The 72,089-nt window shown below is 49.6% G+C and overlaps 1 protein-coding gene and 1 pseudogene across 1 annotated transcript; one reads left to right on the forward strand and one right to left on the reverse strand.

Annotated features, from left to right (window-relative positions):
• Nucleotides 1-15,145: 15,145 nt before the first annotated feature.
• LOC140454568 (creatine kinase M-type) lies at nt 15,146-42,550 on the reverse strand. The gene is made up of 8 exons (XM_072549413.1): nt 42,409-42,550; nt 32,956-33,168; nt 31,027-31,181; nt 28,660-28,792; nt 23,313-23,484; nt 17,581-17,704; nt 16,170-16,359; nt 15,146-15,561 (listed from the first exon to the last, which is right to left on the reverse strand). The coding sequence occupies exons 2-8, from the start codon at nt 33,146-33,148 to the stop codon at nt 15,383-15,385; spliced, it is 1,146 nt and encodes a 381-aa protein (XP_072405514.1). The 5' UTR covers nt 33,149-33,168; nt 42,409-42,550; the 3' UTR covers nt 15,146-15,382.
• Nucleotides 42,551-64,948: 22,398 nt separating this feature from the next.
• LOC140454369 (large ribosomal subunit protein eL19-like) lies at nt 64,949-66,147 on the forward strand (annotated as a pseudogene).
• The last annotated feature ends 5,942 nt before the right edge of the window (nt 66,148-72,089 follow it).

Here is a 72,089-nt window from a genome sequence, read left to right on the forward strand (position 1 = left end):
TTCACCCCAACTTTCTCAAGTGGCAACTAGGGACGGGGCAATAAATGCTGGGCCAGGCCAGAGACCTTTTCTTAAAAAAAAGGAGTCGTGACAAAATATCTTCCGTGGTTGCATGGGGCAGTGAGATTTCTTCAGAACATTGAGACCCTTGGGATCTCTACATACTCCATCTTGTGTGTTGTTTTCCCTGTTGCTATGTTACTGATCCAGTCCGTGAGCTTTGCCACTTGGCTGATTAATTTCCACCTTTGCCAGCTCCTCTATCTCAATCTTTCGTGAGAGCTGCTGGAATTTTCTTCCACAGATACTGAGTTGGCCCCCACTCTCTCATCCACCTCAACATGGTACTCACCAGGAGAGTCCAAGACTTGCAAACACATCTTTGTGTTCTGCAGGGATTTGTTTGCCAGGGACCTGCGAAAGGATACAAACCTCTTCCGGCGTGTTTAGGAGGTATCTGTCCTTGCTCCAGTGGAGCTCAGTGGATTTTGTTTCATATTTAGAGTCATAGAGACGTACAGACTCTTCAGCCCAACTCATCCATGCCAATCAGATACCCCAAAAGGGCAGCATGGTGGCTCCGTGGTTAGCACCACTGCCTCACAGCGCCCAGGACCCAGGTTTGATCCCACTCTCAGGTGACTGTGTGGAGTTTGCACGTTCTCCCTGTGTCTGTATGGGATTCCTCCGGGTGCTCCAGTTTCCTCCCACAGTCCATAGATGTGCAGGTTAGGGTGAATTGGCCATGCTAAATTGCACATAGTGTTAGGTGCATTGGGCCTGGATGGGTTACTCTTTGGAGGGTCAGTGTGGACTTGTTGGGCCAAAGGGCCTGTTTCCATACTGTAGGGAATCTAATTGATCTAGTCCCACCTGCCAGTACCTGGGCCCATTAAATCATGAGGGGCATGGATAGGGTGAATAAACAAGGTCTTTTCTCTGGGGTGGGGGAGTCCAGAACTAGAGGGCATAGGTTTAGGGTGAGAGGGGAAAGATTTAAAAAGGACCTAAGGGGCAACATTATCAGGCAGAGGGCGGTATGTGTATGGAATGAGCTGCCAGAGGAAGTGATGGAGGCTGGTACGATTACAGCATTTAAAAGGCATCTGGATGGGTATATGAATAGGAAGAGTTTGGAGGGATATGGGCCGGGTGCTGGCAAATGGGACTAGATTGGGCTGGGATATCTGAGTGGCATGGATGAGTTGAACCAAAGGGTCTGTTTCCGTGCTGTACATCTCTATGACTCTATGCTGTGCTTTACTGAGTGATACATCCCTTGGTAGTTGTTTGCTAAGTACATGTGTGAACAGTGATTTAGCTTCTTTCAGTTAAAGCACAGCTTTCCTGATATGCTACCTTTTTCCTTTGAGTTACGTCCTCCACAATATTCACATCATGTCCTAGGACCTTGATTCTGTCGTTGTCTTTCTGCAAATATTTCTTCCCTTTCCCCAGTCTGTAATTGTCATTGAGCCTGGGGTGTGTCCCAGTATAATAAGAAGTCCCATAAATGTGCTGTGGTTGGTAGAGGGTAATTTCAGAGCCTCTGCATGCATTAGTAACTTTTTTTGAGAGTAACATTCTCCTCTCTGAGCAGATATGCTCTCACAACAGGATCTTTGACGCCCAAGGCAATCCTGTCTTGATGAACTTCATTTTTCACTTGGTTCAAACTCTCAAGATTAAGCTGGATGTGTCAGTATTGTAACTGATTCCTCTATTTCCCATCAGTTCTGATGTTGAACACATTCCATTCCTAAATGATATTAACACGCAAGTCAAAGTGTGCTGTAAAGTCTAAATACTTTGGCTTTTCTGCTCTTCATTGAGATCAATACAACCTGTAGCAGTCTCTCCCCAGCTCTGATTGGGATGCCCTGCCTATTTGTGCAGGATTTTGAATTAATACTGTAGCTATTTCAGAGTTTTCACACTGGGAGCAAAGCCACTTCTGTTTCTGTCTCGCACTCCTTTCCACATCATCAGAGTGTGAACAAAATACACCACCATTTTGACTCACCCCAGCATTCAGAATTGCTGACTTTCTTCTTCATTACTTCCTTGCTGCTGCTTTCAGCGGTAGTCTTAAAGCTCTGCAAACCATTGCCCTCCCCCACCACCATCATCAAATGTTTGCATCTGAATATTCCTGAAAGTATGGTACAAATCTGACTACCACAGACTGCACCCGCACTTCCAACAGAGAGAGGGTTCACATGATCATGGCACACTGTGTCATACAGAGAAGGTACTCCTGCAGTTCTCCAATCAGTATGTGTCTGTTTGTCTCGCTCTGTCTGTCTTTCACCCCGCTCCCCCCACACCCCCATCCATCTATCTTTTTTGTGTCTTTATCACTCTCTATCTGTCTCCCTCAGAAATCTGTCTCTCTCAGTGTCTGTCTATATGACTCTCTTTCCCTGTCTATCTGTCTCTTTCACTGACATCTCTTTTGCTGTCTGTCTCTCTCTCTCTCTCTCTCTCTCTCTCTCTCTCTCTCTCTCTCTCTCTCTCTCTCTCTCTCTCTCTCTCTCTCTCTCTTTCGCTGTCTGTCTCTCGCTCTCTGTCTCGCTGTCTGTCACTCTCTCACTGTCGCTCTCTCTCTCTCACTCTCCCTCTCTCCCTCTCTCTGTCCCTTTCTTGTCTTCCCTTCACGCTGTAAAATAATCTCCGACAATCAGTGGATGATGAGAGTGTGGACCTGAACTGCTCAGCGGTGCCCAGTCACTGTGCCTTGGGGAGGGGGGTGTGGGGTTTGGGTTTGGGTGGGGGCAGCTGGTGGTGTTTATCATCGACGATTCCTCACAGCCAGAGAAGGTCCTGAGTTGGGACGGTGAGCGCTGGGGACGGAGGTCACCCTCTGGAGAGAATCTCCACGAGAAATGGACACAAAACAACATTCCCCTTCCTCACGTTGTTCGGGAAAAGAGTCATCTTCCTACGCTTATCCACCTCCTGTAGGGAATCTCGGTCAAATTTGACGCAGTAACAGACCCACAGTCAAATCTCTGAGTGACAACAATATGCAACGGAGATGGAACCAGATGTCTGACCGCATTCTGAGCTGTCAAAATTCCCAAGATGTGGAAGTCAATTCACCTTTGATTTGGTCAAACCTTTTCCAGTGACTAATGGGTTTGACAGGTGCCTGGTCTCCCGAGGGTTAATGCTGACCAAAGGGAAAACTCTGCTTCCAACTGTATCCTGCTGAACCTCCCCCCGGGAAACGATGATGGCCAGGATCAGATCCAGTCCCTCCCTTGGGGCTACTGAGGTGTTTGTGGGTGATGGGATCTTCCCATGCACTGCCTCTCCCCTTTGTAAAAGGATGGGCAGAGGGGATCGTTGGGTAGGTCGATGCTGCTATCGGGACCCACTGCGGTTTCATCCAGACTGGGGTCAACAGCTGCCCAGGAGTCAACATCACCAGCGTGCAGGGAGCTTTATTGTGTATCTAACCCCGTACTGTCCCTGTCCTGGGAGTGTTTGATGGGGGACAGTGTAGAGGGAGCTTTACTCTGTATCTAACCCCGTGCCGTCCCTGTCCTGGGGGTGTTTGATGGGGACAGTGTAGAGGGAGCTTTACTCTGTATCTAACCCTGTGCTGTCCCTGTCCTGGGAGTGTTTGATGACATTGGTCCCTTGTATTTGATGCTGTACCTTCATTGCCAACACATCCAGCCTTAATGAGCGCGGGGGGAAGAGGTTGACAGTTCTCACAATGGTCTCTCACTTGGTAACATGGGCCAGTCCTGTCATTGGCTGCACCAGCCTCTCTCTGTCAGGAAGCTAAGGCCCTCCGTTATAATGTGGCTCAGTCAGTGTCACTGCCATCTTGGTAAGGTCTTCCCAGAGAGCGGGATTGTGTGATAGTCTGTTCACGAGTCTACCTCAGTATTGAGTCATGTGTTCCGAATTGTATCTCACTGATGGGTGTGTGTTCACGAGTGGATCTCACTGATGGCCGTGTGTTCACGAGTGGATCTCACTGTTGGGCGTGTGTTCACAAGGAGGCCTCACTGATGGGTGTGTGTTCACGAGTGGATCTCGCTGATGGGCGTGTGTGTTCACGAGTGGATCTCGCTGATGGGCGTGTGTGTTCACGAGTGGACCTCACTGATGGGCATGTGTTCACAAGGAGGCCTCACTGTTGGGCGTGTGTGTTCACGTGTAGACCTCACTGATGGGCGTGTGTTCACGAGGAGGCCTCACTGATGGGCGTGTGTTCACAAGGAGGCCTCACTGATGGGCGTGTGTTCACGAGTAGACCTCACTGATGGGCGTGTGTTCACAAGGAGGCCTCACTGATGGGCGTGTGTTCACAAGGAGGCCTCACTGATGGGCGTGTGTTCACAAGGAGGCCTCACTGATGGGCGTGTGTTCACAAGGAGGCCTCACTGTTGGGCGTGTGTGTTCACGAGTAGACCTCACTGATGGGCGTGTGTTCACAAGGAGGCCTCACTGATGGGCGTGTGTTCACAAGGAGGCCTCACTGATGGCATGTTCTGGGTTAGTCAGCTGTGTTGGACAGAAGCTGATGGGAAGTGCTGTCCCTCTGGATGCTCAGTATGAGGCCACCTGAGTGTATCTGAGCTCTGTTTCAGAATCGCTTCGGCCTGAGCTCTGGTTGTGATCTCTGATGCACGGACTCTGCCTCGACCCCTCCACCCCCCAAATGTAGGAAACTGGGTTCTCTCTGTCCTTCCGTGTTCAGTCGCCCTGTTAGCCTGAACCGCAATCCGTACCAATCTGCGATATATCACCTTCTCCCAGATCTCCCAACCATTCCCACCTCGCCTGAGGATTTCTGAGGCAGTTGGGTGTTGGCTCCATTGCTCAGCGTGTCATCAAGGGCCCAGTATCCACGGCGACGGAGCCCGGCTTGCTTCTGTCCAACTCACGTCACTCTCCAACAGAAAGGAATCGCGGATGGTGAGATTAACCTGGGATCTTTCCAGGCGTGGGGTCAAGGAGCAAGGGTTACCTTTTTTACTGTAACTGTGACCTCTGACCTTTGGTAGCCATACTGACTGGTGAGGGGGGTGGGAACGAGATTAAGGAAGGCATTACCCCCATCCTGCCCCCTCTGCCTCTTCCCACAACTGACCCCTCCAGCCAAAAACAGCAACCCGACCCATGCCGAGACTGGACTATTGAACCAGGAAGGGCATCGCAGCAGGCATCTGAGTGAAGGGGCGGTCCAAGAGAAGCAGGCAAGGGTAGTTGGGGTCCAGGTATTCTCTCACTTTATCATACACGCAATCCCCAGCGAAGCCTCAACCAGCCCTCCTGTTCCACTCCCCACCCAACCCCAGTACCTGGGACTTTGCTCCAGTCTGGTCGGGCGTTCTGAATTCCGGGATGGCAAGACCAATGCAAAAAGAGAGAGTGGATTGGCCGCGTCCTTCACTGAGCGTTGGGAGCAGGGTGTTTGAGACGCATCGTGAAAGGGCACCTGAGGAGACCATTCTGAGTCCTGGGATAGCAGGACTGCTGTTTGGAGAGAGCGAGAGAGATTGAGTCGGCTCGGACTCTCCTCACTGGGAGTTAGAAGAATGGGAGGGTGGGGGGGGGGAGCCTCCCAGAAACCTATAAAATCCGATCAGGGATTGGACAGGGTAAAAGGGCGTTCCCGAAGACTGGGGAGTCCAGAACCGGGGGAGGGGTGTGACAGTTTGAGGATACGGGGTAGGACTGAGATGACGAAGAACATCTTCACCCTGAGAGTGGAGGCACCTGTGAGGCCACAACGTTGAACGCTTTCAGGAAGGAGTTGGATACAGTTGTCAGGGCTAAAGGGAATGGGGCAAAACGCAGGAAGAGGGAACTGAGTTGGACGGTCCTATAGAACGGTGGGGCAGGGCCGAATGGCCCACTCCCAGCTCCTGGCTGACCGCGGTGAGGGAAAGGCTCCATCCTCAACCAGCTCACTGTGGCACAACATCCTCTCGGTGACGCCGGGTGCATCTGAGTGACCGAATCTGGTGCAAGGTCATTCCTGGAGGTCTCATCGCCTGATGTCCATCCTTACCCAGACGCCCGACTCCTGGCGTTTTGTCTGGCGAGTGTCTCCGCCTTCCTGCCCTAACCCTCTGCCCCCACCCCCCACCCCTTCCAGTCAGTGTTTCTTATCCACTTCCCACAGCGTCCTGGAAACTTTTAATCTCCCAATTGCCTGAGGCTTCTGGACAATCCTGGTTGGGTTTGGCGAACCCGTTACAGACGCTGACCTGCCTTTTACCTTTCTGCCTCACAGTCACTGTCTTCAATGCATCAGATCGGGAGCCCAGCCTCCCCTTCCTCCCCTACACACACCCCCTCCTCCCCTTCCTCACCCTCGAGAACGAGAATCAGGTATTGCTCGGACATTATCCCCATCCCCCACCTTGTTCCTGGGTCGTGACCCTGACTGGGAATCCGATTTGGATGGTGATGCTGAACTGTATAAATAACTCCTGTACAAAACACACCACACGGTAATAACCCCCCCCTTGCTTGTAACTATTATTCTGTAGAAAACACTGGTTGACTTCCCAGAGTTTTTAAAAAAGTGTTAAGTTATTAGATCTCCAAGGCTCTAGATATGAACATGGGTTGTATGTATATAAATGAGTACTTGAAGTTAACTCCGTGTGTGTGTGTTTTGTTAAATTTTCTGATGTGGAGGAGCTGGGCTGCACAAAGTTAAGAATCACACAACGCAGGTGTGAGACACAGTGAAAGACACAAGGAGCATGAATCTTTATTCAAATTACACTCCTGTTTCTTTTTTTTTTCTTTTTTTTTGTTTCTTTTTTTTAAATTTTTTTCTTTTCTTTATTTATTTTTCTTTACACCCCCACACTACCGCCTAAGTGCGGTAGTGCTTATTTTTTCCCCAGCACCCATGGTGTGTGTGTGCGCAGGTGTAAAACACAGTGAATGCGCTCCTGTTTCTTTTTTTTATTTTTTTTTATTTTTTATTTTTTTTTCTTTCTTTTTTGAGTCACAGTCACAAAAATGGTCCAATTCTCAAAAGGGGAAACACCCGAGTGGCCAGTGACAAGCACTGCCCTTCAAACCACAGGGCAATGCTGTGTGAGCAAAAAGGTGAAGGGGAAAATCTCCTGTTTATTTTTTTCTTCTTTTTTTTCTTTTTTTTATTTAACCCCCACACTACCGCGTAATTGCGGTAGTGCTTATTTTATCCCCAGCACCCATGGTGTGTGTGTGCGCAGGTGTAAAACACAGTGAATGCACTCCTGTTTCTTATCTGTCAGCCAGGGCTCCCTGATTGGACCAGGTTAACAGCCCCGATCAGGGAACTCCTATTCTCTAAGGTTCTGCCTGGCTCTGCTCCGATCCAACAACATTTTTTTGGTTTTATTGGGCTATTTGTTTCCTGGGGATGTGGGCATCATCGCCAATTCCAGCCTTTGTTGCCTCTCTCTCGTTGCCCCCCTCGAACTGAGTGTCTCACTCGGCCGTTTCAGAGGGCATTGAAGAGTCACCCATATCAATGTGGGTCTGGAGTCACGTGTAGGGCCAGAGCGGGTAAGGACGGCCGATTTCTTTTCGATGGTTTTGTCGCTGGATTATTAAATCCAGAAATCGATGTTCTGAGGAGCTGAGTTCAAATCCCACCACGGCAGATGGTGGAATTTGGATTAAATAAAATAATCTGGAATTAAAAGTCTAAACTATTGTCAGGAAAAACCCATTTGATTCACTAATGTCTTTTAGGGAAGGAAACTGCGCTCCTTACCTGGTCTGGGCCTACACCTAACTCGAGACCTACAACACTGGGGTTGACTCTTAACTATCCTCTGGGGCAATTAGGGATGGGCAATAAATGCTGATCCACATTCCATGAATGAATAAAAAAGATTTTCCTCCCGTAAAGGATATTTGCGAAGCAGATGGCTTTTGTAATAATCATTGTTGGAACAATTTTGGGCACCTTAACTAAGGACAGCTGAGATTAGATTCCTTGTGGTGTGGAAACAGGCCCTTCAGCCCACCAAGACCACACTGACCCTCCGAAGAATAACCCGCCCAGACCCATTCGCCTATATTTACCCCTGACTAACGCACCTAACACTATGGGGCAATTTAGCACGCCCAATTCACTTAACCTGCACATCTTTGGACTGTGGGAGGAAACCGGAGCAAACCCACACAGACACGGGGAGAGAACATGCAAACTCCACACAGGCAGTCACCCAAGGTGGGAATTGAATCCACGTCCCTGGCACTGTGATGTAGCAGTGTTAACCACTGTGCCACCCCGAATAGAGAGGCATCAGAGACAGTCCAGAGAAAGTTCACTTGGCTGATCCTGGAGATGCAGGGACTATCTTGGAAGGAGAGGTTGAGTATATTGGGCCTGTACTTGTTGGAGTTTAGAAGTATGAGATGTACTTAATGAAATGTCCAAGATTCTGAGGGGGCTTGACAGGGGGAGATGTGGAGAGGGTGTTTCCCCTCGTGTGGGAGAGTCTAGGCCCAGAGGGGCACCATCTCAGAGTAAGGGGTCACCCATTGAAGACAGAGATGGGGAGGAATTTCTTCTCCCCGAGAGGAGTCAATCTGTGTAAGTCTTTAAGGCTGCTGAGGCTGGGACATTAAGAATGTTCAAGGCTGGGTGAGAGTTTTAATGAGGAAGGGAACCGAGGGTTATGTGGGAAAAGGCAGGAAAATGGAGTTGAGGATTACCATGATCTCATTGAATGGCTGAACAGACTTAATGGGCCGAATGGTCTACTTCTGCTCCTCCGGCCTACTTCAGCAGCTCAGTGGTTAGCAGTGCTGCCTCACAGCAACAGGGACATGGATTCGATTCCAGCCTCGGGCAACTGTCTGTGTGGAGTTTACACATTCCCCCGTGTCTGCGTGGGTTTCCCCCCACAATCCAAAGATGTGCAGGTCAGGGTGGATTAGCCATGGGAAATTGTCCCATAGTGTTCAGGAATGTGCAGGTTGGGTGCAATAAGGTAAAAACAATGACTGCAGATGCTGGAAACCAGATTCTGGATTAGTGGTGTTGGAAGAGCACAGCAGTTCAGGCAGCATCCAAGGAGCTTCGAAATCGACGTTTCGGGCAAAAGCTCTTCATCAGGAATAAAGGCAGTGAGCCTGAAGCGTGGAGAGATAAGCTAGAGGAGGGTGGGGGTGGGGAGAAAGTAGCATAGAGTACAATGGGTGAGTGGGGGAGGGGATGAAGGTGATAGGTCAGGGAGGAGAGGGTGGAGTGGATAGGTGGAAAAGGAGATAAGCAGGTAGGACAAGTCCGGACAAGTCAAGGGGACAGTTACTGAGCTGGAAGTTTAGAACTAGGGTGAGGTGGGGGAAGGGGAAATGAGGAAACTGTTGAAGTCCACATTGATGCCCTGGGGTTGAAGTGTTCCGAGGCGGAAGATGAGGCGTTCTTCCTCCAGGCGTCTGGTGGTGAGGGAGCGGCAGTGAAGGAGGCCCAGGACCTCCATGTCCTGGGCAGAGTGGGAGGGGGCGTTGAAATGTTGGGCCACGGGGCGGTGTGGTTGATTGGTGCGGGTGTCCCGGAGATGTTCCCTAAAGCGCTCTGCTAGGAGGCGCCCAGTCTCCCCAATGTAGAGGAGACCGTATCGGGAGCAACGGATACAATAAATGATATTAGTGGATGAGCAAGTAAAACTTTGATGGATGTGGAAGGCTCCTTTAGGGCCTTGGATAGAGGTGAGGGAGGAGGTATGGGTGCAGGTTTTACAGTTCCTGCGGTGGCAGGGGAAAGTGCCAGGATGGGAGGGTGGGTTGTAGGGGGGGCGTGGACCAGACCAGGTAGTCACGGAGGGAACGGTCTTTGTGGAAGGCGGAAAGGGGTGGGGAGGGAAATATATCCCTGGTGGTGGGGTCTGTTTGGAGGTGACGGAAATGTTGGCGGATGATTTGGTTTATGCGAAGGTTGGTAGGGTGGAAGGTGAGCACCAGGGGCATTCTATCCTTGTTACGGTTGGAGGGGTGGGGTCTGAGGGCGGAGGTGCGGGATGTGGACGAGATGTGTTGGAGGGCATCTTTAACCACGTGGGAAGGGAAATTGCGGTCTCTAAAGAAGGAGGCCATCTGGTGTGTTCTGTGGTGGAACTGGTCCTTCTGGGAGCAGATCCTGCAGAGGTGGAGGAATTGGGAATATGGGATGGCATTTTTGCAAGAGGTGGGGTGGGAAGAGGTGCAATCCAGGTAGCTGTGGGAGTCGGTGGGTTTGTAAAAAATGTCAGTGTCAAGTCGGTCGTCACTAATGGAGATGGAGAGGTCCAGGAAGGGGAGGGAGGTGTCAGAGATTGTCCAGGTAAATTTAAGGTCAGGGTGGAATGTGTTGGTGAAGTTGATGAATTGCTCAGTAAGTGTAGAGTAATAGGGGAGGGGACTGGGTCTGGGTGGGTTCCTCTTCAGAGGGTCAGTGTGGACTTGTTGGGCCAAAGGGCCTATTTCCATGCAGTAGGGACTCTCCCTCTTCAGATCCACGGTTACCAACGGCTGGTGGATTATCTTTTAAGACCCTGAAAATAGCTCAGAAGCTGGCTGCTGCTGTGATAAGCTTCAGGGTTTCGGTTTATTCGTGTGAGACTCACTGGGCTCTGCCCTGGTGGGGAATTGGGAGTTCCTGTTTCTCTGTGTTAAGCCAGGCCTTTGGGTGATTACTCAGTATTCCACAGCGACACCACCTAACCTCACCCTTGGGGGGGGGTGTGCTCACACCCCTGTTTATTACCCGAAGATCGAAGGAGACAGACAGTCAGAAAACACGCTCTCTTTCCAAAAGTTAAAAGTCAGGGGGGAAGGGCGCCACTATGAGTGTTGAGTACTGGTGTCTGCTAAAGAGACAGTTTTCAAATCTAGAAGCTGGGGTCACAAAATGGTGAGAATTTTGGTCTCAAATAACAGCGGTCATAGAGATGTACAGCACAGAAACAGACCCTTCGGTCCAACCCGTCCATACCGACCAGATATCCCAACCCAATCCGGTCCCATTTGCCAGCATTTGGACCATATCCCCTACAAACCCTTCCGATCCATGTACCCATCCTGATGCCTTTTAAATGTTGTAATTGGATAGATGTGTAACTGTACCTGCATCCGTCACTTCCTCTGGAGGTTCATCTCTAACTCATGCCAATTCTCATTTACCCAGCATCCCCCATACTCCCTGACCTTTGCGCTCCCCAGTTGTACTGACCCCGTAAGTTCTCGTACCTATTTTTCGAATTCCCTAATCTCCACCAGACAGGGTTGAGAAAAGATTTACCAGGATGTTGCTGGAAATGGAGGGTGCGACTTAGAAGGAGGGGTCGGATAGGCCGGGGCTGTTTTTCCTGGATCGCGGAGGCTGAGGGGTGACCTGATAGAGGTTTATAAAATCGTGAGGGGTGTGGATGGGGTACCTTTTCCGTAGAGTGAGGGTTTTAAGACGAGGGGACATAGTTTTCAGATGCGAGGAGAAAGACCTAAAAGGGACATAAGGGGCAACGTTTTTACACAGAAAGTGGAGTGAGCATCCAGATGAAACTAGTCCCATCTGCCTGCCCTTAGCCCATATCCCTCCAAACATTTCCTATTCATGGACTTATCCAAATGTCTTTTAAGTGTTGTAACTGTCCCCACATCCACCACTTTGTCTAGAAGTTCATTCCACACACAGACCACTCTCTGTGTAAAAAAAAAATTGCCCCTTATGTCTTTTTTTTTAATCTTTCTGCTCTCACCTTAAAAAATATGGCCCCTAGTCTTCAAGTGCCCAAACCTAGGGAAAAGACACTTGCCATCCACCCTATCTGTGATTTTATAAACCTCTGAAGGTCATCCCTCAATCCCCTATGCACCATTGGAAAAATTAAATTGAATTATTGAAAGTGGAGTTGCAGGTAGATAGGATAGTGAAGGCGGTGTTGGTATGCTTTCCTTTATTGGTCAGAATATTGAGTACAGGAGTTGGGAGGTCATGTTGCGGCTGTACAGGACATTGGTTAGGCCACTATTGGAATATTGTGTGCAATTCTGGTCTCCTTCCTACCGGAAGGATGTTGTGAAACTTGAAAGGGTTCAGAAAAGATTTACAAGGATGTTGCCAGGGTTGGAGGGTATGAGCTACAGGGAGAGGCTGAACAGGCTGGGGCTGTTTTCCCTGGAGCGTCGGAGGCTGAGGGGTGACCTTATAGAGGTTTACAAAATCATGAGGGGCATGGATAGGGTAAATAGGCAAAGTCTTTTCCCTGGGGTCAGGGAGTCCAGAACTAGAAGGGCATAGGTTTAGGGAGAGAGGGGAAAGATATAAAAGAGACCTAAGGGGCAACTTTTTCACCCAGAGGGTGGTACGTGTATGGAATGAGCTGCCAGAGGAAGTGGTGGAGGCTGGTACAATTACAACATTGAAAAGGCATCTGGATGGGTATATGAATAGGAAGGGTTTGGAGGGATATGGTCCGGGTGCTGGCAATTGGGGCTAGATTGGGTTGGGATATCTGATCGGCATGGATAATTTGGACCGAAGGGTCTGTTTCCGTGATATACATCTCGAAGACTCTAGGAATTTGAATCTGGACAAATGCAGCAGGTGAAAAGGAACATGGATGAGTTCAGCAGGTTGGGGAAGCTCATGTGGACAGCAAAGATTGGCAGAGACCATCTGGGCAGAAGGGCCTGTTTCCCTCCAATGCGGAGGTCACTTCAGAACAAGTGCATCAGGCCGGGTATTGATTTTGTCCCTTGGCTTAATTGGAATGAACGGGGCAGGTGCCACACAAGTGCAAGCTTTTGTTGTTGGGTTGGGGACGAGGGAGTTGCTTGGGAAGTATGCCCCCTGGGGTCAAAGGTGGGAGGTCACAGTTTTCTTACACAGACTGAGCTTCAGTCACTAATCTGTTCAGAGGATATGCTAGGCTAGCATTAATCGCCCAGTTAAAAGTCAGCTGTGGGTCAGGACCAGGTACGGGAGATTTCCCTCCCTAAAGGGCATTCGTGATCCAGATGGGTGTCTTTTTAATATATGCAGGGATTTTTAAAATGCACCATTAAGCATTTCCTTTTCGCCACTAAATCGTGGGCGTTTCTGATTCAGTTACCAATTTGCACGTAAAGTCAGTCAGGGGCAGTACAATGACCACCAAAGGTCAGAGACAGAGAGACAAAGAGGGAGCTCTGTCAAAACCGAGCTGGAACGACCAATTGAAGTCATTCCACTCTCCATCTAAGAAGGGTAGGTTTCTAACAACAACGGACTCATCATGTCTGCATTCCATCTGCGATGGAGAGGTGTGAACGCACGACCCCAGAACATCAGCCTGGAGTGTGGTGTTACTTGAGGGACATTACCACTTCCCCACAGTAATGCCACGATCTGGCTTTGTCAAAGAGGAATTCCGTTAGATCCGCACTTCCCCCCGCCCTCCCCGATCGTCCTCTCCTCGAAGTCTCCCCACACAGTGTTTTGTTTCCCCCGGGGGCTGAGCCAATTTTGAAAACCCCGATGGAACCCACCTCCACCATAGTCTCAGGCACTGCATTCCAGATTGTAATCACTCGCCGTTTTGGAACAAAACGATTTGACTCACACCTCCATCGATTCTCCAGCCAGTCAGTTCCAAAGATGCAGACAGCGGTGTTAATCTCCTGTCTCTAATAACCGGACACACTGTTGAGTTGCCTGTTATGTTTAGTGGAGGGTTTGAGTTATAGGGAGAGGCTGGATAGGCTGGGGCTTTTCTTCCTGGAGTGTCAGAGGCTGAGGGGTGACCTTATAGAGGTGCATAGATCAGGTGAATAGCCAAGCATCTGGGATGGGGGAGTCTGAAACCAGATGGCATGCAGATCCTGGGCCTCCTCCATTGCCACTCCCTTACCATCAGATGCCTGGAGGAAGAACGCCTCATCTTCCGCCTCGGAACACTTCAACCCCAGGGAATCAATGTTCGCCAGTTTCCTCATTTCCCCCTCCCCTCACCTTACCCCAGTTCCAAACTTCCAGCTCAGCCCCGTCCTCATGACCTGTCCCACCTGTCAATCTTCCTTACCACCGATCCGCTGCACCCTCCTCTCTGACCTATCACCTTTACCCCCACCTCTATCCACCCATTGTACTCTGAGCTACCTTCTCCCCAGCCCCACCACCCTCCCGTTTATCTCTCCACCCCCAGAGGCTCCCTGCCTCATTCCTGATGAAGGGCTGTGGCCCGAAACGTCGATTTTCCTGCTCCTCGGATGCTGCCTGACCTGCTGTGCTTTTCTAGCACCACTCTAATCTTGACTAGAGGGCATAAGTTTAGGGTGAGAGGGGAAAGATATAAAAGGGACCTGAGGGGCAACTGTTTCACACAGAGGGTGGTGCGTGTATGGAATGAGCTGCCAGAGGAAGTGGTGGAGGCTGATACAATTACAACATTTGAAAGACATTTGGACATTTAAGGTAATGGTGAGCGGATGAGTAAGTGGAGCTGCGTCCATGATAAAGATCAGCCATGATCTTATTGAATGGGGGAACAGGCTCGAGGGGCCAAATGGCCTACTCCCAGTCCTAGTTCTTACGTTCTTAAGAACAGGTACATGGATCAGAAAGATTTAGAGTGGTATGGGCCAAATGCAGGCAAATAGCACGAGTTCAGTTTGGGAAACCTGGTCGGTATGGATGAGTTGGGCCGAAGGGTCTTCTTCTGCACTGGATGAGGCTAGTGCTAAACAAAGATTTGTCTTTAACTCTTGGAATTAAAGGATAGTCTATTGATTAGTATATAGCCATTGGCATGAAAACTCATGTCCTTTAGGGAAGGAAATCTGCCATTCTCAACCGTTCTGGGCCTACACGTGACTCCAGACTCACAGCGATGTAGCTGACTCTTACCTGCCCTCTGGGGCAGCTGGGAATAAACGTAAACATTCCATGAGTGAATAAGAAGAAACTTTTCTGTAGCATTGTAGACAGGAAGACCTCCAGATCGGAGTTCTCACCAATCGTACTGAGATCAGCCTCGCTCACTTTCAAGTCAAAATCGTTCAATTCAGCTCAACGTCAGTCAGTTCAAAAAAAGGAGGGAAAAAAAATTCATGGTTGTTCTGGATTAGGAAGAAGAGGAAATTTTCCCGCCACCCCCATTTCTACAATAACCCGACTCAACAATACAAGAAAAAAGACCAGACATCTGGGGCCATGTTTTATTGGTGTGTGCTGTCAATGTTAAGAGGTGTCTAGGAGCATTTCCACATGACTAAAGCCAACCTTCCATTTCCTCGAGTGATGTCATCTGTATCTGAAAGATAAGCCTGTGGCCTAGGAAGTACAAAGGTGAGAAGCTCCCTCCAAAGTTCAAAGTTCATGACCTGTGATGTTCCAAGGCAGCTCAGAATTCCTCTCTGGTCCGCCACTGCCTCTTCTGGTTTACTTCTGGGCTGGCATCAGGTCATCGATGCTCTTCCCCTTCTCCAGTCGCTTCTCCATCTCGATCATCAGCTTCACGCCATCAACCACCATTTGGACCTGCTCGACCTCAGAGAAGCCCAGGCGGTCAGCATTGGAGATGTCATAGACACTGCCAACTGCTTCAGTGTCGACACCACCTGGCAGGCCAAAGGACAACAATTAGACTACCGTCTGATAACACAAGTGACCAAAAACCACCAGAGAGCCCTGTCGATCTTAGCATATCCCCCAAGTGTCTGAAAGGGTCCATCTGGCCACATTACCTTCATTCATAGCCAACTCTTTCCGAAAGCAGCCTCTGCAGCAGCTGTTTTGTTTCATATTACATTTTGACCATTTATTTTCATGTCAGACAATGTGGCAGCCATTTTGTTCATGTTAGTCACTGTGACAACCATTTTCTTCATGTCGGCCACTGTGGCAGCCATTTTGTTCACGTTACATTTTAACCATTTATTTTCCTGTCGGCCATGGTGACAGCCATTTTCTTCATGTTGACCAAAATGTGGCAGCCATTTTGGATATGTTACATTTTGGCCATTTACTTTCCCATCAGCCACTGGGGCAGCTAGTTTGTTCACGTCGGCCACAGTGGCACCCATTTTGATCATGTTACGTTCTGGCCCTTTATTTTCTTGTCAGCCGCTGTGGCAGCCATTTCTTTCTTGTTGGCCACAGCAGCAGCCATTTGGATGTAGTTGTTGGGGGAAAGAGGGGAATCAGCGCATTCCCAGGGGGCCCTTACCTGTACCACGCTTCTGCAGCCTCGTCCTCTTGAGGACCTCATTGAATTTCTCGTGCTTGCACAGGTGAGGGATTTTAACGTGGACACCACCACGCAGACCAGTGCCCAGGTTAGATGGGCAGGTCAGGACGTAGCCAAGATGCTCATTCCACATAAAACCACGTCCAGCCTCTTTGAAGATGTCCTCAATCTGTATCATGAAACAACGTTAAGAATGGGAGAATGAATCCTCAGCATCCTGCTGAACATCTCAGGCCTTTTGGCCTGACTAGTCTCTTTCTGTTCCCCACTGGAATCTCCTCCCTCCCAATAAACCATGCCTCGGCATAAAACAAAGAACTGCAGATGCAGGAAGTCTGAAACAAAAACAGGAATCGCTGGAGACACTCAGCAGGTCTGACAGCAGAGGAGAGAGAGAAAAACCAGAGGTAATATATCGGCTCCGGTGACCTTTAGAGTCATCCAGCATGGAAACAGACCCTTCGGCCCATCCAGTCCGTGCTGACCATAATCCCAAACTAAACTAGTCCCACCTGCCTGCTCCTGGCCCATATCCCTCCAAACCTTTCCTATCCATGAACTTATCCAAATGTTTTTTAAACATTGTAACTGCACCCACATCCACCACTTCCTCAGGAAGTTCATTCCACACACAAACCACTCTTTGTGTAAAAACGTTGCCCCTCACGTCCTTTTTAAATCTTTCTCCTCTCACCTTAAAAATGTTGTGAAATTCCCCACCTCAGGGAAAAAAAAACACCTGCCGTTCACCTTACCTGCACCTATTGGGATTATTAAAAACCTCTGTAAGGTCACCCCTCAATCTCCTACTGTCCAGTTAAAAAAAAAAGTCCCAGCCTATTCAGCCTCTCCCCATAACCCTTCATAACTCGGCTTTCTCTCTCCACAGGGCAAGTTTCTCCAGTAGGCGGCAAGGTGGCACAGTGGTTAGCACTGCTGCCTCACACCGCTAGAGACCCGGGTTCAATTCCCGCCTCAGGTGACTGTGTGGAGTTTGCACGTTCTCCCTGTGTCTGCGTGGGTTTCCTCCGGGTGCTCCGGTTTCCTCCCACAGTCCAAAGATGTGCAGGTCAGATGAATTGGCCATGCTAAATTGCCTGTAGTATTAGGTAAGGGATAAATGTAGGGGTACAGGTGGGTTGTGCTTTGGCAGGTTGGTGTGGACTTGTTGGGCCGAAGGGCCTGTTTCCACACTGTAATCTAATCTAGTTTCCGTTTTCGGTTTTGAAAGGAAACTTATCAGCTACTCAAGAGATACAAACATGCCGGGCTTCAGGGGAGGGAATGAGAGCCATATTTGATCTCAGCGAGGCAGTTTGGACTCTTGCTGTGTCAGGATAGGCCCACCACCGTCGGCCAGCGTCTGACTGGACTGGCCGAGCCATCTTACCTTCTTCAGGCCCACACAAAAGCGTGTGAACACCTCCTTCATGTTGCCACCTTTCTGCATCGAGATGACTCGGAGATGGTCTTCCTCATTGATCCAGACCAAGAAAGTCTTGTTGTCATTATGCCTGAGTCAAGAACCAACGTTCAAAAGCATCAGTCAAACCATTCTGGCACACCCCCAGCTCCCCGACCTCACCTCCAGCACCAAGGACACAGGGAGATATTTTCTTGGTAACATGGGAGGGGAACTTCCAACACTTTTCTTTTCTTATGGAATCATAGAGTCACACAGTCATAGAGTTATAGAGTCATAGAGTCACACAATCATAGCGTTATAGAGTCATACAGTCATAGAATTATACAGTCATAGCGTTATAGAGTTATAGAGTCATACAGACATAGAGTTATATAGTCATAGAGTTATACAGTCATAGAGTTATAGAGTCATAGAGCAACACAGTCATAGAGTCACACAGTCATAGGGTTATAGAGTCATAGAGTCACACAATCATAGCGTTATAGAGTCATACAGTCATAGAATTATACAGTCATAGCGTTATAGAGTTATAGAGTCATACAGACATAGAGTTATATAGTCATAGAGTTATACAGTCATAGAGTTATAGAGTCATAGAGTAACACAGTCATAGAGTCACACAGTCATAGGGTTATAGAGTCATAGAGTAACACAGTCATAGAGTCATAGAGTCACACAGTCACAGGGTTATACAGTCATAGAGTTATAGAGTCATAGAGTAACACAGTCATAGAGTTATAGAGTCATAGAGTCACACAGTCACAGGGTTATACAGTCATAGAGTTATAGAGTCATAGAGTAACACAGTCATAGGGTTATATAGTCATAGTGTTATAGAGTTATAGAGTCATGTTGCAGACGTTTTGCAGATGATACGAAGATTGGTGTAGTTGTGGATAGTGAGGAGGGCTGTTGTCGGCTGCAAAGGGACTTAGATATGATGCAGAGCTGGGCTGAGGAGTGGCAGATGGAGTTCAACCCTGTCAAGTGTGAGGTTGTCCATTTTGGAAGGACAAATAAGAATGCAGAATACAGGGTTAACGGTAGGGTTCTTAGTAAGGTGGAGGAGCAGAGGGATCTTGGGGTCTATGTTCATAGATCTTTGAAAGTTGCCATTCAGGTGGATAGAGTTTGTAAGAAGGCCTATGGTGTATTAGTGTTCATTAGCAGAGGGATTGAATTCAAGAGTCGTGAGGTGATGTTGCAGCTGTATAGGACCTTGGTTAGGCCACATTTGGAGTACTGTGTGCAGTTCTGGTCGCCTCACTTTAGGAAAGATATGGAAGCTTTGGAGAGGGTGCAGAGGAGATTTACCAGGATGTTGCCTGGAATGGAGAATAGGTCATACGAGGATAGGTTGAGAGTGCTAGGCCTTTTCTCATTGGAACGGCGAAGGATGAGGGGTGACTTGATAGAGGTTTATAAGATGATCAGGGGAATAGATAGAGTACACAGTCAGAGACTTTTTCCCCGGGTACAGAGTGTTACAAGGGGACATAAATTTAAGGTGAAGGGTGGAAGGTATAGGGGAGATGTCAGGGGTGGGTTCTTTACCCAGAGAGTGGTGGGGGCATGGAATGCGCTGCCTGTGGGAGTGGCAGAGTCAGAATCATTGGTGACCTTTAAGTGGCAATTGGATAGGTACATGGATGGGTGCTTAAGCTAGGACAAATGTTCAGCACAACATCGTGGGCCGAAGGGCCTGTTCTGTGCTGTATTGTTCTATGTTCTAGAGTCATAGGGTAACACAGTCATACAGTTATAGAGTCATAGAGTCATACAGTCATAGAGTTATACAGTCATAGCATTATAGAGTTATAGAGTCATACAGTCACAGAGTTATACAGTCATAGTGTTATAGTTATAGAGTCATACAGGTCATAGAGTTATACATTCATAGCGTTATACAGTCATAGAGTAACACAGTCATAGAGTTATAGAGTCATAGAGTCATACAGTCATAGGGTTATAGAGTCATAGGATTATATAGTCATAGAGGCATATAGTCATCGGGTTATACAGTCATAGGGTTATACAGTCATTGAGTCATACAGTCATAGGATTATAGAGTTATACAGTCATAGGGTTATACAGTCATAGGTTTATAGAGTCACAGAGTCATACAGTCATAGAGTTATACAGTCATAGTGTCATACAGTCATAGAGTCATACGGTCATAGGGTTATACAGTCATACAGTCATAGAGTCATATAGTCATAGCGTCATACAGTCATAGGGTTATAGAGTCACACAGTCATAGAGTTATACAGTCATAACGTCATACAGTCATCGGGTTATACAGTCAGAGGATTATACAGTCATAAAGTTATACAGTCATACAGTCATAGAGTTATAGAGTCATAGAGTCATACAGTCATAGAGTTATAGAGTCATAGAGTTATAGAGACATAGAGTTATACAATCATAGAGTTATACAATCATAGAGTTAGAAAGTCATAGAGTTATACAGTCATAGAGTCACACAGTCATAGATTTATAGAGTCATAGGGTTATAGAGTCATAGAGTCATACAGTCACAGGGTTATACAGTCATAGGATTATAGAGTCATAGATTTGTACAGTCATAGGGCTATAGAGTTATAGAGTCATACAGTCATGGTGTTATACAGTCATAGGGTTATAGAGTCATAGAGTCTTACAGTCATAGGGTTATACAGTCAGTCATAGGGTTATACAGTCATCGGGTTATACAGTCATAGGGTTATACAGTCATAGAGTCATAGAGTTATACAGTCATCGGGTTATAGAGTTATACAGTCATAGGGTTATACAGTCATAGAGTCATAGGGTTATACAGTCAAAGAGTCATACAGTCATAGGCTTATACAGTCATAGGGTTATACAATCATAGAGTCACACAGTCAGAGGGTTATAGAGTCATAGAGTTATACAGTCATACAGCACGGAAACAGAACCTTTGGTCCATCCCGTCCATGCTGACCATAATCCCAAACTAATCTAGTCCCACCTGCCCGCTCCTGGCCCATGTCCCTCCAAACGTTTCCTATTCATGTACAGTACTTTTCCAAATGTCTTTTAAACATTGTAACTGTGCCCACATCCATCACTTCCTCAGGAAGTTCATTCCACACACGAACCACCCTCTGGGCAAAAAGGTTACCCCTCATGTCCTTTTTAAATCTCTCTCCTCTCACCTTAAAAATATGTCCCCTTGTCTTGAGATCCCCCCACTCTAAGGAAAGGACACCTGCCATTCCAGTATTTACACCCGTCATGATTTTCTAAACCGCTATAAGGTGACCCCTTAACCTCCTACACTCCAGTGAGAAAAGTCCTGGCCTATCCAGCCTCTCCTTATAACTGAAACCCTTCATATCCTGGTAAATCTTTTCTGGATCCTCTCCGGTTTAATAATCTCCTTCCTATAACAGGGTGACCAGAACTGGACACAGTTCTCCAGAAGAGACCTCACCAACGTCCTGTACAACCACAACATGGCGTCCCAACGCCAATACTCAAAGGTCTGAGCAATGAAGGCTAAATGCCTTCTCACTGTTTCAAGCCCTCACTTCATCCTTCTGTCAGTGTGAACCTTCCTCCCAAACCAGTACAGTGCCCAACTCCCTAAACAATGACCAATTACCACTCCATGCCCAATATGGGTGTCCGCATTAATACATAATCCAATCATTGAGCCAAACCATGGCATCTTTGATGCTGGCCTCTGAATAATCCAATGAGAAGGCAGTGGAGTGCTGCTCCTGTCACCAGTCAGGCAGTGGTTCCCGGGAACAGGTGGCTATCTGAATACAAGTAACTGTGCTGCATTTCGAATTGAGAGCTAGTCTCGGCGATGGTAACTGTTGAAACCATCCTCAATTGTGGTGAAAAAAAGAGCCCATCTGAATGGAAAAGAAATCTACATCCTTACCTGGGTCTGGCCAATGTGCAGAAGGCTATGGAGGCCGTGTCACTGAGTGTCTTTAAGATAGGTTCTCGATGGGCAAGGGGAATCGAAGGAAACAGGGAGATGGCAGGAGGATGGGGTTCTGAAACATCACAGCCACGATCAAATGAAGGAGCAGACTCGATGGGGCAAATGGCCTAATTCTGCTCCTATATCTTATGGACGCCAGACCCACAGGAGTGTACTTAACACCTAATTGCCCCCTGAAATGGCCTGAGCGGGACACGGGACAATCCGTGAAGGGTAATAAGTGCTACTGCCTGCCAGTAATACCCAACGCCTCCCTCCAGAGCCCACTGTGATGTGGTTGACCACTCTCTCTGAAACATAGACAAAGGAGTGGCCCACTTAGCCCTCCGAACCAGTTCTGCCATTCGATATGGCCATCCACCTCAGTCCCCACTTCCTTCCCCATTGGCTGTGGTCCTGAGAATTGTTCCCCAGCAAACCACACTTGGGCTGGCCAATCGATGCTGACCTTAGCCAGTCCAGTCCCTCAGACCCAGCCCCCACACATTTCTCTTAAAATGACACCGATAGATGTTTTTAGAGAAGTGTTTGATGGGTGTGTGCGTGCGCGCGTACCTATATATGTGTGTGCATGCGCGAACCTGTGTGTGTACGTGTGTGTCTGTTTCTATGTCTGTACCTGTGTGGGTGCCTGTGTGGGTGTGTGCCTGTTTGTGTCTGTATGTGTACCTGTGAGTGCGTGTGTATGCATGCATATGTGCATGTGTGTGTGTGCGCACGTGTGTCTGTCTATGTCCATATATGTGTACATAGGTGTGTCTCTGTACCTGTGTGTGTGTGGGTGTCTGTGTGTGTGTGTGTGTGTGAATGTGAATGTGTTTGTGTACTTTGTGTGTGTGTGCATGTGTCTGTCTATGTGTATATGTGTGTGTATAGGTGTGTGTCTGTATCTGTGTCTGCATTTGCATGTCTGTGTGTGTGCATGTGTATGTGTGTGTGTGAATATATCTGTGTGTGTGTCTGTGTATATGTATGTGTCAGTGTGTGTATCTGTGCGTTGTCTGTATGTATGTATATATCTGTGCGTGTGTGTGTGCCTGTGTATAACTGTGGGTATGTATATATCTGTGTCTGTCTGTGTGTGTCTATGTATTTGTGTGTGTGTGTATGAGTCTGTGTATATACGTGTGTATGTATAGACGTGTGTGTATCTATGTGTGTGTGTCTGTGTCTTTGTGTATATGTGTGTGTGTGAATCTATGTATATGTGTGCATATGTATAGACGTGTGTGTGTATCTATGTGTGTGTGTGTCTGTGTATGTGCGTGGGTATGTATATATCTGTGTGTGTATCTGTGTCTGTGTATATGTATATGTGTGTGTGTCTAAGTGGAGTCATGGATGGGGGGGGCGGTGGAAGGGGTGATGGAAGAGAAGCAGAGAGACTGAGGGAAAGAGAGAATCAGAACCAGAGGCAAGAAATACAACAGGGTCAGCAAAACCCCTGGTGAATTCAGGAGAACTGTCCATATCCTGAGACTGGGGGGAAGTGTGTGGACCCTGCTCCCAAAGTGAGTGCTAATGAAGGTGAACAGTGTTTAAGGAGACTAAATTCAAAAGGGACACAGGGAATGAAATGAGAAAGGGGTCAGGGATAGAGATGGGAGGGATGGGCGTTAATACCAACAGGAATGGTTGGGACAAATGGCCTCTCACTGTGTGTTTGACTCTGGGGGCTATTAGCGTTTGCGGGTTGAACATCTTTGCAATTACTCACCAAATTCCTCTTCCATCAGGCCAGTCGCGGGCCATTCCAGAGGCCAGGAGCAGTGGGGAGACGGGCTTGTCAAACAGGAAGTGGTCATCAATCAGCTGCTGCTGCTCGGCGTCAGACATACTGGACAGAGGGTAATATTTGCCCTTGAGCTCACCGGTCAGGCTGTTGAGAGCTGACATTAAAACAAGAAACGTTAGTATGGGGAACACAAAGGCTTACACTCTTCAGGACCAATGCAAGAATGCCAAATTCCAAACAGGCAAATCCCAGAACAGCAAGGGAAAAGCTGCAAGCTCATTGGTCAGTTCTGACTGAACGAGGCATTGCCATGAAGAAAGCAAGGGGATAAGCTGTTAGGGGGGACAGGCCTTGAACATATCCCTTTGGTTTCCAAAGATTGGGCCCCTGTTTTATAGGGACAGGAGGAGGTTATTCATCCCTTTGAGCCTGTTCCTTCATTCATAGAGTCATAGAGATGTACAGCGTGGAAACAGACCCTTCAGTCCAACTTGGCCATGCCGACCAGATATCCCAACCCAATCTAGTCCCACCTGCCAGCACCCAGCCCATATCCCTCCAAACCCTTCCTATTCATATACCCATCCAAATGCCTTTTAAAGGTTGCAATTGTGCCTGTGTGTATCTGTGCGTGTGTGTGTACATCAGTGGGTGTATTTATATCTGTGTATGTGTGTGTGTGTACCTCTGTGGGTATATTTATATCTGTGTGTGTGTGTGTATATGTGTGGCTATATATATATGTGTATATCTGTGTATATGTGTGAATGTATTTATATCTGTGTATGAATGTGTGTGTGTGTATACATCTGTGGGTACATTTTCATCTGTGTATGTGTGTGTCTGTGCCTGTGTGTATATATATTTATGTGATGCTCCAGGGAAAACAGCCCCAGCCTGTTCGGCCTCTCCCTGTAGCTCAAACTCTCCAACCCTGGCAACATCCTTGTAAACCTTTCCTGAACCCTTTCAAGTTTCACAAGATCCTTCCGATAGGTGGGAGACCATTCAATGAGATCGTGGTCGACTTGAGCCATATTTTGGACTCAAATGATTTGAAAGCGGCGTTAGGGTAGTGAGTGGCACACTCTGGGTTGTTCAGTCAGTGCTGTACAAACAGTGAGTTGCAGCTGACAGTATTGGTCTTGGCTTTGGAAGATAAGGCTACTTGGGTACAGTCTTTACCCTGACTACTGCAAACAGCCGGTGGATTTCTAATTCAACTCGCCAATGGACCTGGGAGGCATCGCAGTAGCATAGGGATCCACACGTGGCATTGCTCAATTGTACTGCGGCCGGAATGTCTTATTGGACTCAGAGCAGTGCCCCGTTAAAGGAAATCTCGCACCAACACCCGCACAGTACCAGCAGGAATGAAACCAATCAACACTGCAAATTTCAACTGCGGTGATGAGGGCCCTCTTGTGGTAGTATCCCTACACCTGGACCAGGAGGCCTGGGTTTACAGTGACTCAGTGGCTAGCGCTGCTGCCTCACAGCACCAGTGACCCAGGTTTGGTCCCAGCCTCGGGTGACTGTCTATGTGGAGTTTGCACATTCTCCCCGTGTCTGCGTGGGTTTCCTCCTGTGCTCCGGTTTCCTCCCACAGTCCAAAGATGTACAGGTCAGGTGGATTGGCCGTGCTAAATTACCCCATAGTGCCCAGGGATGTGCAGGTTAGGGTGGATTGGCCGTGCTAAATTACCCCATAGTGCCCAGGGATGTGCAGGTTAGGGTGGATTGGCCGTGCTAAATTAACCCATAGTGCCCAGGGATGTGCAGGTTAGGGTGGATTGGCCGTGCTAAATTGCCCCATAGTGCCCAGGGATGTGCAGATTAGGGTGGATTGGTTGTGCTAAATTGCCCCATAGTGCCCAGGGATGTGCAGGTTAGGGTGGATTGGCCATGCTGAATTGTCCCATAGTGTTCCAGGATATGCAGGTTAGGGTGGATTGACCGTGCTAAATTGCCCCATAGTGCCCAGGGATGTGCAGGTTAGGGTGGATTGGCCGTGCTAAACTGCCCATAGTGTCCAGGGAACGGACAAGCTAGGTGGGTTAGCCATGGGAAATGCAGGATTACAGACATGAGATAAAGGAGCGGGTTTGGGTGGGATGCTCTTTGGAAAGTTAGTGTGGACTCGATGGGCTGAATGGCCTGCTTCCACACTGTAAGCATTGTACGACTCAAGCCCCACCTCCAGAGGTGTGTCATAACATCTCTGAACAAGATATTTAGCAAAGTATTTTATAAACAATTGTGGCGATGGTTTGAAATTTGGTATTCTTGCACATGTCCTGATGGACATGAGAGGAAAGAATTCAACAAGACTCGAATTCCTTACCCAGCAACGTAATAATTATTGCGAAGAGCAAACTCCAGCCCAGAAGGAAAGGTGCAAAGTTTAATTTTAATGCCGGCTGGTATTCCATTAACGTCGCATTATTCAGTATTGCCCGTCCCTAGTTGCCCCTCAAGAAGGTGGTGGTGAGTTGCTTTCTTGACCCGCTGTTGCAGGGACACCCACAGGGTGCCCTGAGGGAGGGCGTTCCAGGATTCTGACCCAGCAATATTGAAGGAACGGCCAATATCATCACACGGTCGAGGGACTCAGAACCTCGGGCTAATTGAGTCATGGAGGCAGAGGTCGACAGCATGGAAACAGACCCTTCAGCCCAATTTGTCCACGGCGCCCAGGTTTCACAATTTAAACTGGTCCCATTTGCCCGCATTTGGCCCATCTCCCTCCATACCTATCCCATCCATCTACCTGTCTAAATGTTTCTTAAATTATGCTCACCTCCACCATTATCTCCCGTTCCAAGCACTCACCACCCTCTGTGTGAAAACATTGTCCCTGTGGATCCTTTTGTAACCCACTCCTCTCACTGTTAACCTATGACCTCTGGTTTTAGACTCCCCTACCTCCCCTGGGAATGCCCCTCATGATCTTATAGACCTCTTTAAGGTCATCCCTCAGTCTGCTACACCTCAGGTGAAAGAAGTCCCAGTCTTTCCATATAACTCAAGCCCTCTAGTCCAGGCAGAATGCCAGTAAAACTTTCTGTACCGTTCCCGAGTTCAATGATGCCCTTTCTTCAGTAGGGTGACCAGAAACGCACACGATACTCCAAATGCTGGGAGTTGGAGCTCAAATCACACCAGGGCAGATGTTGAAATATGAACGCTATTTTCAAAAATTCCAGAATTAAAAGCTAATGGAAGCCATAACCAATTGTCGGAAAAAAACCCGATCTGGTTGAACTTTTTTGAAGAAATAACAAAGAGGATTGATGAGGGCAGAGCAGTAGATATGATCTATATGGACTTCAGTAAGGCGTTTGACAAGGTTCCCCATGGGAGACTGATTAGCAAGGTTAGATCTCATGGAATACAGGGAGAACCAGCCATTTGGATACAGAACTGGCTCAAAGGTAGAGGACAGAGGGTGGTGGTGGAGGGTTGTTTTTCAGACTGGAGGCCTGTGACCAGTGGACTGCCACAAGGATCGGTGCTGGGTCCTCTATGTTTTGTCATTTATATCAATGATTTGGATGTGAGCATGAGAGGTACAGTTGGTAAGTTTGCAGATGGCACCAAAATTGGATGTGTAGTGGACAGCGAAGAGGGTTACCTCAGATTACAACAGGATCTGGACCAGATGGGCCAATGGGCTGAGAAGTGGCAGATGGAGTTTAATTCAAATAAATGTGAGGTGCGGCATTTTGGGAAAGTAAATCTTAGCAGGACTTATACACTTAATGGTAAGGTCCTAGGGAGTGTTGCTGAACAAAGAGACCTTGGAGTGCAGGTTCATAGCTCCTTGAAAGTGGAGTCGCAGGTAGATAGGATAGTGAAGGCAGCGTTTGGTATGCTTTCCTTTATTGATCAGAGTGTTGAGTACAGGAGTTGGAAGGTCATGTTGGGGCTGTACAGGACATTGGTTAGGCCACTGTTGGAATATTGCATGCAATTCTGGTCTCCTTCCTATCAGATGTTGTGAAACTTGAAAGGGTTCAGAAAAGATTTACAAGGATGTTGCCAGGGTTGGAGGGTATGAGCTACAGGGAGAGGCTGAACAGGCTGGGGCTGTTTTCCCTGGAGCATTGGAGGCTGAGGGGTGACCTTATAGAGGGTTATAAAATCATGAGGGGCATGGATAGGATAAATAGACAAGGTCAGAACTGGAGGGATAAGGATTAGGGTGAGAGGGGAAAGATATAAAAGAGACCTCAGGGGCAGCTTTTTTCACACAGAGGGTGGTACGTGTATGGAATGAGCTGCCAGAAGATGTGGTGGAGGCTGGTACAATTACAGCATTTAAAAGGCATCTGGATGGGTATATGAATAGGAAGGGTTTGGGGGGATATGGGCCGGGATATCTGGTCAGCATGGACGGGTTGGACCGAAGGTACATTCCATGCTGTACATCTCTATGACTCTATAGTTCACTAATGTCCTTCAGAGAAGGGTATCTGCCAACCTTACCCAGTCTGGCCTGACATATGACTCCACAGTGGCATGACTGACTCTTACCCTCCCTCTGGGCAACTAGGGATGGGCAATGAATGTAGGGACACCCACATAAATAAACATGCGTTTTTTTTAAAACATCGCAATGATATGGGACTTTGAGGTGAAGATGTTCCCACATCCCTACCTACAGGGAAATGATGGTATTATCACCGCAGTGTTATTTAAGAGACCCAGATAATGTTCTGGGGGGGCTGGGTTTGAATCCTGCTGCAGCACATGGTGGGATTTTGAGATTAGGAGTAAAAGACCCATCTGGTTCACTAATGCCCCTTTAGGGAAGATTTGGAGGGGGTGGACAAAGTTTAAAAATCACCCAGCACCAGATTCTAGTCCAACAGGTTTATTTGGAAGCACTAGCCTTCAGGCCACAACCACCTGATGAAGGAGCAGCGCTCCAAACGCTAATCCTTCCAAATAAACCTGTTGGACGATAACCTGGTGTTGTGCGATTTTTAACCTTCAGGGAAGGGAACTGCCATCTTTACCTGGTCTGGGCCTACACATGACTCCAGACCCACAGCAATTTGGCTGACCCCTTAAGTGGCTCCTGGGCAATAAAGGGTGGTCTACCCAGCGACGCCCCTCATCCCTTGAATAAACAATTGCAACCAAACCTCACTTCCCCGGCCCTTCAAGGGGAAGGGGAACGGTGACTGTGAGATCGAAAGCTGATAAAGTTGAAGCCTGTGGGTATTGACCCTGGTGCCCCCTCCCTCCCATCACCCTCAGCCCTGAATCCATCACCCCGCCTCCCCCGCCCCCAACCCCAGACCAGCGCCCCCTGCTGACCTACCATTTATACTGAGTTTCTCAATGAGACGGCGTTCTCCCCGGCTGCAGTGAGGTGGCAGCGCGATGCCCTTGATACTACGGCCAGTTCGGACCCTGCTGCTCAGCACGTAGTTGGGGTCAAGGTCATCACCGCCCTGTGCGATGTGGAAAGAGACCAGATCAGCCGCGGGGAGGCACTGTTACAGTTATAATGTAGCTCAGGCACTCTTCATCCATGTGTCAAAAACAAACACAAAAACCCCCTAGAAGCCACACTGACCCATAGATGAAACACAGGGACAAACCACTGCAGACGCTGGACTCTGTCCTGAAAGCAACAATTACTGGAGATCACAGCGTTCAGATGGCATCCAGGGCCAGAGAGCAAGCTAACGTTTTGAGTCTAGACTCTGTGGCTGCTGCCTGACCTATTGCATTTGTTGTTCTCAGACCTGAAGATGCACTGAGTTCAAACGACAGCCCAGTCCATCCCCAGCCTCCCGTCCACTGACTCCGCCTACACCTCCCACTGCCTCGGGAAAGCAGCCAACATCATCAGAGACCCCTCCCAACCCGGTTAGACCCTCTTCTAGCGGGCAGAAGGTACAAAGACTCAAACACATGGACAAACTTCTTCCCCGCTGTTATCGGAGTTCTGAACGAACCTCTCAAAATCCAAATCTAATGTTGATCTCACTCTTGGTGTACCTTCTCTGCAGCTGTAACACTGTATTCCTCGCTCTGTTCTATCAGCCTGTGATCTTTCTAGTGTACGATCTGCCTGTACTGTAAGCAAAACAAGACTTTTCACTGGACCTAGGTAAATCAAATCAAATCATATCCAAAAAGATTTGCAGACAAGAAAACACCCATTAAAAAAAAACACAGAAAAACACTACACTCAAAGACACAGAAAAACACCAAACACAGAAACACAGAAAAACACTGAACACACACAAAAACACAAAACCACAGAAAAATACTAAACACACAAACTCAAAAACGCCCACAGTTTGGGTCCTGGAAAACTTCACTTTTGGGTGCTTTTGAGTGAAGCAAAGATTCCCCGCGCCCCTCTCCCCACCCCCCCCCACCCCCCAACTCCCCCCACTGCCAACATACACATGCAAATGAACTAAAAGCTAAGATCTGACTGCGATGGTCAGATAAAGGATTCCTGACCTGTGATTTTATTCAGATGGGGCCATTGATCTCCCTCAGGTCCTGCCTTTAAAGCTCAAGGCAGTTATTGTACAAATACATCACGTGGAGATGCCAGTTGTTGGACTGGGGTGGACAAAGTTAAAAATCCCACAACACCAGGTTATAGTCCAACAGGATTAATTGGAAGCACTAGCTTTCAGAGTGCTGCTCCTTCATCGGGTAGCTAGTGGAGCAGGATCATAGGACACAGAATTTTTAGTAAATCCTGCTCCACAACTACCTGATGAAGAAGCAGCACTCCGAAAGCTAGTGCTTCCAAATAAATCTGTTGGACTCTAACCTGGTGTCATGTGATTTTTAACTTGGTCCAAATGCAGGCATTTACCAAACAGTGCTTTCTGGAAAAATCCAGACATTGCCAGTCCCCAAGACTGAGCACGTACATCATTGGGAAGAAGAGTTGTGGATGAAGTAGATAATTCTCTCAACAAGTGGGCAGAGGTGTGATGGGCCAATTCATTTCACCTTCATTACCTTCATTAAAGATGGGAGACAATTCTGGTTCTTTTTCATGGGGGGGGGCAGGAGTGTGGGTGTCACAGGCTGGGTGCAGCGTTCATCACTCCCCCTCCCTAATTGCCCCCTTGAGAAGGTGGGGGTGAGCAGTCTTGAACCACTGCAGTCCCTGTACTATGGGTTGACACCCAATGCCCTCAGGGAAGGAATTCCAGGATTCTGACCCAGTCACACTGAAGGAACAGCGATCTATTTCCAAATCGGGATGGTGAGTGGAGAGGAACCTGCAGGGGGTGGTGTTCCCATGTATCTGCTGCCCCTTGTCCTTCTACTGAAAGTGGGGCATGGGCAGCAATATGGAGCTGTTGGGTTTGGAGAGGCTCTTTTGGTGCATAGGCAGTGTCCCTACCCTAGGACCAGGAGAACGTGGGTTCAAGTCCCACCTACTCTATAGGGTGTGTGGTAACATCTCTGACCAGGTTGGCTAGAAACCTCCTGGACCACTTGGGCTGAATGGCTTCTTCCTGTGTGGAGGTTTTTTTGTTTATGTGAGTCTGTAGGGTCTGGTGACAAGAGGCCAGTAAATATCAGACCGACTTCACTTCAAATCTCAATGCTGACCTGTCTACTCATCCGTAGCACTACCCCTCCAGCTCCCAGTGTGAGAGGACAGAGGTGGATTTAGCCAGCCGCACGGCCTGGTACAAACCTTCAGGTTCTCCTGGTTGAGGTCAGTCTTGTGTTTGTCTGTTGGTTTGTAGCCACCATGACGATCCTGAATGACGGGGTCGAAGAGAGCCTTGAAGACATCGTAAGATTCCTCATCCCCAGCGACACAGCCCACGGTCATGATGAAAGGGTGACCTGAGGGACAGTGAGAAACCCTGATGTTATCGATCCCACAAGAGCATGGGCTGGTGTTCAGATCGACGCGATGCTCACTAACTGATGATACAAGATTTCACAGCAGGAGTAGGCTGCTCCAACTTCTACCTTAGCTCCCGCACCACCTCTTAGCAGCAAGACTTCTGAATTAAAACTGCTCAGCAACAGAATAATCATCGAGATGTACAGCACGGAACAGACCCTTCGGTCCAACTCGTCCATGCTGACCAAATTAAACTGAATTAAACTAGTCCTATTTGCATACATTTGGCCCATATCCCTTTAAACCTTTCTATCTATGCACTTGTCCAAATGTCTTTGAAATGTTACAATTGTACCTGCATCTGCCACTTCCTCTGGAAATTCAATCCACCCTCTGCATGAAATGGTTGCCCCTCAGGTCCCTTTTAAATCCTTCCCCTATCACTTTAAAATATGCCCCCTAGTTTTGGACTCCCCCCAACCCAGGGAGAACGTCTTTGCTATTCACCCTATTCATGCAGACGATCTCCAGGGACAGTCAGCTGTTCCCTAATCTCCCCCATCTGACAGGAGGCACCTTCCACTCCACTGCCTGTCCTAATTGTCCCTTAAATTTAGATTGTCGACAATTTTCTCAAATCCAGCATCTGACACACGATGCTAACGGATCAGAGGATCTCAAACAAACACAACTTTTAGAGCGAAGACTTTTCTCTTTATTGAGCTGAGTCCCTGATCCATTCTTCTAGATGGTACAACCACAGTGTGGTACATTCTCACTACCTGCCCTGTCCAGACTCATTGACAACCATTGTCCACCAAGGAACAAGGGTGGTCGAGTGGCAACGTCACTGAGTTTAGTCATCTGGAAGCAAAGGCTAATGGTCTGAGGATAGGGTTTGAATCCCACTGTGCAGATGGTGGGACCTGAATTCAGTTAAAGTCGGGAATAAAATGGTAGCCATTACACAGACGGTCGTTTTAAAAACCTGGGTGACTCCAGACAATGTGGTCAACTTCTAAGTGCACCCTAGGTAATTAGAGACAGGCAACCAATGCTGGCCTGACCATCCATAATTACTAAAAGTGTCTACTCTCCCGATAGGTCAGTTAACGAGGGATGTCGTCAAGTAACATTCCAATGTTATGATCTTTAATGACCAGCTCCAACAACAGAAAAGCTAACCATCACCCCTCAATGTTCAGTGGGGTCTTTATCGCTGAATCCCCCACTATTAATGCCTAGGGATTGACTGAGCCATCTCAATGGTGTGGAAGTGCCAGTGTTGGACTGGGGTGGACAAGGTCAGCAGTCACACAACACCAGGTTACAGTCGATTGGTTGACTTGAAATCGCAAGGTTTCAGAGTGCTGCCCCTTCATCAGCTGAAGTGACTCCAAATAAACCTATTGAATTATAACCTGGTGTCTTGTGACCTCTGACTTCAGCCATATCAATACAAGGGCAGGTCAGAGGCTGGGAATCCTGCAGCGAGTAACTCACCTCCTGACTCCCCAAAGCCTGTCCACCATTGACAAGGCAGGAGTCTGGAGGGTGATGGGATACTCTTCACTTTGCCCCTGGATGGGGACAGCTCCAACAACACCTGAGAAGCTCGACACCATCCAGGGACAAAGCAGCCCCCGCTTGATTGGCACCACACCCACAAACACCCACTCCCTCCACCCCCGACGGCCCCTAGCAATGGTGTGTACCGACTACAAGGCGCGCTGTGGAAAGTCACCAAAGCGCCTTTGCCCGCCCTCTCACCTGGATTGTCCACTCCGGTCTGGATCACATCGTCAAGGGTGAAGCCACTCGGAGTCTCCTTGTCGCGAAGTTGTTTGTAGATATCGAGGGTCAAAGCCTTGGCCATGTGATTGTTATGTTTGGTGAGGTCGGGAAACTCTTCCTCTGCTGTATAATTCAGCTTCCATTTGTTGTGAGTGCTACTGAAAGGCATGATTGCAAATTGACCAAGTCCTGAAACACACCAATCAGAATGGGGACAGAGCCATCAATAGGCAAGAAAAATAGACAAGCCCCCAATAAACTCATGCTCTCCAATTCCCGGCACCATCCCTCAGGCAGTAAAAGAGATGTTGAGGTTGCAAAGAGTACAGGGTCAAACGACATAGATGATGGTAACAATTTAGGGGATTAATTTACTTATTTTTTTACAGCATTTTGAAATGAACTGCTAGTGCATTTTGATTCAATCCCAATGTGGCTCATTGGTTCGATTTGATTTATTGTCCAGTGTACCTAAGGACAGTGCAAAGCTTTGTTTGTGAGCTTTACAGGCAGATCATTGTGAGCAAGGCCATATAGATCACAGGGTGAAAAAAAACAACTTGGACAGGGTGAGGAATACAGGGTACGCCTGAACAAGTTGTACGGCTTTAATGTGTGTTTCCCGAAGGTGAATTCACTGTAACATGGTTGACGAAACTTTTAAAACATATGTTGGCTGTATTGCGATTACATCATCAACACTTTAAGCGCAGTTTCTGAAGCGCGCTTTTTCTATAAAGCGGGGTTCCACGAGAATGCAACCAGCGTGTTACAGAAGAACTGACTGTATTCCAACACAAATTAGCCCAATCCTCTGCCTAACTCTTAAGCTAAAACAAAACCCCCGTCAATCTCCACTTGAGGGTGTCTCACATTTGCCACAATTAAAAATGGCACTTTTTCTTGCGGACAATAATTGCACAGGGCAAGACCAACGTTATTTGAGGTAGGGGAGGTCCATTCATCAGTCTAATATGGCCGGGAAGAAGCTGATCTTGAATCTGTTAGCACGTGTGCTCAAGCATCTGCATCTTCTGCCAGATGGAAAAGTTGCTGGAGGCCTCATATTTCCAACAGCCAGGACCTTACCTCTGCAGCCAAAAGGGACACGTGCAGGCATCAAACATTTTTTGAGTGAAGCGAAGAGGGGTGCCTTTTCCATGGCAACACCTCGGCCAATCGGAGTTGACGTGCCAACCAATCGGCACCCTTTCCCAACACAATATAGGCTGCCACTTGTTATGGGTCGTGAGTGTGGTGCTGGAAAAGCGCAGCAGGTCAGGCAGCATTTGAGGAGCAGGAGAATCGATGTTTCAGGCATAAGCCCTTCATCAGGAATGAAGAGACTATGCTCGAAACGGTCGTTCCTGATGAAGGGCTTATGCCTGAAACGTTGATTCTCCTGCTCCTCGGATGCTGCCTGACCTGCTGTGCTTTTCCAGCACCCCACTCTCGACTCTGATCTCCAGCATCTGTAGCCTTTACATCCTCCTGCCACGTGTTATGGACCAGGCCAGACCCCCTCAAAACAATCCAGCCCAGACGCTCACTTTGCGTGTTGTTTTAAGCAAGTGTTAAGTGGATATTCCAGGTGAGATGCAGCTGGCCCAACCATTTAGTTTTAATCCAAACAGAATTTATTTACAGGATTACCAAATGAAACACAAACAAAAGAGAACAGATTACAGAATAACCTCTCCGCAAATCCAACAGATCATCCCAGCTTAATGACGCTGTTCCCAATACTTGCAACGATCCCCATTAACACCCCCTTGGCACAAAAGGTAAAATCTAACACAAGGTCTTCCAGGAGAGAGGGAGGATCAGCATGGACCTGCTTCTGTGGGTCCAGCAGCTTTTACCACGCTGCAGTTACAAACCAAACCAAACCAGACCAAACCAGACCAGACCAGAGAGAAGCAGAACTGGCCGCTCCCCTTTTATTGGACAAGTGTCTTTTTTTACAACTTGAAAGCCTGTTGCCTGAGGCAGTATCTGTTAGTTATAATCAAACTGGCCCTAAAACCCTTCAAATCCAGACTTTTTGGAGTCTGTGTCATTTACAAACTCTTTGCAAAAAAAAAGCCAAGGACAGTGTAACCTTGTTAAAGGAGCAGCTTCATCACACGCTGGCTTTGAAATTTAGCACTCTTGCAATGTGTCCTGATGAGTTGGAGAGAAAGCTTAGTCAAGTGTTGCGGGATTCTAGGGCAAGGGGACACTAACTGGAAGTCAAAAGCAGACCGGAAAATCAAACCAGAAGCTGTGGGTGCTGGAAATCCGAAACAGAAACCGAAATTGCTGGAGAAACTCGCCAGGTCTGTAGAGAGAAACAACCCTTCAGCAGAACTTCAACCAGAAACGTGAACTGTCCCTCTCTCCGTCTCTCTGCAGAAACTCGGCAGGTCTGTGGAGTGACGGAGAGAGAAACAGTTCACGTTTCTGGTTGAAGTTCTGACGATGGGGTCAGTGGAGTCAAAATGTGAACTCTGTTTCCCTCTCTCCACAGTTGCTGCCAGACCTGCTGAGTTCCCCCAGCAATTTCCATTCGAGAGAATGATTAGGTGATATTTATCCAGCCAAGTCCCTTCAGATTCTATTCATAAGGCCTTTCTTGCGATGTTGGCATCGCTAGACAAGGCCAGCATTTGTTACTGACCCCTAATTGCCCCTTGAATGGAGTGGCTTGCTGAGCTATTTTTAGGGCATTTAATAGTCAGCCATACTGCTGTGGGACTGGAGTCACATGTAGGCCAGACCAGGTAAGGATGGCAGATTTTCTTGCGTAAAAGTGACATGACTGAGCCAGATGGATTTTTACAACTATCGGTGACAATTTTATGAGAGAAGTCTCCCAGCATTGCACTTGCTGGACCACAAGGTGTGACAGGATTTCAAAATAGAATTTTCTGGCAATATGAGGCTAGTCCAATTGCAACATTTAAAAGGCATTTGGATGGGTATATGAATAGGAAGGGTTTGGAGGGATATGGACCGGGTGCTGGCAGGTGGGACTAGATTGGGTTGGGATATCTGGTCGGCATGGACAGGTTGGACCGAAGGGTCTGTTTCCATGCTGTACATCTCTATGACTCTATTGTGGCATAATGTCCAGGTAACACCATGCACAGCGATGTCACACAATTATTGCCCGGAAGAAAAAGTGCAATTTTTAATCGGGCAGACACGAGACACCTCAAGAGGAGGTTGATGGAGACGAGTTAGGTGGAAAGTGGGGGAATTTGGATTAGAATACCAAGCTGCCCATTGCGTGCAGTGGTAGTGTCTCAATCTCTGAGCCAGGAGGCCTGGCTCCAGAGATGCGTCATAATGTCTCTGATCAGCAAATAACAGAAGATCTCTCCAAACTGACTGTGGCCATCATCAACAGGCTCAAAGGTCCTTCTCTTGGTTTCTAATGGATGGCCTCTCCCACATGATCCAGAGACTTCCCCAAAACAATCCAGGGAAGCGGACAAAAGCAACAGGGAGAAACCAAAATTTGGGATGTCCTTTCTCAACTGGTCCTGGAGACATTGGTTAGAATCATAGAATCCCGACAGCGTGGAAACACTCAGCCCAACAAGTCCACAGGGGACCTCCTCAGCTAGAGGATTGTGTACAGTTCTGGACACCACATTATTGGAAGTACTCATTGGTGGGAGGACAGAAGCGCTTTACAAGAATGGGTTCCAAAGATGAGGAACTCCAATGATGAGGGTAGATTGAAGAAATTGGGACTGTCCTCTTTGGACAGACATGGGACTTTTCGAAACAATGAGCAGGCTGGATAGAGTAGACTGTGAGAAACTGTTCCTGCTTGTGAAAGGCACAGGAACCCGAGGGCAAAGATTTAAAGTAACGCATAAATGACTAAACGTTTTTGACTCGTTGCACCAAAAGAAAGCTCACGTCTATCCTTACCCACTTTTGCAATGCAGCTAATTTACGCAGAGCAACCGCCCACCAACAGCAACCAACTGATCTGTCACCCTGATATGGAACGATAGAGAAATCTCTGTCAGTGCGTCAGGGAGCACCACTCTGCTCTTCTTCCAAACTAACACAGTGTAAACCCTTCCGTCCAACTTCCTCCACTTCACCTGACAAAGGGGCAGCGCTCCGAAAGCTTGTGACTTCCAATAAGCCTGTTGGACCGTAACCTGGTGTGGTGTGGCTTCCGACCAGGAGGACAAGGGGCAGCAGATACACGGAAACACCACCCCCCCTGCAAGTTCCCCTCCACCTGACTCGGAAATATATCGCCGGGTCGCTGGGTCAAAATCCTGCAACTCCCTCCCTAAAGGGCATTGTGGGTGTCCAACACCAAATTGGGGCAGAAGCAATTCAAGATGTTGGCTCACCTCCACTTTCTCAAGGGGGGCAATTAGGGATGGGGCAATAAACATTGGCTCAGCCAAAGACCCACGACTGGATTTTTGTTAAAAACTCAAATGAGGTTCCCGACTTCAAGGATTCTCTCAAAACGCGGACCTCCAGCACGGCACAGACGCCAAATTAGGATTGGCACCTAAGTCCTAAAATGGGATTGAATGCGTAGTGTTCTGTGAGGAAGCCATGCCAGTCGGTCACACTGGCCTCTTGCCACCACCTGAAAACATTGAAGCCTCACACCTTTAAAAATATCTTTAAATATCTAAGCATCGCATTACAATGACTGCACGCTGTGACGTTAATTTTAGCAATCTTAATAAAAATGATGAATGAATTTTCAAACAGCCCGGGAGTATTTTAGGATTATGGAAAGGGGGCTCACTTTTAGAAACTACAACCACAGCTCATTAGGAAGTGTGTATGAACAGAGTAAATAATGATGCTTCTGCTGTTTAGTTCATTTATGGCTACACTGTGCTCCCAGAGTTTCCGCCCTCCTCATTGACCTTCCTCAAATTTATTGTCTATCTCAAAGGCCTGCCCTTGACAAGGACTCACCGGTCAACGACCAACAACAACTGCTCGCCTTTATATAGCACCTTTGATGAATGTCCCATGCTGCTCCACAAGGAATGCTGCCAGTTGACTCTGAGTCACGTAAGGAGATACGAGAACAGGAGACTAAAGCTTTGGTCGTAGAGGTCAGTTTTAAGGAGAGACTTAGAGACAGAGAGAGAGAGAATGTGAGAGCAAGGGGAGAGAGAGAGAAAGAGCGAGAATGAGAGAGAGAGAGAGAAAGAAAGAGAGAGAGAAAGAGAGAGAGAGAGAGAAAGAGAGAGAGAGAGAAAGAAAGAGAGAGAGAAAGAGAGAGAAGGAGAAAGAGAAAGAGAGAGAGAAAGAGAGGAGAGAGAGAAAGAGAGAGAAAGAGAAAGAGAAAGAGAGAGAGAAAGAGAGAGAGAGAAAGAGAGAGAGAGAAAGAGAGAGAGAGAGGAGAGAGAAAGAGAGAGAGAGAGAAAGAAAGAGAGAGAAAGAGAGAGAGAGAGAGAGAGAAAGAGAGAAAAAGAGAGAGAGCAAGTGATGGAGAGCTGGACAGGTTAAAGGATAGAAATTCCAGAGCTCAAGACCTGGTTACTGAGGGAGCAGCTACCAATGCAGTGATTAACACCAAGGACGCTGAAGAGAGTGAAGTTGAGGGAGGGTAGAGATCTTGGAGGTTTGCAAAGTTAGATGGGGTTAAGTGAGATAGGGAGAGGTTGGGGCCATGGGAGGGGTTTGAAGACAAGGATTTGACTGTCTAAATTTGCAGCACGGTGGCTCGGTGGTTAGCACCGCTGCCTCACAGCGCCAGGGACCCAGGTTCGATTCCGCCCTCGGACGACTGTCTGGAGTTTGCGCATTCTAATATTATGGGATATTGGGTGGGCTAGCCACAGGGATGGGGTGGTGTGGTGTTTAGATCTTAGTGGGATGGTCTTTGGAGACTTGATGGGCTGAATGGCCATCTTCCACACTGCAGGGATTCTGTGAATGGGAGTTCTGACCTCTCCTACTACCATCCTGGAATGAGGTACAGTGTCATGGAGTTGCAATGAAATATTAAACAACTATATATATATAATATATCAGTATGATATACATTGGTGTACATATATAGATAATGATATATCATGTTTAACATATCATTGCAACTCCATAACACTGTAACCCTTTTGCTATAAATTCTGTGCTATATGGTCATGTTCCCCAACCACCTGATGAAGGAGCGTCGCTCCAAAAGCTAGTGCTTCCAAATAAACCTGTCGGACTATAACCTGGCGTTGTGTGATGTTTAATTTGATAGATGGACTCCAAGAAGCAGATGAAGGAATTAGATTAGATTACTTACAGTGTGGAAACAGGCCCTTCAGCCCAACAAATCCACACAGACCCTCCAAAGCACAACCCACCCATACCCCTATGGGCCATTCACCGAGCCTGCACATCTTTGGACTGTGGGAGGAAACCCACACAGACACGGGGAGAATGTGCAAACTCCACACAGACAATCGCCTGAGGTGGGAATTGAACCCAGGTCTCTGGTGGTGGGAGGTAGCAGTGCTAACCACTGTACCACGGTGCCACCCAAGGCTGAAGATAAGCCGGGAGAGAGATAAATGCTGAATGGGTGCTAACGGGAGGTGCAAGTAATTGAAAATGTGCTGGGAGCATTCCTTACAAAGCAGGAGCTGGGCGGGGTGGAGTGTGTGGGACAAACATGGAAGAATCTGTCAGTTGTCCATGTCTCTGGACAGGTTTGGTTGGAAGTGATCAGATCCAATCTGTAATTGCATATGTGTCCACTGGGGGGAGCACATTGCCAAGACAAGGCTGTCTGTTCAAACAGTTGGGACCCTGCATTTGCGTAGCACCAACTGAGCAACTTTTAGTGGTGGGGGGGGAAGGTTACTGGCGTAACGTGAGACACGCAAGTTTGTGGCTCAGCAACAACATCCCACCGGTTACTCTATTGTAACAACGTCCATTCCCAATCTCTGGGTTTCATGGGTTGCCCATACTAGCCCCTTGCCCTTGCAGATGAAAGGGACAGGGTAGGAGTCTCAGCAGAATCAGCGAACAGCCCGCCGTGGAAACCATTCGGTCCATCATGCTGGTGTCAGCACTCTGTAACAGCAACCCCCACTCCTTTCCCCCCTCCCCACACATGCCACCAACCTCCCCCCTTCCAGGGAAAATCCATTTCCCTTCAGATATGAATCCAGTTCCCTTTTTGATTCAACTCCATCACCAATCCTGATCTCTCTCAGCCAGACAAAACAAAATAGCTTGCCCCCCCCCCCCCTCCCTTTGGTGCATCGCCTCACCCCCTAGTTCTCAAACGTTCCTTTCAATGAGAATGGGATTCTCCTGTCCTACTCTGACAAGATTTCCCCTTCAAGCTACTCCCGACCCTGACCTGGAAATATATCGCCGTTCCTTCAGTGTCGCTGGGTCAGAATCCAGGAATTCCCTCCCCAAGGACGTTGTGGGTCAACCCACAGCACACGGACTGCAGCGGCTCAAGAAGGCAGCTCTCTCCCACCTTCTCAAGGGGGCAATTAGGGATGGGGGATAAACTCTGGGCCCAGCCAGGGACCCCCACATTCCATGAGTGAATAAAAACCCCCCTTTGCAGCCTGGATACCCCTTCCCAAAGGAATACCGTCTCTAATACCTTCCTGCCTTCTGCCATCCCTTTGGCAAAACTGGCTCCCCATCCTTCCCTCCCCCTTACTGTAGATCCCACATTTAGGGTGGCACGGTGGCTCAGTGGTTAGCACTGCTGCCTCACAGCACCAGGGACCTGGGTTCGATTCCCACCTCAAGGTGACTGTTGGTGTGGAGTTTGCACATTCTCTCCGTGTCTGCGTGGGTTTCCTCCGGGTGCTCAGGTTTCCTCCCACAGTCCAAAGATGTGCAGGTCAGGTGAATTGGCCATTCTAAATTGCCCATAGTCTTAGGTGAGGAATGTAGGGGAATGGGTCTTGGGAGGGTTGCGCTTCAGCGGGTCGGTGTGGACTTGTTGGCCCGAAGGGCCTGTTTCCACACTGTAAGTAATCTAATACGTGACTCCCGGCTGGATCCAATTGGATTGGATTTGGAATGTGGGGATCTCAAGCGATTGTGATTCCCCTACCCCCTCCACCCCCCCCCCCCCACACACACACACACTTTGGGGATCTGGTGGAACCCCCTTCCAAACCAACTGGTCCAACCTGACATTGAGACAGGGTCAAGCAGAAAGTGATGTTTGGATCAGCGAGTGATCCAGCCCTTCCATTCACTGGGAAATCCAGGCGCAAACTTGCACACTGCTCTTTGCGGAAAACTGCGGAATCGTGCAAGTTTCCGACCATCTTACCGCTCCCCAAGACTCGAAGGGCGAGTTGGCTGTTTCCTGGGAACCGTCTCACTAGAGGGAACATCTCAGAAAGGGGAATTATTCACCGAGTTCTGTGTGTGTGTGTGTTCTCCTGGCTCCCAGCGCCTCAAGCTCTGACTGATGGAGTCTGGGCGCAGGAAGTCGACAGGGAGAGTTTGACCCTGTTCCAGGAGTAGACCATTTCAGGATATATATATATATTTTAAAAAATAAAGAAACATCGGTCAAAAAATTCAAGCGGACAATTATAAATCGAAACGAAATTTGGAGATTGACCCTGATGGTTAGAATTGTATGCAAAAGAAAACTATTGGAAAACTCTGGGGGGAACAAATTGTATTTGGAATCGATTTAAGAGTTATTAAAATTAAGACAGACAAAAGTTTAAATGCTATTAATTTCTTGATGAAACGTTGACATGGCGCAGCGATTCCAAATTCTCAAGTTTGTAGTTTATCCGTTCCCAAAAAATTCCCAAATTTGAAACTCAAACAGTGGTCCCAAATTCTCAAGTTTGTAGTTTATCCGTTCCCAAAAAAATTCCCAAATTTGAAACTTAAACAGTGATCCCGAATTCTCCCGAATTGTAACTTACTGTCCGGAATTTCCCCACTCTAAAAGTTAAAATTTCCAAACGCTTCCAAGTTTTAAAAAGAAAACAACTGTCGATTATTCCCAATTTTAGGACAGTTCAAATTTTCCCGGTTTGTCAGTGTCCAGAATTGCCGCTTTAAAAAAAACTGAAACAGCGCCCGAAATTCCCAAATGTGTACCTGGGGGGGGGTGCAAAAATCCCGAATTTAGACACTGAAGCGTCCAAAATCTCCCGTTTAAAATCGAAAATCCTCAGTCCTAAGACTTGAAACGTCCAAAGTCCCCAGTGCTTGTAACTTAGTCTCAAACCAACATTCCCAATTTTAAGTGAAACGGTGTCGAGAGATTTCCCAAATTTGTTTAAAAAAAACCCTGCGTCCGAGACGGTTGGTTTAACACGGAATAAGATCCTGGCTGCAACTCCCGGGTCAGTGGGTTTTGAGTGTCCCAGGTAGATGCAGTTCCCTGGGTGTTGGGGTGTGCTGGGCACAGGGGAAGGTGCTGTGCACAGAGTTCCTTACCTGCTCCAGGTGTGTCCCCCCTGCTGTGATCCTGACACCTACCGCTACCACAGTGAGCCAGGACGGACACAGCATCGACAGCTCCCTTTATACACCTCAGGGCTTCTTCCCAACATAGTTCGCCTGCCCATGTAAGGAGTGACCCACTCCACGCCCCCCACCCCACCCCTCCTTGGCCAACTCTGGGAGACAGAAGATACTCTGACCTGGAAACCACTAGCCAATTGGCTGTTCCTTCATGTCCGAGAGCTCTCTCATTGAGGGCCAGTTCCCATCCCCCCTGCTCACTCTCAGGCTAGACTCTGCCAGGAACTGTCCCTGACATTTATACAGCCTGGAAAAAAATCACCGCTGTATTCAACAGAGAGGGACCTGGTGGGATAGAACCAAAGAAATTATTTGTAGGATCCATACAGTGTGGAAACAGGCCATTTGGCCCACCTGGACCACCCTACATTTCACATGACTAACCTACACATCCCATAATCAATCCCCACCCGAGCACATCTTTAAACTGTGAGAGAAGACTAGAGCACCCAGAGGAAACCCACACAGACACGGGGAGAACGTGCAAACTCCACACTGTCGCCCGAGGCTGGAATCGAACCCAGATCCACCCTTAATCAAGGAAGGTAATTTTAAATCAGGTTAGGAGTGGTTGGGTGGCACGGTGGCTCAGCAGTTAGCACTGCTGCCTCACAGCGCCATGGTCCCAGGTTCGATTCCAGCCTCGGGCGACTGTCTGTGTGGAGTTTGCACATTCTCCCCGTGTCTGCGTGGGTTTCCTCCAGGTGCTCCGGTTTCCTCCCACAGTCCAAAGATATGCAGGTCAGCCATGGGAAGCACAGGGTTACCGGGATTGGGTAGGAGGTTGGGCCTCCCTATGAAGGGCCTTGGTGGGCTAATGGCCTGCTCCCACACTGAAGGGACTCTCTGAACTCTTTGCAGAGCCCATCCCTAATTGCCCACAGGGCTGTTAAGAGTCAATCTGGAGTTACATACAGTCAGGGAGATCTACAGCACAGAAACAGACCCTTCAGTCCAACTCATCCATGCTGACCAGATATCCCAAACTAATCCAGTCTCATTTGGCCCATATCCCTTCCTATTCATATACCCATCCAGATGCCTTTTAAATGTTGTCATTGTACCAGCCTCCATCACTTCCTCTGGCAGCTCATTCCATACACGTACCACCCTCTGTGTGAAAACATTGCCCCCTTAGGTCCCTTTTAAATCTTTCACCTCTCACCCTGAACCTCTGCCCTCTAGTTCTGGAATCCCCTACTCCAAGGAAGAGATCTTGTCTATTTATCCTATCCATGTCCCTCATGATTTTATAAACCTCTATAAGGTCACCCCTCAGCCTCCGACACTCCAGGGAAAACAGCCCCAGCCTGTTCAGCCTCTCCCTGTAGCTCAAACCCTCCAACCCTGGCAACATCCTTGTAAATCTTTCCTGAACCCTTTGAAGTTTCACAGCATGTAGGCCAGACCAGATAAGAATGGCAGATTTACTTCCCTGAAGGACAATTAGTGAACCAGATGAGGCTTTCCAACAATCGATTATGCATTCCTGGTCATCATTAGACTCTTAATTTCAGAATATTTTATTGAATTCATATTCCATCATCTGTGTGGTGGGATTTGAAGCTGGGTCCCCGGAACATTATCTGGGTCTCTGGATTAACACTGCATTGCTATCAGAGCGACTTCTTGAGCTCCAGTCACAGTTGGCATGTAGAGCAGCTGATGGCCGTACAGCAAGATCCCACAGGATGGGCCTGGTGTTGTGGTTGAAGGGATAGGTATTTATCAACCCGGAGGGTGTAGAGCGTGGTGGAGGTTAGGGGAGTTTGTGGATGGAGATTTCTGGGTCATGAAATCCTTTATATCCAGGCAGGCGGTGGGAGGAGTCTCAATTAAACATCTGAGCTGAAAATCAGCCCCTCTGACAGCGCTGCACTCCCTCAGTAATGCAATTTCTCTTCTTTATTAATGTCTTTTTAAAAATATTTTCATTCATTCTCATTCATCAGCCATGAATGGGATAGCAGACCATTAAGGCCCGAATGGCCTCCTCTTGCTCTAGATTCTTGTGCAAGGACAACAGACACTAGCCCAGCCTGTGCCACCCACATCACATGGAGGAGAAAATAGAGAGCACAGCCAATGGGGTTGGTTTGGGACGTGTGTTCGACCAATCAGGCAGCAAGGCACCCAGTGCCCAGTTGGTGATCAGAAGGTGGGTTATTGGGAGGAAGCCATTTGTTAACGTTGGCTGGTGGTGGCATTGTGATGGTGGGTCCCTATAAGACCAGAGGGAAAAAGAGCAGGAGTCGGCCATTCGGCCCCTTGAGCTAGCTCTGCTATCCAACAGGATTGTGGTGATCCACCATTCCACATGTCTACGTTCCTGCTCTTTCTTCATCATCAAGTGTGTATCTATCTCTCTCTCTATCTATCTTTCTATCTACCTCTCTACTTATCTATCTGTCTGTTGATCTATGTATCTATCTATCTATCCATCTAACTATCTATCAATGTATCTGTCTATATAGCTATCGATTTCTCTATCTCAGTTTCAAATATACACAAGGACTCTGCACCCCCACCCCCATATAGACTGACAAACCCCACTCTGGGACCCCCCTGTAAGTACTGGAACACTCTCACCCCCTACTCAAATGTCTAGGAACTGCTATAAACACTGAAACACACCCCGCTAATCCCCCCCTCCCCCCGGGGACCCCCCTGTAAATGCTGACACACTCCCCCCCTCCCCCAGGGACCCCCCTGTGAATGCTGACACACTCCCCCCCTCCCCCCGAGGACCACCCTGTAAATACTGACACACTCGCCCCTCTCTCCCCCCTGGGGACCCCCCTGTAAATACTGACACATTCACCGCTCACCACACCCCACCCTCCCCAGGGACACCACTGTAAATACTGACACACTACCCCCACCCCCAGGGACCCCCCTGTAAATACTGACACACACCCCCTCCCCCAGAGACCCCCCCCTGTAAATACTGAGACACTCCCCCCATCCCCCTGGGACCCCCCTGTAAATACTGACACACTCCCCCCTCCCCCTGGGGACACCCCTGTAAATACTGACACACGCCCCCCTCCCCCTGGGGAACCCCCTGTAAATACTGACACACTCCCCCCTCCCCCTGGGGACCCCCCTGTAAATACTGATACACTCCCCCCTCCCCCCAGGGACCCCCCTGTGAATACTGAGACACTCGCCCCGGGCACCCCCCTGTAAATACTGACACACTCCCCCCTCCCCCTGGGGACACCCCTGTAAATACTGACTCAATGCCCCCGTCCCCCGGGGGACTCCCCTGTAAATACTTACACACTCACCCCTCCCCCCGGGGACCCCCGAGTAAATACTCACACACTCCCCCCTCCCCCCAGGGACCCCCCCCGTAAATACTGACACACTCCCCCCTCCCCCCAGGGACCCCCCTGTAAATACTGACACACTCCCTCCACCCCCCAGGGACACCCCTGTAAATACTGACTCAATCCCCCCGTCCCCCGGGGGACCCCTCTGTAAATACTCACACACTCCCCCTTCCCTCCAGGGACCCCCCTGTAAATACTGACACACTCCCCCCCTCCACCCCCGGGCACCCCCCTGTAAATACTGACACACTCCCCCCTCCCCCTGGGGACCCCCCTGTAAATACTGACACACTCCCCTCTCCCCCCGGGGACACCCCTGTAAGTACTGACACACTCCCCCCTCCGCCAGGGATCCCCCTGTAAATACTGACACACTCCCCCCATCCCCCTGGGACCCCCCTGTAAATACTGACAAACTCCCCCCTCCCCCCGGGGACCCCCCTGTAAATACTGACACACTCCCCCCATCCCCCTGGGACCCTCCTGTAAATACTGACACACTCCCCCCATCCCCCTGGGACCCTCCTGTAAATACTGACACACTCCATCCTCCCCCCGGGGACCCCCCTGTAAATACAGACACATCAACCCTCCCACCGGGGACAACCCTGTAAATACTGACACGCTCAACACTCCTCGCACACCAACCCCCCCCCTACCCCCTGCTCCCCACCCACCCTGGGGACCCCCCTGTGAATACTGACACACTCCCCCCTACCCCCAGGGACCCCCCCCCCCCCCGCCGTAAATACTGACACATTCACCACTCACCACCCCCCGCCCTCCCCAGGAACACCACTGTAAATACTGACACACTACCCCCACCCCCAGGGACCCCCCTGTAAATACTGACACACTACCCCCACCCCCAGGGACCCCCCTGTAAATACTGACACTCTCCCCCCACCCCCAGAGACCCCCCCCTGTAAATACTGACACACTCCCCCCATCCCCCGGGGACCCTCCTGTAAATACTGACACACTCCCCCCATCCCCCAGGGACCCCCCTGTAAATATTGACACACTACCCCCTCCCCTCAGGGATCCCCCTGTAAATACTGACACACTCCCCCCGGGGACCCCCCTGTAAATACTGACACACTCCCCCCTCCCCCAGGGACCCCCCTGTAAATACTGACACTCCCCCCCCACCCCCAGAGACCCCCCCCTGTAAATACTGACACACTCCCCCCATCCCCCGGGACCCCCCTGTAAATACTGACACACTCCCCCCTCCTCCCCCGGGGACCCTCCTGTAAATACTGACACACTCCCCCCATCCCCCAGGGACCCCCCTGTAAATATTGACACACTACCCCCTCCCCTCAGGGATCCCCCTGTAAACACTGACACACTCCCACCCCCCCACGGGGCACCCCTGTAAATACTGACACACTCCCCCCCTCCCCCCGGGGAGCCTCTGTAAATATTGACACACTTCCCCCTCCCCCCGGGGACCCCCCTGTAAATACTGACACACTCCTCCCTACCCCCCACCCCGGGGACCCCGCTGTAAACACTGACACACACACCCTCCCCTTGGGGATCCCCCTGTAAACACTGACACACTCCCCCCCTCCCCTCAGGGATCCCCCTGTAAATACTGACACACTCCCCTCATCCTCTGGGGACCCCCCTGTAAATACTGTAACACTCCTCCCTCACCCCCCTGGGAAAACCCCTGTAAATACTGACACACTCCCCCCGGGGACATCCCTGTAAATACTGACACTCTCCCCCCCGGGGACCCCCCTGTAAATACTGACACTCCCCCCCCCCAGGGACCCCCCTGTAAATACTGGCACACTCCCCCCTCTCCCTGAGACCCCCCTGTAAATACTGATATACTCCCCCAGGGACCCCCCCTGTAAATACTAACACACACCCCCCTCCCCCTGGGGACACCCCTGTAAATGCTGACACACTCCCCCTGGGGACCCCCCTGTAAATACTGACACACTCCCCCCTCCCCCCAGGGACCCCCCCCCCTGTAAATACTGAAACACTCCTCCCTCCCCCCCGGGGACCCTCCTGTAAAAAATGACACACTCCACCCCTCCCTTGGGGACCCCCCTTTAAATACTGACACACTCCACCTCCTCCCCCCCCCCCACCACGGGGCACTTCTGTAAATACTGACACACTCCCCCCCTCCCCTCAGGGATCCCCCTGTAAATACTGACACACTCCCCCCCTCCCCTCAGGGATCCCCCTGTAAATACTGACACACTCCCCCCCTCCCCTCAGGGATCCCCCTGTAAATACTGACACACTCCACCCCTCCCCTCAGGGAACCCCCGTGTAAATACTGACACACTCCCCCCCTCCCCTCAGGGACCCCCCTGTAAATACTGACACACTCCCCCCCTCCCCTCAGGGATCCCCCTGTAAATACTGACACACTCCCCCCCTCCCCTCAGGGATCCCCCTGTAAATACTGACACACTCCCCCCCTCCCCTCAGGGAACCCCCGTGTAAATACTGACACACTCCCCCCCTCCCCTCAGGGAACCCCCGTGTAAATACTGACACACTCCCCCCCTCCCCTCAGGGATCCCCCTGTAAATACTGACACACTCCCCCCCTCCCCTCAGGGATCCCCCTGTAAATACTGACACACTCCCCCCCTCCCCTCAGGGATCCCCCTGTAAACACTGATACACTCCCCCCATCCTCTGGGGACCCCCCTGTAAATACTGTAACACTCCTCCCTCACCCCCCCGGGAAAACCCCTGTAAATACTGACACACTCCCCCCAGGGACATCCCTGTAAATACTGACACTCTCCCCCCCGGGGACCCCCCTGTAAATACTGACACTCCCCCCCCCCCAGGGACCCCCCTGTAAATACTGGCACACTCCCCCCTCTCCCCGGGGACCCCCCTGTAAATACTGACACTCCCCCCCCCCCCCCCCCAGGGACCCCCCCTGTAAATTCTGACACAGTCCCACCTTCCCCCCCCGGGGACCCTGCTGTAAATACTGACACACTCCATCCTCCCCCCCCCGGGGACCCTGCTGTAAATACTGACACACTCCATCCTCCTCCCCGCGGGGACCCCCCTGTAAATACTGACACACTCTCGCCTCCACCGGGGACCTCCTTGCAAATACAGACACACTCCCCACCTCCCACCCACGGGGGAACCCCCTGTAAATGCTGACACACTCCCCCCTCTCTCCCCCACCCCGGGACCTCCTTGTAAATACAGACACACTCCCCCCTTCTCCCCGCGGCGACCCCCCTGTAAATATTGACACACTCCTCCCATCTCCCAGGGACACCCCTGTAAATACTGACACACTACCTCCACCCCCGGGGACCCCCCTTTAAATACTGACACACTCTCCCCTCCCCCCCCAGGGACACCCCTGTAAATACTGACACACTCCCCCCTGCCCCTGGCGACCCCCCTGTAAATACTGACATACTCCCCCCCTCCATCCCCAGGCACCCCCTTGTAAATGCTGACACACTCCCACCTTCCCAGCCCCCCTCCCGGGGTCCCCCCTCCCGGGGGCCCCCCTGCAAATGCTGACACACTCCCCCCATCCCCACCCCCCCTCCCGGGGACACCCCTGTAAAGAATGACACAATCCACCGCTCCCTTGGGGACCCCCCTGTAAATACTGACACACTCCCACCCCCCATGGGGCATCCCTGTAAATACTGACACACTTCCCCCCCCTCCCCCCGGGGAGCCCCTGTAAATATTGACACACTTCCCCCTCCCCCCGGGGACCCGCCTGTGAATACTGACACACTCCCCCCTGCCCCTGGCGACCCCCCTGTAAATACTGACACACACACCCTCCCCTTGGGGACCCCCCTGTAAATGCTGACACACTACCCCCACCCCCAGGGAGCCCCTGTAATTACTGACACACTCCCCCCTCCCCTCAGGGATCCCCCTGTAAATACTGACACACTCCCCCCCTCCCCTCAGGGATCCCCCTGTAAACACTGACACACTCCCCCCCTCCCCTCAGGGATCCCCCTGTAAACACTGATACACTCCCCCCATCCTCTGGGGACCCCCCTGTAAATACTGTAACACTCCTCCCTCACCCCCCCGGGAAAACCCCTGTAAATACTGACACACTCCCCCCGGGGACATCCCTGTAAATACTGACACTCTCCCCCCCGGGGACCCCCCTGTAAATACTGACACTCCCCCCCCCCCAGGGACCCCCCTGTAAATACTGGCACACTCCCCCCTCTCCCCGAGACCCCCCTGTAAATACTGACACTCCCCCCCCCCCCCCAGGGACCCCCCTGTAAATACTGGCACACTCCCCCCTCTCCCCGAGACCCCCCTGTAAATACTGACACTCCCCCCCCCCCAGGGACCCCCCTGTAAATACTGGCACACTCCCCCCTCTCCCCGAGACCCCCCTGTAAATACTGACACACTCCCCCCCTCCACCCCCGGGGACACCCCTGTAAATGCTGACACACTCCCCCCTCCCCCTGGCAACCCCCCTGTAAATACCGACACACTCCCCCCTCCCTCCAGGGACACCCCTGTAAATACTGACTCCCCCCCTGCACCCCCATGCACCCCCTTGTAAATACTGACACACTCCCACCTTCCCAACCCCCCTCCCGGGGTCCCCCCTGCAAATGCTGACACACTCCCCTCATCCCCACCCCCCCTCCCTGGGACCCCCCAGGGGAACTCTCTGTAAATACTGACACACTCATCCCTCCCTCCCCCTGGGGTTCCCCAGTAAAGGCTGACATACTCCCCCATTCCCCCCCCCCCCACCCCGGAACCACCTGTAAATACTGAGACATACCCCCACCCCCAGGGATTCCCCTGTAAATACTGACACACTCCCCCCACCCCCCGGGGACCCCCCTGCAAATACGGACACAGTCCCCTCCCCCGGGGACACCCCTGTAAATACTGACACAGTACACCCTTAGCCCCAGGGACCCCCCTATAAATACTGGCACACTCCCCCCTCCCTCAGGGGACCACCGTGTAAATACTGACACACTCCCCCCACCCCCCGGGGACCCCCCTCTGTAAATACTGACACACTCCCCCCTCCCCCCCGGGGACCCCCCTCTGTAAATACTGACACACTCCCCCCACCCCCTGGGGACCCCCCTGTAAATACTGACACACTCCCCCCTCCCCCCCGGGGACCCCCCTCTGTAAATACTGACACACTCCCCCCTCCCCTCAGGGACCCCCCTGTAAATACTGACACACTCCCCCCTCCCCCCCGGGGACCCCCCTCTGTAAATACTGACACACTCCCCCCACCCCCTGGGGACCCCCCTGTAAATACTGACACACTCCCCCCTCCCCCCCGGGGACCCCCCTCTGTAAATACTGACACACTCCCCCCTCCCCCCCGGGGACCCCCCTCTGTAAATACTGACACACTCCCCCCTCCCCCCCGGGGACCCCCCTCTGTAAATACTGACACACTCCCCCCACCCCCTGGGGACCCCCCTGTAAATACTGACACACTCCCCCCTCCCCCCCGGGGACCCCCCTCTGTAAATACTGACACACTCCCCCCTCCACCCAGGGACCCCCTGTAAATACTGACACACTCCCCCCACCCCCTGGGGACCCCCCTCTGTAAATACTGACACACTCCCCCCTCCCCCCCGGGGACCCCCCTCTGTAAATACTGACACACTCCCCCCACCCCCTGGGGACCCCCCTGTAAATACTGACACACTCCCCCCTCCCCCCCGGGGACCCCCCTCTGTAAATACTGACACACTCCCCCCTCCCCTCAGGGACCCCCCTGTAAATACTGACACACTACCCCCACCCCCAGGGACCCCCCCAGTAAATACTGACACACTCCCCCCACCCCCAGGGACCCCCCCCCCCAGTAAATACTGACAAACTCGCCACCTCCCACCCACTGGGGACCCCCCTGTAAATACAGACACACTCCCCCCCTCCCCCCAGGGACCCCCCTGTAAATACTGACACATTCCCCCCCTCCCCCCAGGGACCCCCCTGTAAATACTGACACACTCCCCCCTCCCCCCAGGGAGCCCCCGGTAAATACTGACACATTCCCCGATTCGCCCCCCGGGGACCCCCCTGTAAATACTGACACACTCCCCCCTCCCCCCAGGGAGCCCCCGGTAAATACTGACACACTCCCATCTCTCCCCCGGGGACCCACTTGTAAATACTGACACACTCCCCACCTCCCCTCTCGGGAACCCACCTGTAAATGCTGACACACTCCCCCCTCCCCACCCCCCTCCCACCGGGACCCCCCTGCAAATACTGATACACTCCCCCCTCCCCTCGGGAACCCCCCAGTAAATACTGACACACTCGACCCTCCTTCCCCCCGGGGACCCGGTGACCCCCCTGTAAATACTGACACACTACCCCCACCCCCCTGGGGACCCCCCTGTAAATTACTGCCACATTCCCCCCTCCCCTGGGGACCCCCCTGTAAATACTGACATACTCCCCCCTCCCCCCAGGGAGCCCCCGGTAAATACTGACACACTCCCATCTCTCCCCCGGGGACCCACTTGTAAATACTGACACACTCCCCACCTCCCCTCTCGGGAACCCACCTGTAAATGCTGACACACTCCCCCCTCCCCAACCTCCCCCAACCCCCCCACCGGGACCCCCCTGCAAATACTGATACACTCCCCCCTCCCCTCGGGAACCCCCCAGTAAATACTGACACACTCGACCCTCCTTCCTCCCGGGGTACCCGGTGACCCCCCTGTAAATACTGACACACTCTCCCCACCCACTGGGGACCCCCCTGTAAATGCTGACACATTCCCCCCTCTCCCCCCCCCCCCACCCCGGGACTCCCCTGCAAATACTATAAGACCATAGGACCATAAGACATAGGAGTGGAAGTAAGGCCATTCGGCCCATCGAGTCCACTCCGCCATTCAATCATGGCTGATGCGCATTTCAGCTCCACTTACCAGCATTCTCCCCGTAGCCCTTAATTCCTCTAGACAACAAGAATCTATCAATCTCGGCCTTGAAGACATTTAGCGTCCTGGCTTCCACTGCACTCCGTGGCAATGAATTCCACGGGCCCACCACTCTCTGGCTGAAGAAATGTCTCCGCATTTCCGTTCTGAAATGACCCCCTCTAATTCTAAGGCTATGTCCACGGGTCCTAGTCTCCTCGTCTAACGGAAACAATTTCCTAGCATCCACCTTTTCCAAGCCATGTATTATTTTGTACGTCTCTATTAAGTCTCCCCTTAACCTTCTAAACTCCAATGAGTACAATCCCAGGATCCTCAGCCGTTCCTCATATGTGAGACCTACCATTCCAGGGATCATCCGTGTGAATCTCCGCTGGACACGTTCCAGTGCCAGTATGTCCTTCCTGAGGTGTGGGGACCAAAACTGGACACAGTACTCTAAATGGGGCCAAACCAGAGCTTTATAAAGTCTTAGTAGTACATCTCTGCTTTTATATTCCAACCCTCTTGAGATAAGAGACAACATTGCATTCGCTTTCTTAATCACAGACTCAACCTGCATGTTTACCTTTAGAGAATCCTCGACTAGCACTCCCAGATCCCTTTGTACTTTGGCTTTATTAATTTTCTCACCATTTAGAAAGTAGTCCATGCTTTTATTCTTTTTGCCAAAGTGCAAGACCTCGCACTTGCTCACGTTAAATTCCATCAGCCATTTCCTGGACCACTCTCCCAACCTGTCTAGATCTTCTGTAGCCTCCCCACTTCCTCAGTACTACCTGCCTGTCCACCTAACTTCGTATCATCGGCAAACTTCGCTAGAATGCCCCCGGTTCCCTCATCCAAATCATTAATATATAATGCGAACAGCTGTGGCCCCAGCACCGAACCCTGCGGGACACCGCTCGTCACTGGCTGCCATTCTGAAAAAGAACCTTTTATCCCAACTCTCTGCCTTCTGTTAGACAGCCAATCCTCAAACCATCCCAGCAGCTCACCTCGAACACCATGGGCCCTCACCTTGCTCAGCAGCCTCCCGTGTGGCACCTTATCAAAGGTCTTTTGAAAGTCTAGATAGACCACATCCACTGGGTTTCCCTGGTCTAACCTACTTGTTACCTCTTCAAAAAATTCCAACAGGTTTGTCAGGCATGACCTCCCTTTAGTAAATCCATGTTGACTTGTTCTAATCAGACTCTGCTCTTCCAAGAATTTAGAAACCTCATCCTTAATGATGGATTCTAGAATTTTACCAACAACCGAGGTTAAGCTGATTGGCCTATAATTTTCCATCTTTTGCCTTGATCCTTTCTTGAACAAGGGGGTTACAACCGCGATCTTCCAATCATCCGGGACCTTTCCTGACTCCAGTGACTCTTGAAAGATCTCAACCAACGCCTCTGCTATTTCCTCAGCCACCTCTCTCAGAACTCTAGGGTGTATCCCATCGGGGCCAGGAGATTTATCAATTTTAAGACTTTTTAACTTTTCTAGCACTATCTCTTTCGTAATGGCAACCATACTCAACTCAGCCTCCTGACTCCCTTTAATTGTTGGGATATTACACCTGTCTTCCACTGTGAAAACTGACGCAAAGTACTTGTTAAGTTCTCCTGCTATTTCCTTATCTCCCATCACTAGGCTTCCTGCATCAGTTTGAAGTGGCCCAATGTCTACTTTTGCCTGTCGTTTGTTTCTTATGTACTGAAAGAAACTTTTACTATTATTTCTAATATTACTGGCTAGCCTACCTTCATATTTGATCCTCTCATTTCTTATTACACTCTTTGTTATCCTCTGTTTGCTTTTGTATCCTTCCCAATCTTCTGATTTCCCAGTGCTCTTGGCCACTTTATAGGATCTCTCGTTTTCTTTAATACATTTCCTGACTTCCTTTGTCAGCCAAGGTTGTCTAATCCCTCCCCGGTTAATCTTTCTTTTCTTGGGAATGAACCTCTGTACAGTGTCCTCAATTATACCTACAAACTCCTGCCATTTTTGCTCTACTGTCTTCCCGGTTAGCCTCTGCTTCCAGTCTATTTTAGTTCAGTTCCTCTCTCATGCCCTCATAATTACCTTTATTCAACTGTAACACCATTACATCCGATTTTGCCTTCTCCCTTTCAAACTCCAGACTGACCTCTACCATATTATGGTCGCTACTTCCTAAGGGTTCCCTTACTTTAAGATCTTTAAATACTGACACAGTCCCCCCTCCCCCAAGTGACCCCCCTGTAAATACTGACACACTCCCCCCTCCTCCCCCCGGGGACCCCCCTGTAAATAGTGACACATTCCCCCCTCCCCCTGGGGACCCCCCTGTAAATACTAACACTCTCCCCCTTCCCCCTGGGATCACGTGTAAATACTGACACACTCCCCCCTCCCTCCGGGGACCCCCCTGTAAATACTGACACACTCCCCCCTCCCCCCAGGGAGCCCCAGGTAAATACTGACACACTCCCCGATCCGCCCCCCGGGGACCCCCTGTAAATACTCACACACTCCCCCCTCCCCTGGGGACTCCCCTGTAAATACTCACACACTCCCCCCTCCCCTCGGGGACCGCCCAGTAAATACTGACACACTCCCCACCTCCCCTCTCGGGAACCCACCTGTAAATGCTGACACACTCCCCCCTGCCCCCCCCCCCCCCCACCACCACCAGGACCCACCTGCAAATACTGATACACTCCCCCCTCCCCTCGGGAACCCCCCAGTAAATACTGACACACTCGACCCTCCTTCCCCCCGGGGTACCCGGTGACCCCCCTGTAAATACTGACACACTACCCCCACCCCCCTGGGCACCCCCCTATAAATTACTGCCACATTCCCCCCTCCCCTGGGGACCCCCCTGTAAATACTGACATACTCCCTCCTCCCAAGGGGGCCCCCTTGTAAATACTGACACACTCCCCACCTCCCCCCTCAGGAACCCCCCTGCAAATACTGACACAGTCCCCCCTCCCCCAGAGGACACCCCTGTAAACATACACTCCCTCCTTCCCCTGGGGACCCCCCCATAAACACTGACACAATCTCCCCATCCCCCGGGGACCCCCTGTAAATACTGACACACTCCCCCCTCCCCCCAGGGAGCCCCCTTGTAAATACTGACACACTCCCCCCTCCCCCAGGGACCCACTTGTAAATACTGACACACTCCCCACCTCCTCTCTCGGGAACCCACCTGTAAATACTGACACACTCCCCCCTCCCCCAGGGACCCACTTGTAAATACTGACACACTCCCCACCTCCTCTCTCGGGAACCCACCTGTAAATACTGACACACTCCCCCCTTCCCCTGGGGACCCCCCTGTAAATACTGACATACTCCCCCCCACCCTCACCCCTGGCCCCCCTGTAAATGCTGTCAGACTCCCCCCTGCCCTCACCCCCAAACCCCCCTGTAAATGGTGACAGGATGGTAAAGGGGCAGTGAGGGAGATAAAGTGTTTACAGGCCGGATGTGAGCAACTGAAACCACAGTCTCTGCTGGGGATGTGAAGGATCTGGGGTGGGGAGGGGGGGTTAACTGAATTAGCAGATTGTGGAGTTCTCGGGTTGGACTGAGCGAGGTTTCAGGACCCTGAGGTGACTGCTAATTGGGCACTGAGGAGGAGTGTGAGCAAGGAGCTGCATTTGTATACCACCTTTTCACTAGCCCCGGAGAGCTACAAATCTATTAATGTTTCTGACAACATTAACGGGATTGATAAGTAATAATACTTAGCTATGGCGAACATCAGTGACCTTGTGAAAGTTGAAGTTAATAGGAGAGAGGTCATTGGGCATGGAGAAAAAACCTGGCAGTGTGCATCTGTAATGTGTGTGTGTGTATGTGTGTGTGGGGGTATGAGTGTGTAGGGGTGTGAGTGTGTGTGCCTGTGTGGGGGTGTGAGTGTGTGTGGGTGTGTGTGTGTCTGTGTGTGTGAGTGTGTAGGGGTGTGAGTGTGTGTGGGTGTGTGTGTGTGTGCGTGCGTGTGTCTGTGTATGGGGGTATGAGTGTGTAGGGGTGTGAGTGTGTGTGGGTGTGTGTGTGTCTGTCTGGGGGTGTGAGTGTGTGTGTGTCTGTGTGTGTGAGTGTGTAGGGGTGTGAGTATGTGTGGGTGTGTGTGTCTTTGTCTGTGTGTGTTAGTGTGTGTGTCTCTGTCTGTGTGTGTTAGTGTGTGTGGGTAGATGTGTGTGTGTGTCTCTCTCTGCCTGTGTGTCTGTGTCTCTGTCTGTGTGTCTGTGTGTATGTTTATGAGAGAATGTGAATGTGCATGTGCGGGTGTCTGTGTGCGTATGTTTAAGTGTGTGTGCATGTGTGTGGCTGTGTATGTGCAAGTCTGTCAGTGTGTGTATGTCTGTGTCTGTGTGTGTGTGTTTGAGAGTGTGTTTGTGTGCGTGTGTATGTGTGTTTGTGTGAGTGTGTTTGTGTGCGTGTATGTGTCAGTGTATGTCTGTGTGTGTCTGTGTCTATGTGTGTCTGTGTCTGTGTGTGAGTGTGTGTGTGTGCGTGTGAGAGGTGAGCACATGTAAAGTAAGTGTGCATGAATGTGTGAACAGTAGGTTTATGAGAATTGTGGATGAGGTTAGTTTACGTGTGTGTATGTTAGGTTAGTGTGTGTGAAGTGTGAGGGGTGTGTGTGTGAGGGCTGTGTGTGTGTGAGGGGGTACGTTTGTATGTATGTGAGGGAGGTGTGTGTGTGAGGGGTGTGTATGGGCGGGTATGTGTGAGGGTGGTGTGTGTGAATGTGTCTGTGCATCTGTGTGAATGTTTCTGTGTATGTGCATGTGTGAGTGAGTGTATGGAAGTGTGTGTATGTGAGAGAGAGTGTGTGTGAGTGTGTGTGAGAGTGTGTGTGTGTATGTGTGTGAGAGAGTGTGTGTGTCTGTGCTTTAGAGAATGATATCTGAGCACACGGAGGTCAGTGTAGATAATAAATCACTGAGAGGCTAAACATACCTCTCACTTCAGGAGACTGGCCATTGAGACTCGGTCTATTTTGGGCACAGTTGAGGTTAACACTGTTTCCAGTCAGTAATACAGCACCCTTCTAAGGCTATAGGCAGTGGCCTGGAAGAATTATAACCTTCATTTATTCTGGTCTCCTAAATCAAATGGATTTGTTCAAATATGTTTTTTCAATGCCAGTTTGGAGTTGGCATCAACAGTTCTTTAACAGCAGAGGGTGGTAGAGGTTTGGACCCATTCTCTGCAAATAACAACTGATACTTAATCGATTGTTAATTTAAAACCAAGACTGATAGATATTGTTATCCATAGGCCATAAGGCTTGGAGTTAGAGAACAGATTGGTCATGAAGTTCGATAACAAATCAATCATGAAGTCATTGAGAGCTGGAATGACATTAAAGGGGCCGAATGGCCTGTTTGAGTCTCTCAATCCCAAATTCTTAATTGGCCAGAGGACAAACGTCTAAACCTGATTGCAATGAAGGACAAGAATAAGACTTGCATTTCAAGATGTTGTGAAGCTTCAAAGGGTTCAGAAAAGATTTACAAGGATGTTGCCAGGGTTGAAGGATTTGAGCTACAGGGAGAGGCTGAACAGGCTGGGGCTGTTTTCCTTGGAGGGTCAGAGGCTGAGGGCTGACCTTATAGAGGTTTATAAAATCAGGAGGGGAATGGATAGGATAAATAGACAAAGTCAATTCCCCAGGGTCAGGGAGTCCAGAACTAGAGGGCAGAGGTTTAGTGTGAGAAGGTAAAGATATAAAAGAGACCAAAGGGGCAACTTTTTCACACAGAGGGTGGTACGTGTATGGAATGAGCTGCCAGAGGATGTGGTGGAGGCTGGTACAATTACAGCATTTAAAAGGCATCTGGATGGGTATATGAATAGGAAGGATTTGGAGGGATATGGGCCAAGTGCTGGCAAATGGGACTTGACTAACTTAGGACATTTAAGATTAGATTTCCTACAGTGTGGAAACAGGCCATTTGGTCCAACAAGTCCACACCGAACCCTCTGAAGAGTAACCCAAGCTCTGACATTTAACCCCAACTAATGCACCTAACACGATAGGACAATTTAGCATGGCCAATCCACCCTAACCTGCATATAAAGTCATAGAGTCATAGAGATGTACAGCATGGAAACAGACCCTTCGGTCCAACCCGTCCATGCCGATCTGATATCCCAACCCAATCTAGTCCCACCTGCCAGCACCCAGCCCATTTTATAAACCTCTATAAAGTCACAACTCATCCTCTGACCCTCCATGGAAAACAGCCCCAGCCTGTTCAGCCTCTCCCTATATCTCAAATCCTCCAACCCTGGCAACATCCTTGTAAATCTTTTCTGAACCCTTTCAAGTTTCACAACATCTTTCTGATAGGAAGGAGACCAGAATTGCATACAATATTCCAACAGTGGCCTAACCAATGTCCTGTACAGCCGCAACATGACCTCCCAACTCCTGTACTCAATACTCTGACCAATAAAGGAAAGCATACCAAACGCCTTCTTCACTATCCTATCTCCCTGCGACTCCACTTTCAAGAAGCTATGAACCTGCACTCCAAGGTCTCTTTGTTCAGCAACACTCCCTAGGACCTTACCATTAAGTGGATTAGTGGTGCTGGAAGAGCACAGCAGTTCAGGCAGCATCCAACGAGCAGTGAAATCGACGTTTCGGGCAAAAGCCCTTCATCAGGAATCAGGCTTTTGCCCGAAACGTCGATTTCGCTGCTCGTTGGATGCTGCCTGAACTGCTGTGCTCTTCCAGCACCACTAATCCAGTATTTGCTTTCCAGCATCTGCAGTCATTGTTTTTACCTCCTTACCACTAAGTGTATAAGGCCTGCTAAGATTTGCTTTCCCAAAATGCAGCACCTCACATTTATCTGAATTAAACTCCATCTGCCACTTCTCAGCCCATTGGCCCATCTGGTTGTAATCTGAGGTAACCCTCTTCGCTGTCCACTACACCTCCAATTTTGGTGTCACCTGCAAACTTACTAACTGTACCTCTTATGCTCACATCCAAATCATTTATGTAAATGACAAAAAGTAGAGGGCCCAGCACCGATCCTTGTGACACTCCACTGGTCACAGGCCTCCAGTCTGAAAAACAACCCTCCACCACCACCCTCTGTCTTCTACCTTTGAGCCAGTTCTGTATCCAAATGGCTAGTTCTCCCTGTATTCCCTGAGATCTAACCTTGCCAAGCTTCGGACTGTGGGAGGAAACCCATAAGCCACAGAGAGAACGTGCAAACTCCACACAGACAGTCGCCTGAGGCTGGAATCGAACCTGTGAGGCAATAGCGCTAACTACTGAGCGACCCGCCCATCTGGTTGGGCTGAATGGTCTGTTTCCGTGTTGTACGACTCTGTGACTGGTGGCTGGTTTTACAGGCAATGACCTCACTGTTGTAGCCTGGCAACCAATTTGCGTGCAGCCAGCTCCCAAAGAGCAGCGATTAAGGAGTGGGCGAGGTAACATGCTGGTGGTCACGGGAGGAACACTGGATGCCAAGCACAACCTCCCCAACCCTTCTTCAAGAATTCAGGGGATTGTTTTACATCCAACTGTAGACACACTTTAAGAAGGCGAGCAGAAGGTGTAATTAATACCATTTCCAAAATCACAGCTCAGTCATCTATCTCTCCCCAATTGACAAGGGTGACCAAATTTGTCCCTCCTCCCCTTTGCGTGTGACAGGGACTGATTGATAGTCGCTCACAATTTTCTTTGTAGAAATAGCTCATCCATCAGCAAAGAGACTGGAAAAAGCTGCAATCACTCTCCTCTCCTTTTTTCTTTCGCTGTCACTGGCAAGGTCAGCATTTATTGCCCGTCCCCCCTAATTGCCCCTGAAAGGGTTGGCCTCCCAGGGCCATTTCAGTGGCCAGTTAAGTTTCAGTGACAGTGCTTTTGGTCTGAAGCCACATGTAAGCCAGACCTGGTAAGGATGGCAGATTGCCCCTTAGGTCGCTTTTAAATCTTTTCCCCTCTCACCCTAAACCCTCTAGTTCTGGATTCCCCCATCCCAGGGAAAAGACTTTGTCAATTTACCCTATCCATGCCCCTCATGATTTTATAAACTTCTATTGGGTCACCCTTCAGTCTCCAACACTCCAGGGAGAACAGCCCCAGCCTATTCAGCCTCTCCCTGTAGCTCAAACCTACAACTATAACCTGTAACTCCAGTCTCCATAATATCCTTGTAATCCTTTCCCTTGCCATTTCCAGTTTAATACCATCCTTTCTACAGCACAGCGACCAGAAGTGTACACAGTACTCCAAATGTGACTGCACCAAAGTCCTGTACAGCAGTAACATGACGTCCCAATTCCTGTACTCAATGTGTGACCAATGAAGGCAAGTCTGCCAAATGCCTTCTTCACTGCCCTGTCTCCCTGTGATGCCACTTCCAAGGAACTATGTACCTGCACCTCCAGGACTCTCTGTTTGAAACACTTGCCAGGGTCCTCCCATTAACCATGTAAATCCTGCCCTGGTTTTTCTTACCCAAATGTAACACCTCACATCATCCCGACAGAGTGGGAGCAGGCCATTCAGCCCATTGAGTCTGCAGTGACCCTCCAAAGATCAGCTCAGCAGACCCATACACCCTACCTTATCCCTGCACGTCCAGTGGTTAGTCGGCCTAGCCTGAACATCCCTGGACACTATGGGACAATTTAGCACGGCCAATCCACCCTAACCTGCACATCCCAGGACACTATGGGACAATTAATACGGCCAATCCACCCTAACCTGCACATGTTGGGCAGCACGGTGGCACGGTGGCTCAGTGGTTAGCACTGCTGCCTCATAGCACCAGGGTCCCAGGTTTGATTCCAGCCTCGGGCGACTGTCTGTGTGGAGTTTGCACATCCTCCCCATGTCTGCATGGGTTTCCTCTGGGTGCTCCTATTTCCTCCCACAGTCCAAAGATGTGCAGGTCAGGGCTAAATTGCCCATAGTGTTAGGTGCATTAGTCAGAGGGAAATGGGTCTGGGTGGGTTACTCTTCGGAGGGTCGGTGTGGACTGGTTGGGCTGAAGGGCCTGTTTCCACACTGTAGGGAATCTAAAATCTAAAATCCCTGGACACTGTGGGGCAATTCAGTATGGCTACTTGACTTTAACCTGCACATCTTTGGACTGTGGGAGGAAACCGGAGCACCCGGAGGAAATCCACACAGACACGGGGAGAATGTGCAAACTCTACACAGACAGTCGCCTGAGGGTGGAATCGAACCTGGGTCTCTGGCACTGGGAGGTAGCAGTGCCAACCACTGGGCATTTATCTGGATTAAACATCTGACATTCCTCGGCCTATTGGCCCAGTTAATTAAGATTCCCGTTATAATCTAAGGTAACCTTTTCCACTGTCCACCATGCCACCAATACTGGGGTCATCCTCAAACGTACTAACCATGCCTCGATTATTCTCAACCAAATCGTCCATATACTGGCTGCTGGAGACAGGTTCAAAAAGAATACAGACAAATACCCGAAAGGAGTTTTTAAAAAATTTCCTTCATGAGATATGAACATTGCCGGCCAATTATTTGAGACAGTTAAGTATCAACCATATTGTGGCTCAGTGCTTAGCACTGCTGCCTCACAGCACCAGGCACCTGGGTTCGATTCCAGCCTCGGGCAACTGTCTGTGTGGAGTTTGCACGTTCTCCCCGTGTCTGCGTGGGTTTCCTCTGAGTGCTCCGGTTTCCTCCCACAGTCCAAAGATGTGCAGGTTAGGGTGGATTGGCCGTGCTAAATTCCTCATGGTGTTCAGGGATGTGTAGGCTAGGTGCATTAGTCAGGGGTAAATGTTGGGGAATGGGTTTGGGTGGGTTACTCTTCACAGGGTTGGTGTGGACTAGTTGGGCCAAATGGCCTGTTTCCACACTGCAGGGATTCTATGATCTATGATGATTGCTAGTCATCCATAGCCCAGCCTGGGTAATGATAGAGAGCATTAGCGAACTGAATGGGTTTTGTTCTCCAGAAAATTGTTACATGGTCACCATTCAACTTACTTTTAATTCCAGTTTTCTTTAAAGTTAAATCAAATTTGCGTTTCACCATCAATCAGATTGGGACTTGAACCCACATCCCCAGAACATTAGCTTGCCCTCTAGGTTACACATCCAGTGACAAATAACATTTTGCCACCAGTACCCCCTATCAGTTGGCAATTGAAAGGGCCTTAGTGGACAAGCATGTTGATGATGTATGGGTTCACCCTCACGTGGAGTATTATGGCCTGTTCTGGGCACCATACTTTGGGAAGGATGCAAAGTCTTTGGAGAGAAGATTCAGGAGAGCGAGGAACATCAGCGATTATGGATAGACTGGAGAAGTTGGAACTGTTCTCCTTTGAGTTTGAGAAGTGGAAGTGAGAAGCAGGAGAAAGCATAGAGGGATTAGGAGCAACAAATAGGAGCCAACATCCAGGGACATGTCAAAGTCTTTGAGAGGGGCAGGGGGAGTTGATGAGGGATAGAAAGGGGATTGGGACATGAGGCCGGGAGCATTATCAAGATGCTAAATGAAGACTTTGCAAATATCCTTACCAAGAGGGTGATGGACCCCAGGTCATGGTTACAAAGCAAGAAGGTCTTGTAGAGTTGGAGAGTCATCCAGCACAGAAACAGACCCTTCGGCCCGTGCTGACCATAATCCCAAACTAAACTAATTCCACCTGCCTGCTCCTGGCCCTTATCCCTCTATTTTCCTATCCCTTATCCAAATGTCTTTTAAATGTTGTAATTGTGTCCACATCCACCACTTCCTCTGAAAGTTCATTCCACCACATGAACCACTCTCTGTGTAAAACAAGTTGCCCCTCACGTGCTTTCTAAATCTTTCCCCTCTCACCTTAATAATATGCCGCCTCATTTTGAACTCTTCCACTTTAGTGAAAAGATTTGCTTTTCACCTTATGTCTGCCCCTCATGGTTTTATAAATCTCATAAGGTCACCCCATGGCCTCCTACGCTTCCGTGAAAAGCGTCCCAGTCTGCCCAGAAACAAACACAGAAATTGCTGGAAACGCTCAGCAGTTAGCGTTTCAGGTCCGGTGACCCTCAGAACCCTGAGGAAGGGTCACAGGACCCGAAGCGTTAACTCTGATTTCTCTCCCGCAGATGCTGCCAGACCTGCTGAGCTTTTCCAGCAACTTCAGCTTTTGCTTCTAATGTACAGCATCCACAGTTCTTTCGATTTTTATCCAGCCTCTCCTCATAACTCAAACTCTCCATTCCCAGCAACATCCTGGGAGATCTCTTCTGAACCCTCTCCAGTTTAATAATATCCTTCCTATATACAGTACTCAAGAAGAAACCTCCCCAACGTCCTGCACAACCTCAAATTAGTTCTCGCTTTCTGCTCCCTTGCAGCCCTGAGGGATGCTTTGTTACTTGAAGGGAGTGATATAACTCTGGGTCATTGGGCAACATATTGAACTCAAACTTAATTCATCTTTCCCGAGTGCTGTGTGTGAACTTATATCCAATCAGCAACTTGTTCCATGAGTAAAAATAACCATGCAAGATCAAATATCTCAACACGCAAAGCGAGTGTGTACAATGCTCTTACTTAACTTGAGAACAGCAATGAATCTCTCTTATGGATTTTCTATGTTGCGTTTGGGTATTGTCATGGCAACAGTGGTAGAAAGCTCCATGACCTTTACCATGACTCCAACCACCCCGTGTCAACTCCCCCTCTGTCCCTCCAGTCCCGTTTTACTGTGGAGAACTGCTGATTCAGATTGATACTGACTCTCATTCCTGGTTTCCTCATCAGCGAGATCGACCAAGTGTGAGATGTCTTGGCCGTTGGCATCTGCTTGAGGTCTGGAGTCGCACTTAGAGAGAGGGCGAGAGTCAGAGAGAGCTGTAGAAGGTAGAGGTTGGCAAGGGCATGGGGAGGATGAGTAACCAAGGTCTTTCCCCAAGATGGGGAAGTCCAAAACTAAAGGGCCTAAGTTTAAGGTGAGGGGAAGGGGGGGGAGGGAAGAGTGGGGAAAGATTTAAGAGGGCCCTAAAGGGCAACTTTCTCATGCAGATGATGGTGTGTGTGTACAACAAGTTAGAAGTGGCGGAGGCTGGTACAGTTACAACATTTAAAAGACATCTGGATGGGTATATGAATAGGGAGGGTATAGAGGCTAGTGAGGAGACACCATGAGTATGCTCAGGCTACAGAAGAGGTTTGCCTCTAGCATTCTGTGATGCGGTAAGAAGGAGGTATGGCTGGATCCCAACGAAACAAATGAGATTGGTAAAGCTCTTCAAGATCAAGGGTTATGGGCTCTTATGGGTCAAGGGTTAAAGATAAGGCAGGAACAGGATACTGATTGTGGATGATCAGCCATGGTCATAATGAATGGTGGTGCTGGCCCGAAGGGCTGAATGGCCTACTCCTGCACCTATTGTCTATTGATTGACAACGCCAGTTCCTGTCAATGGATTTGAAAATCATGCAAACGTTTCGTCCCCTGTCTAGGTGACATCCTCAGTGCTTGGGAGCCTCCTGTGAAGCGCTTCTGTGATGTTTCCTCCGGCATTTATAGTGGCCTGTCTCTGCCACTTCCGGTTGTCAGTTCGAGCTGTCCACTGTAGTGGCCGGTATATTGGGTCCAGGTTGATGTGTTTGTTGATAGAGTCTGTGGATGAGTGCCATTACTGAGTCCCAAGCACTGACGATGTCACCTAGACAGGGGACGAAACGTTTGCAAGACAAATTCCCAGCTCGGCGAACAGAACCACAACAACGAGCACCCGAGCTACAAATCTTCTACCAAACTTTGATTTGAAAATTAGTTAAAGGTGGTCTGATCATCCGCAAGCCAGTCACTGTACACACAATGCAGGAAGAATACCTTTGCGTGGAGGAAGGGTTGGCAGATGGGCAATGGTCAGCGAAAGGGTACTGCTAAAGCCCGCATGCCAGAGAAACTGGCCGAGATGAGGAGAATGAGAATTCTGAGGTGTCTGCTTCACAGATACGGGGAGTCTAAGAAGATTAATCGCCCCATGTATCACGTGTTGAAGAATAAACACATCTTGACGGTGCACATTCACAAGCTGAAGGCAGACAAGACATCATTGGCTTTGCTGGTGAAGGGCTTTTACCCGAAACGTCGATTCTCCTGCTCCTCAGATGCTGCCTGACCGGCTGTGCTTTTCCAGCACCACTCTAATCTTGACTCTCATCACCAGCATCTGCAGGCCTCACTTCCACCTAGAGGTCATTGGCTGACCAGGTTGAAGCTCACAGAGCAAGGACCAAGCAAGCCTAAAGGCACCGTGAGGAACATCTGCAGGCCAGGAAGGAAGATATCATCAAGACCCTGTCTGAGGAAGAAGAGTCTAAAAAATAAACTCATTGTCTGGATGTAGGTTTGCTCACTGAGCTGGAAGGTTCATTTTCAGACGTTTCATCACCATACTAGGTAACATCTTCAGTGAGCCTCCGGAATAATTCCTTCTCTTATACAGACTGGCAAAAAATTAAAGATTGCTCATCATACTTAAATAAAAGGGTTTAGAGGGAAATGGGTCAAGTGCTGGCAAATGGGACTAGATTATTGGAGGATATCTGGTCGACATGGATGAGTTAGACCAAAGGGTCTGTTTCGTGCTGTACGCCTCTATAACTCTATGGATGAAGGCAGAGACACAGGGAGGAAGAAAATACAGGGGTGGGTAGAAGAGAGTCACAGAATAGGTGTCACAGGGAGTGTGTTAAAAAGAGAGAAAGAGGGAATGAAAAAGAGAAAGAAAGAAAGTGAGAGAGAGTGAGAGAAAGAAAGGGGGTGACAAAGCGGAGGAGTGTCAGAGAGAAAGAGGGTGAGAGAGTGATCAATGCACTACCAATAAATAAACGAGGGAATGGCTCTTGAGGTGCAGTGGTAGCGTCCCAGCCTCTCCCAAAGGGACAATGCTCTGAAAGCTCGTGATTTCATATAAACCTGTTGGACTGCAACCTGGTGTCATGTGACTTATTGCTGTCACATGTCAGCTTAACATCCCATTGATAGGATAACAGCTCTGACAGGGCAGCACCCCCTCAGTATCACATGGGGTGGACCAGGCTAGCTGAGATCTTTATGGGAGGGAGGAACTTGAAGCAGTAACTTTCTGAAACTGAGCCACTGGTTTAGAGAGTTCAAGCCTCACCCTAACCCTGCTGCAAGCATAAAACCTCTTGGCTTTAATGCTGTCAGCATCTATTTGCAAAGCTTGGGATCATACTTTCCTTTCTCTTTTAAAAATGTGAATTAACAGTCTTTGACAGGAGGGAGGGATTTAACTGTCTTCAACAGGAAGGAGAGAAAGGAGGGAGGGATTTAACTGTCTTCAACAGGAGGGAGGGATTTAATAGTCTTCAACAGAAGAGAGAGAAAGGAGGGAGGGATTTAACAGTCTTCAACAGGAGGGAGAGAAAGGAGAGAGGGATTTAACAGTCTTCAACAGGAGGGAGGGATTTAACTGTCTTCAACAGGAGGGAGAGAAAGGAGAGAGGGATTTAACAGTCTTCAACAGGAGGGAGGGATTTAACTGTCTTCAACAGGAGGGAGAGAAAGGAGAGAGGGATTTAACAGTCTTCAACAGGAGGGAGGGATTTAACTGTCTTCAACAGGAAGGAGACAGAGGAGGGAGGGATTTAACAGTCTTTGACTGGAGGGAGAGAAAGTTTCTGTGAAATAAGACACACTGGGGAATGCTACTCTGGAGCTGAAATATGAGCTTTGCTTTATATAGAATGTCAGTGAATGCCAATTGCTCCCATCCCTGTTCCAGAGGGGGTGGAGGGGGTGGAGGGGGGGCACAGGATTAAATTCTCATGATCAAGCTTATGGCGAGAAATGTCAACGTATAGAGTGTTAGTGGCTCCATACTATACCATGGTAGCAACACTGGGCAACACACTCCTGGCCCCCAAACACGCTGAAGAAATATCCCAGGAGATCTTTATGGTCAAAAAATATACTTTATTCACAAATATTTGCAGAATTACATTTCAGACAGATTCAAGAAAGCAGCTCACCTCCATCCCACTCCCCCCCACTTTCTCAAGGGGGAATTAAGGGATGCACAATAATTGTTGGCTGATCGCACCAGAGAATTCAAGACGTTTTGACTGCAATACCACAGAAATGATGTTACAAATTTATAAAATCATAAGGGGCACAGATAGAGTGAATAGGCAAGGTCTTTTCCCTGGGTTGGGGGATTCCGAAACTAGGGGGCACAAGTTTAAGGTGAGATAAGGACAATCTAATAGGGACCTAAGGGACAACCTTTTCACACAGAGGGTGGTGCTTGTGTGGAATGAGCTGCCAGAGGAACTGGTGGAGGCTGGTACAATTGCAACATTTAAGAGGCATTTGGATAGGTACATGAATAGGAAGGGTTTGGAGGGATATGGGCTAAGTGCTGGCAAATGGGACGAGATTGGGTTGGGATATCTTTTTTTTATTTCAAAAATATACTTTATTCATAAAATGATTTGATTGTCTGTACATTTGATCATGCCATACATATGTCCACATTTACAAACACAGATTCGAATTTATCAATGTCATTTACAGTCCTGTGCATTTTTCAATCTTGTACATATACATATATTTGGCTGAGGCATCAGCAGAGCCCAAAAAAACATCCGCATGGGCCCCCTGTTCTTCTTTAGGCAGGCCGATCTTACACGGTGGTCTTTCCCCACCGCGCCTTGGCGGCAGCTGCCCCAAGCTTCAGCGCGTCCCTCAACACGTAGTCTTGGACCTTGGAATGTGCCAGTCTGCAACACTCGGTCGGGGTCAACTCCTTCAGCCGGAAGATCAACAGGTTTCGGACCGCCCAGAGAGCGTCCTTCACCGAGTTGATGATCCTCCAGGCGCAGTTAATGTTCGTCTCGGTGTGAGTCCCGGGGAACAGGCCGTAGAGCACGGAGTCCCGCGTCACGGCGCTGCTCGGGACGAACCTCGACAAGCACCACTGCATTCCTCTCCAGACTTCCTCTGCATAGGCACATTCCAGAAGGAGGTGTGTGACAGTCTCGTCCCCCCCCGCAGCCACTTCGAGGGCAGCGTGCGGTGCGGCAGAGAGTCCGGGCGTGCATAAAGGATCTCACAGGCAGAGCCCTTCTCACCACCAGCCAAGCCACGTCTTGGTGCTTGTTGGAAAGTTCTGGCGATGAGGCATTCTGCCAAATGGCTTTGACAGTCTGCTCAGGGAACCGCTCGACAGGATCCGCCCTCTCCTTTTCCCGAAGGGTCTCAAGGACGCTACGTGCTGACCACTTCCTGGTCAGCATGGACGGGTTGGACCGAAGGGTCTGTTTCCATGCTGTACAGCTCTATGACTCCATAAGCCAGCTCTTGGATACCTCAGTACAGTAATTGTTGAAAGTTCAATACCAGGCGTAAAGGAAAACATCTCAATGGCAGAGAGGAGAACAGGAATGGACTTTTCTCTGTGCACCATCATGTCCCATCCTGAGGGCCCTCAATACAATCGCCGTCTCCATCAGAAGTTGAAATGATGTTAGATTCACCAACTGATGTTAGATTCATCATCTTCAAAGTTCTGGAAGCAAGATTGTTTTCCTGTGACAACTGCACCGCTCCCCAAATCTCACAGTCACCCAGTGCCTGTCAGCTCCCCTTCAATCTCCCACAGTCCTGCAGCTCTGATTTCCTTTTAAACCATTGCTTCACAGAATGGCATTCACAGAATGTGGGCTTTCCTGTCCAGACCAGCACTTATTGCCCCATCCCTAATTGCCCCACAGAGCCACTAAGAGTCAACCTCATCGCTGTGGATCTGGAGCCACGTGTAGGCCCAGACCAGGTAAGGATGGCAGTTTCCTTCCCTAAAGGACATTTGGGAACCAGATGGGTTTTTCCAACAATTGACACTGGAGTCCTGGTTGCCATTAGACTCCAGCTTTTTATTGAATTAAAGTCTGTACCATTTACCATGGCAGGATTCCTGATGAAGGGCTCCAGCCCGAAACGTCGACTCTCCTGCTCCTCGGATTCTGCCTGTCCTGCTGTGCTTTTCCAGCACCCCACACTCTCGACTCTGACCTCCAGCATTTGCAAACCTCACTTTCTCCTGGAGCGTCAAAGTACCAACCTGGGGTTAACAGGGCTCTCCAATATTATCTCTGCGTCAGCAACTCCCTTGGGGGATAATGAGATTAGTCGTTTTGTCCCAGGTAGCTGCTTAATTCAGTAAAAAACTGGAGTGAAGTGTCTAATGACAACCAGGAATCCATTGTCGATCGTTGGAAAAACCCATCTGACTTTTGTCATCGGTAGGTCTTGCCTTCTTGCTGGGCTGCATGCCAAGGAGAATGTGAGGACTGCAGATGCTGGAGATCAGAGTCGAGAGTGTGGTGCTGGAAAAGCGCAGCCGGTCAGGCAGTATCCGAGGAGCAGGATTCTGATGAAGGGCTCCGGCCCGAAACGTTGATTCTCCTCCTCGGATGCTGCCTGACCTGCTGTGCTTTTCCAGCAACACACTGCATGCCAAGGATCCTATGTGAGATATTGAGGGACAGCAAAGGTGGTCTTCCCCAACATCTTGGCCAATAACTATCCCTCCGCCAACATCACCAAAATATCCAACCTGAAATAACTGCACATAGGCCAGTATCCCATCACCCTTCAATTACATGGACATGGGCTCTGACCAGCCAGTTCAGAGCCAGTCCCTGGAGCGAGGAGACTCACTGACACTCCTGCTTATATATTTATTTATTTATAGAGTCATAGAGATGTACAGCATGGAAACAGACCCAACCTGTCCATGCCAACCAGATATCCCAACCCCATCTAGTCCCACCTGCCAGCACCTGGCCCATATCCCTCCAAACCCTTCCTATTCATATACCCATCCAAATGCCTCTTAAATGTTGTAATTGTACCAGCCTCCACCATTTCCTCTGGCAACTCATTCCATACACACACCAACCTCTGTGTGAAAAAGGTGCCCCTTAGGTCTCTTTTATATCTTTCCCCTCTCACCCTAAACCTATGCCCTCTGGTCCTGGACTCTCTGATCCCAGGCCTAACCAATGTCCTGTACAGCTGCAACATTACCTCCCAACTCCTGTACGCAATACTCTGACCAATAAAGGAAAGCATACCAAACGCCTTCTTCACTATTCTATCTACCAGAGACTCCACTTTCAAGGAGCTACGAACCTGCACTCCAAGGTCTCTTTGTTCATATTTATTTATTGATTTATTTTTCTCTTTTTAAAAATCTTTTACGTTTTTTTAACAGTGAATGAATGAGTGTGTAAAACTTTAGTCACGTTCCACCATCAAGGAGAAAGGAAACACCCGAGTGGCCAGTGACAAGCAGGGCCCTTCACATCAGAGGGCAATGCTGAGTGAACACTCCTGGTATATATCAGTCAGCTAGGGTTCCCTGATTGACCCCAGTTTAACAACCCCAATCAGGGAACTCACGGTCAAGAGGATCCACCTGGTTCCGGGCACTGCACAATCACTGCCATTTGTGGGAGCTTCCCGTGAGCGAATTGGCTGCATTTCCTACAAGTAGGGCATGCAGTGGTGCATTTTGGGACGTCCGATGGCCAGGTGAAAGATCCAGACGTTTCTTTCCCCTTTATCCGGAACGCTGGAGCCTACGGATGTGGGAATTTTGCCTTCCCCCTCAATGTTTTTTTTCGCCTGGGGGTGGGGTTTGGGGGAGGAACTGTCCAATGTAGATATGGTACAACCCTCCCCGATCCCCGGATTCAGTTTCAGTGATCCACAGTTTACCGGGGACCAAATATATGACATGGAACATTCCAGAAATAATTCCAGGCAGGTAGGTTTCCCATTTAAATGATAGATTTCGCTACTACCCACGGTAGGTCTTGGAACGTATCACCCATGGATACTGGGGAGGAGACCTGTACTCACCACATGGACCAACACTTGGTCATCAGGAAATGTTCCTTCCCAGGGCATTTTGATTTTTATCCCTACAGTGTGGAAACAGGCCCTTTGGCCCAACAAGTCCACACTGACCCACTGAGAGTAATCCACCTAGACCCATTCCTTCTACCCTATTATCCTATATTTACACCAGACTAATGCACCCGAACCTGAACATCCCTGGGCACTAAGGGGTAATTTAGCATGGCCAATCCACCCTAACCTGCACATCCCTGGGCACTATGGGGCAATTTTCCATGGCCAATCCACCCTAACCTGCACATCCCTCGACACTATGGGCAATTTCCCATGGCCAATCCACCCTAACCTGCACATCCCTGGACACTATGGGCAATTTCCCA

The sequence above is a fragment of the Chiloscyllium punctatum genome, chromosome 29, assembly GCF_047496795.1.
Source record: "Chiloscyllium punctatum isolate Juve2018m chromosome 29, sChiPun1.3, whole genome shotgun sequence".
Taxonomy (NCBI): domain Eukaryota; kingdom Metazoa; phylum Chordata; class Chondrichthyes; order Orectolobiformes; family Hemiscylliidae; genus Chiloscyllium; species Chiloscyllium punctatum.

Excerpts from the sequence above, each read along its gene's own strand:
- LOC140454568 (XM_072549413.1), bottom strand. The coding sequence starts at position 33,148 with ATGCCTTTCAGTAGCACTCACAACAAATGGAAGCTGAATTATACAGCA. Across the intron at positions 28,793-31,026 it reads TCAACCAGGAGAACCTGAAG|GGCGGTGATGACCTTGACCC; the intron begins GTTTGTACCAGG and ends CACATCGCACAG. Across the intron at positions 16,360-17,580 it reads TTTGTGTGGGCCTGAAGAAG|ATTGAGGACATCTTCAAAGA; the intron begins GTAAGATGGCTC and ends TTCATGATACAG.